The sequence below is a fragment of the Nipponia nippon genome, unplaced genomic scaffold (assembly GCF_047370975.1).
Source record: "Nipponia nippon isolate SJK-2023a ecotype South Korea unplaced genomic scaffold, ASM4737097v1 scaffold_110, whole genome shotgun sequence".
Classification (NCBI taxonomy): domain Eukaryota; kingdom Metazoa; phylum Chordata; class Aves; order Pelecaniformes; family Threskiornithidae; genus Nipponia; species Nipponia nippon.
Window position 1 is genome coordinate 1 of NW_028262303.1, and position 70,617 is coordinate 70,617.

General features: G+C 53.5%; 4 long non-coding RNA genes across 6 annotated transcripts; all 4 read right to left on the reverse strand.

Moving 5' to 3' along the window:
- Positions 1-6,100: 6,100 nt before the first annotated feature.
- Positions 6,101-10,238, reverse strand: LOC148056790 (uncharacterized). The gene is made up of 3 exons (XR_015702422.1): positions 10,030-10,238; positions 7,282-7,381; positions 6,101-6,749 (listed from the first exon to the last, which is right to left on the reverse strand). It is a non-coding gene; the product is annotated as an uncharacterized LOC148056790 (long non-coding RNA).
- Positions 10,239-22,919: 12,681 nt separating this feature from the next.
- Positions 22,920-27,048, reverse strand: LOC148056791 (uncharacterized). 2 transcript variants are annotated; one of them, XR_015702420.1, is made up of 3 exons: positions 26,754-27,048; positions 24,097-24,196; positions 22,920-23,568 (listed from the first exon to the last, which is right to left on the reverse strand). It is a non-coding gene; the product is annotated as an uncharacterized LOC148056791 (long non-coding RNA). The 2 variants fall into 2 exon arrangements; XR_015702421.1 differs by having other exon boundaries at positions 24,068-24,196.
- Positions 27,049-39,024: 11,976 nt separating this feature from the next.
- Positions 39,025-43,667, reverse strand: LOC148056792 (uncharacterized). Of its 2 annotated transcripts, none has more exons than XR_015702423.1 (3): positions 43,455-43,667; positions 40,789-40,888; positions 39,025-40,256 (listed from the first exon to the last, which is right to left on the reverse strand). It is a non-coding gene; the product is annotated as an uncharacterized LOC148056792 (long non-coding RNA). The 2 variants fall into 2 exon arrangements; XR_015702424.1 differs by having other exon boundaries at positions 40,760-40,888.
- Positions 43,668-65,340: 21,673 nt separating this feature from the next.
- LOC148056793 (uncharacterized) lies at positions 65,341-66,913 on the reverse strand. The gene is made up of 3 exons (XR_015702419.1): positions 66,829-66,913; positions 66,310-66,368; positions 65,341-65,449 (listed from the first exon to the last, which is right to left on the reverse strand). It is a non-coding gene; the product is annotated as an uncharacterized LOC148056793 (long non-coding RNA).
- Positions 66,914-70,617: the final 3,704 nt, after the last annotated feature.

The following is a 70,617-nucleotide window of genomic DNA, read 5'->3' on the forward strand; positions in this document are numbered from 1 at the left end:
CTTCATCATCTCAAAAAAAACTAAAACAAAAAACAAAAAACCTCAAAACCTCCCAACCCAAAAACCCACAGCACACTAACAAACTAGCAACACAGTGCTGGCATTCAGCATCGGCCCATGAGCTGCCAACCGCTTCTGCGACACCCTCCTCCTCAAAAGCACCGCCTGCACCGCCCAGCTCCCCGGCTCCGCCGTCTGCCCCGCAAGAGAGGGGCGGCGAGGCATGTCGCTCGGTGCGCCTAGGATGCCAGGAGACAGGCCAAAGTTCCCGTGGCGCTCGGGGTGGAAATAGCCAGCCCCGGGGGGCCTCCCCCTCTACCACCCAGCTCACCTCAACTTTCTCGGCCGATTCTCAAGGCAGCCAGCACAGCTCCCACAAAACCAAACGGGAAATGATTAACCAACATGCCATTTCATACTTTACTATTAAATGACGACCCGGCTGACAACCACCTCGCCTCCGTCGTCCAGTGTGACCGTTTTCTCCTCTCCGGGAAGGCCACGCCCTCCCGATGATCACTGGCCACCAGGCACTGAGGACCCTAAGGAAAGAGAAACAACTCCTTGAAAACTAAAGACAGGGAACATTAATAATGTCTGAGGAAAAAAAAGCCAATGTATTAAATGACCAAACTAGGGCAACCAAGAGAAAAAAATGAACAACCAGGGGACAGTGAACTAAAAGAGAGACGGTGAAGAAGAGAATGTGAAAAAGCAAAGGTACTAAATAGAGACAAGAAGAGAAGAATTAAAAAAGGGAAACGGCAAACGGAATACAAGTAGACAGAAGCTTTTGTCGTGGTTTAACCCCCAGCCAGCAGCTAAGCACCACACAACCGCTACGGGGGGAGAAAATTGGAAGGTGGAAGTCAGAACACTCGTGGGTTAAAGGAAGAACAGTTTAACAATTGAAGGAAAAGACAACAGAATAGTAGTAATAGTACTAGTAGTAATAATAATAAACCAATAACAGTATACAAAGCAAGCGATTCACTCTACAGGTGCTCACCACTCGCCGACCGATGCCAAGCACGTCCCCGAGCAGCGATCGCTGACTTCCTGGCCAACGACCCCCGTTTCCCTACCGAGCGTGACGTCACACGGGAGGGAACAGCGCTTCTGGCCGGCGCGGGTCAGCTGAGCTGGCTGTGGCGCCTCCCAGCTTCTGGCGCACCGGGCAGAGCACGGGAAGCTGAAAGGTCCTTGAGCGGTGTAAGCGCTACTTAGCGACAAACAAAACGTCAGTGCGTTACCAACATTGTTCTCATCCTCAATCCAAACCGCAGCACTCTGCCAGCTACTTGGCCCAGCCCCGTCTTCGCTTCATGGGTCCCACCTGGGCTGCCCTAGCTGGAACCCATCAGGAACTGAGGCCATCACCCCAGCCCCACAGCACATCACTGCGTCCCCTGGACCCAACCGCAGCCGCTCACCCAGAGGCCAGGGGCTGGAAACACATCTGGGGTCACAAAGGAGGCAGCAAATGTTTGTTCCTTCACGCCCATCAGAAATCCCAGCAACGAGCTGGTTACGAGGCTTGGTGCCCAAAGGCAGCGGGACAGAGGGAAAAAGAGGGACGAGGAAAGCAGAAGGAAGGATGGAGGGAGGTAGAGAAGAGGGGTAGGACAGGGAGCCAGAAAACGGGATACTGGGAACAAGAGAGGGACGGGGAACCGCACAAGGGTGTTGAGAGAGAGAGAAATGGAGTGCAGCGAGGAGGAGGATGGGGAGATCCCACAGGAACAGGGAGCAACAGGGGGCAGGGGAGAGAGACAGAAGGGACCGAGCGGGACAACAGGAACAGCAGAGAGGGACAGAGAGAATAAGAGACACGCAGGCAGCGGCGGGGCGGGGCGGATAGAGGGAAGTACAAAAGGGGGAAAAAGCAAAAAGAATTAAAAAAAAGTGACAGGAAGTTGGATAGAGGCAGTCATAGAAATAGAAATTAAAAAGCAACAAACATAGGCAAGAATTAAAAATTAGAGAATGTAAGACAGAGCGAGAAATAGAAAGGGAACAGGACAGAGAGGCAGGACATGTAAAAAATTGTTAAAGGGAGCTATGTAGAGGGAGATTTGAAAGGGAAAATAAAAAACAATGGACTACAGGAAACACAGGAAAGAAAAATGGGACAGGGAACTAGATAAATGGAGACATAGAAATAAGACGTTAAAAGCAACATGGTACGTGACAGGAAAGTATTAAGAATAAGGGAAAGGGAACTAGATAAATGGAGACATAAAAAGAAAATTTTAAAAGCGACAGGGTAAGGAAAACCAGAAAAAATTAAAAACAGGGAGAGCAAACTGCGTAAAAGATGAGAGAGAGAAAAATTCAAAAAGGATGGGACAGGAAAGAATTAAAAAACAGGGATAGGGACCTTGATAAAAGTAGACCTAGAAGGAAACTTGAAAATGCAAAGAGGTACAGCACAGTCAGCAAAGAACTAAAAACAGGGACAGCAAACCAGATTACATATGGAAACAAAATTTTAAAAGCCGAGGGATAAAGAGAGGGGGAAATGAAAAAAATAGAGATGGCAATCTAAATAGAGACATACGAAGAAAAGAAATGAAGTGAAGCACAGGCTGGAGGACAGACAGGAAAGCATTAACAAATAAGCGCATTGGATGGGATAAAATTAGACATCGGAAAAATAAAAGCCACGTCTCTTAGGAAAGACAAGAAAAAACTACCAAATAAAGAAAGGGGGACAAAGAGAGAGACGCATACAAAGTAAATTTTAAAAGCAACGGGGTACACAACAGACCGCAAACTATTAAAAAGTAAGGATAGGGAGCTTGATCAAAGTAGATGTAGAAAGAAAATTTCAAAAGCAACTGGGTAGAGGACAAACAGAAAGAAAATTAAACACAGAGGCAGCAAACTAGATAAAAGTAGACATAGAAACAAAAATTTTAAAGCCGAGGTACTAAGACAGGAAAGAATTAAAGAAATAGCAACAGCGAACCAAACAAATGCAGAGAGACAGAAATTGTAAAAAGCGACCGCACTAAGGAAAGATGAGAAATAATTAAAAAATAGTGACAGTGAACGGAATAAAGGTAGAAAATTTTTGAAGCAACAGAGTTTAGGGAAATAGAGGAAAAAATTTAAAAGTAGGGGCACTGAACTGAAACGGGGACATAGGAAGAAAATTGAAAATCAAAGGCACTAAGGAAATAATTAAAAATAAAGACATCGAAGGGAAAAATGTAGACAGGGAAAGAACGTTTTAAAAGTGATGGGTATGAGGGAAATAAAGGGAAAAAATTAAAAGATAGGGACAGCGAACTAAAACAGATGTGGAAAGAAAATTTAAAAAGCAACGGCACGAATGAAAGAAAAAGAAATAATTTTTTAAACAACAGCAAAGGGAATAAAAGTGGGCATAGAAAGAACATTTAATAAGCAGAGGGGAACTAGGGGAATAAAGGGGAAAAATTGAAAAATAGGGACAGCAAACTCAGAGATGGAGAAAGAACATTGAAAAAGCGAGGGCACTAAGGACAGACAAGAAATTATGAAAAGAAAAGACAGCAAAATAAAGACTGCAAAGGGAATAAACGTAGACAATTTTAAAAGCGACAGGGATTAGGGAAATCAAGGGAAAATTATGAGATAAAGGAGAGCAAACTAAAACAGAGATGTAAAAATAAAATTTTTAAAGTGACGGCACTAAGACAAGAAATTATTAAAAAAATTCAAAGGTAATAAAAGTAGGCATAGAAAGAAGATTTAATAAGCAGAGGGGAATTAGGGAAACAAAGGGAAAAAATAGGAAATAGGGACAGTGAACTAAAATAAATGCAGAAAGAAACTCTAAAAAGCAAGGGCACTAACCAAAGACAAGAAATTATTAAAAGACAAGACAGCAACATAAAGACAGTGAACGAGGTAAAAGTAGAAAAATCTGAAAAGCAAGGGGGATTAGGGAAATAAAATGGAAAAATTTAAAAATAGGGACTGAACTAAAACCGAGATGTAGAAAGAAAAGAAATAATTAAAAAATAAAGGCATCAAAAGTAAGAAAAGTAAGCATAGAAAGAACATTTTAAAAGGGGGCGATAAGGGAAAAATTAAAACATAGAGACAGCAGGCTAGAACAGATTAAAATAGACCATCTAAAAAGCAAAGGAATTAAAGAAAGGCAAGAAGTAATTAAAAGAACAGCATAATAAAGACTGGGAACGGCATAAAAGAAAATTTTAAAAAGTAACAGGGATTAGAGAAATAAATGGAAAAATTAAAAAATAGTGGCAGTGAACTTAAAGAGATGGAGAAGGAAAATTTAAAAAGTGAGGGCACTATGGAAAGACAAGAAATAATTAAAACATAAATACAGGGAAATAATGACAGCTACTGGAACAAAAGGAGACAGAAAACTTTAAAAGAAACTGTGATTAAGGAAATAAGGATAACATTCAAAAATAGCATCACTGAACTACAATGGAGATGATGAAAGAAAATCTAAAAAGCGATAGCACTAAGGAAAGACAAGAAAGGACAATCAAAAACTAACAGCAGCAAACGGGATAAAAGTAGAACATTTTAAAAGCCAAAGGACGGAGAAAGGAAAGAACTAAAAAATAGCAGCAGTGAACTACAATGCAGAAATAAAAAAAAAAATGCACTAAGGAAATACAAGAAATCATTCAAAACTACAGATGGTGAACAGGAGAAAAGTGGGCAGAGAAAGAAAATTTGCAAAGCCATGAGCATTAGGGAAAAGAAGGGGAGGGAACTAAAAACTAGGGACAGCAAACGAAAGGCAGAGCAAGAAAATTTAAAACGGGAGGGCCCCAAGGAAAGACAAGAAATAATTAACTAGAGCACAATAAAGACAGCAAAGGGGATAAAAGGAGACAGAAAATTTAAAAGCAATGGAGATTAAAGCCATATTGAGCAAATGAAAAAACGGCGATGGCAAACTATAAGGAAAATAAGGAAAAAATTAATCGAAACTGTGAACTAAAAGAGAGATGTAGAATTAAAAAATTGTAAAAGCAATGGCAGTAATGAAAAACAAGAAAAAATAATTAACATCTCATGACAGCAAAGGAGATAAAAGTAGAAAATTTTAAAAACCAATGCTCAAGATTAAGAAAGGAAAAAAGGAAAACCCAAATATTAAGATTAAGAAAGGAAAGCACTAAAAAATAGTGACAGCTAACTACAACACAGACATAAATAGACATTTTAAAAAGCAAAGGCACTAAGGAAAGACAAGAAATCATTAAAAAATAAAGACAGTGAACAGGATAAAAGTAGGCATAGAAAGAAAACTAAAAGAAAAAGAAAACAAACTAAGAGAGAGCTGTGGAAAGAAAATTTTAAAAGGTAGGGCACTAAGGAAAGACAAAAAAATAATTAAAGATAAATACATCAAAATAAAGACAGGAAATGGTATAAAAACAGACAAACTTTTAAAAGCAATGGTGATTAAGGAAATAAGGAAAAAATTTTAAAATCCCATTGGTGAACTAAAATGGAGATGGAAAAGAAGATTTAAAAAGTGATGGCACTAAGGAAAAACAAGAAAGAATAATTAAAAGTTAATGACAGCAAACAAGATGCAAGTAGAAATTTTAAAAGCCAAAGGATTAAGAGAGGAAAGCAGTACAAAGTAGCAACATTGAACTACAATGCAGACATAGACAGAAATTTTTAAAAGCGACAGTGCTAAGGAAAGACAAGAAATCATTCAAAATAAAGACAGTGAACGGAATAAAAGGAGGCATAGAAAGAAAACTTAAAAAGCAATCAGCATTAGGGACAGTGCACTAAAACAGAGATGCAGAAACAAAATTTTAAAAAGCAAGGGCACTAAGGAAAGACAAGAAATAATTGGGAAAATTAAAAAACAGGACATCAGGAAGTGATTTAAAAACCCGCATCGGTGAACTAAAACGGAGACGGAAAAAATGGAAAAAGACAGAAAATTATTTTTGAATCATTTATATAATACAGCAGATATAGGTTTGTATTTGGAAATCCTTCTTTTTTTATATATATATATATATATATATATATATGAATACTGTATATATACATATGAATATTATTTTTTATATATATATATATATATATAAAGGCGAGAGATTTTTCTCTACTGCAATGCCTCACACCCGTATTTACAGTTTTGAACGTTTTTGATCACACACACGAATTTTCGAGGCCGATTCCTCCTCTTTTGTCCACGTCTCTCCTTGGACCTGGATCGCTTTTAGTACGGACGCTAGTATCTCAGTAAGCTTTTCAAGTACTACTCTAAGATATTTTCAAAACTTATTGACTGAAAAAGCACACAGCTTCTATGACGAAAACAAAGCCTGTTTCTTCTGAACGCCTGAACTCTTACAAACGGCGTCTTTCCTCTTTTAGGACGCAACTATTTTCCCGATATCATTTCCTAGTAAGCGCACAGAAACAGAAGATTGCGCTTTCAGGAAGGCAAAATAAACGGAGGGAAGTCGGCTTTGCACAGGCAGAACACGCTCCAGCGCAGACCTTCTTTTCCTTTTAGGATCTGCGTTAAAATAGTTCCTAGAAAAACTACAGAAGGAAGGAGAGCTGGCGCATTCTTGACGTTAACTTTGAAGTCCATGCTCCAAGCGCCTTAGGAAAAACGCGGACACGCATCGCGGACGTACCTTGTACTCGCAGACCGCTACGCAGCCTTTCCGTCCGTCTTGCGCTTTCACGGCAGAAGAAAGGGCGACCACGGTGAAACGGCGGCAGCTGACACTCTGCTGAGAGAGGAAAAAAAACCTGTAGCATAAAGCTGGGGAGGAGTCCCAAGCTGCCCGGTTTTGTGAAGTCTTGCGAAGGCTACAGCCGAGCGAAGGAAAAAATAGCCCTTTGGAACATATTGCCAAACAACATTCGGCAATAAAACTCGGAGGCGTTTGACACGCGCCCATTTTTTGGTAACTTGCTATTTGCTTCCTGTTATCGTTGTTCTTCCTTCAGAACCTCTACTTGGAGCCAACTTCTTTGCTACCGGTTCAAGCGTTTCCCTTCCTGGTATTACTAGCACACGGGCCCAGGCAAGTCCCTGAACTGCTCTTCCGAACTTCTCCAAACGACAATTACAGCCACGAAAGAGGACTTCAAGAGAGGAAAAGGAGAGGCCGGGCAGCAAAAAAGCTCTGCAGGCTGCCACCAGTCAACATTCCACTCTTTTTTTTTTTTTTTTCTTTTAAATACACCCCCCCCCCGCCCCCAAATACAAACAAAAAAACCCCATGACCTTGTATTTTTTTTCCTTTGGGAGCTCACCCCTGTCTCAGCACAGTGTCCTCCACAGAGCAGGAAGCGCAGACGATCTGTATCCCGATCTGCACGCGACGAATCCGTGTTCAGAAGAAATAGGCCAGATCTGTAAGACCGGTGTTATTTTGGGGGTTTTAACAATCACAACGCAATTGCATCGACCGACGCGTTTGTGAGAAAACTCCTTAACTTCTAAACGTAGCACCTCCTTGGGTAAAAAAACGTGTGCGAGACTGAAAAAAAGGGATGATTCAGAGCTCCCGCTCACGATGGAGCCGTGGCGAAAGGAATGAAAGTGAAGACAAACAGCAGCAACAGGAAGTGAAATTCGGCTTTAATTCTAGGCACGTGCTTAAGAGACTCTCCAAGCCCACACCTCAATCCTAGGAGCGACTAGCCCTTTTCTGGAAGGACAAACTTTGTTACTTCAAAGTCCTAGACCGAAGGCTCCACGGAACAGAACGTGCACCGAGCCACAGGCCACCGTGCCACCGACGCTCTGATGGCAAAGAAAAACCAAGGAAAACTAAAGTTTAAAGATCGGTTTCCATCGCGTTTCATTCCTGACGTTTCCACTGGCACCTAGGTGCTCCAAAATGAACTCTACTGACACCGCATGTTACTAACAATTTAGTTCTGCGTATCAAAACAACAGGCTATTTCCAGCTCGCCCATCAAAGTAGCACGACCGACCAGAAGAGAAACACCGGACCCTAAAGAAGGGAACAGGCAGCTCTTCATTTCTCCTAGAGGAAAGTCTGTTCTTTTGCCCGGAAGGCAAACAGCCGAAACTGCCAAGGGAGCACTGCAGGAACGCGGCGCGCTCTCTCAGCTGCAATTTGTCATCGGCTTTTCTGCACGGGCAGCGGCTTTGCCTTTCCTCTGGCTTTGATGTGGCGCCCCTGGAGCGTCCTTGACCCGGCAAGGGTTTCTCCCCGCTCCCGCAGCCCCAGACACGCGATTACCTGAGCGCCGAGCGGAATCACCCACGCGGGATTTTCTTCCCGGGACGCAGAAGGTGACGCTGGGAAAGGAGGAGGCAAAAAAGGAAGCGGTTTGTCCGGCAGCCACGGCCCTAGAAACTACACCTCCCGGCATGCCCCGGGGAACCAACGTGGCCGACCAAAAGCCCCGGATGCCAGGGGACGCAGCCCTCCGTGCTTTGGGATCCTGCGGGGACACCGTTCACCGCGCCACCGCCGCACGTGGAAGCCCCGCCGAGCCCCCAGCGCGGCTCCCCCCGCCGCCCGGCCCCGGAGCGGAGCGGAGCGGCGCGGCTCGGCGCGGCGCCCCCCCGCACCGGCGCGGCGCCCGCCCAACTCCGGGCTCACCTCGCCACCGGCCCCGACCCGACGCGCCCCCCCCTCGCCCGGCTCCGGGAAGCCCCGCCCGCCCGGCTCCCACACGGCACCGAACCCTCCCCGCTCCGTGCCTCCCGCCGGCCCGCCGCTCCCCCGCAGGCAAGGGAAAGGAGGAGGCAAAAAAGGAAGCGGTTTGCCCGGCAGCCACGGCCCTAGAAACTACACCTCCCGGCATGCCCCGGGGAACCAACGTGACCGACCAAAAGCCCCGGATGCCGCGAGACGCAACCCTCCGTGCTTTGGGACCCTGCGGGGACACCGTTCCCCCCGCCGCCGCCGCACGTGGAAGCCCCGCCGAGCCCCCAGCGCGGCTCCGGGCAGCCCCCGCCAACACCTCCGGCTGCCCGCCCCCGCCCGGCGCCGACGCGGCGCGGCGCCCCCCCGCCGCCCGGCCCCGGACCGGCGCGGCGCGGCGCCCGCCCGGCCCCGGAGCGGCGCGGCTCGGCGCGGCACCCCCCCGCCCCGGAGCGGCGCGGCTCGGCGCGGCGCTCCCCCGCTGCCCAACCCCGGCTCGGCGCGGCGCTCCCCCCGCCGCCCGGCCCCGGAGCGGCGCGGCTCGGCGCGGCGCCCCCCCCCCGCCCGGCCCCGGAGCGGCGCGGCTCGGCGCGGCGCCCCCCCCGCCGCCCGGCCCCGGAGCGGCGCGGCTCGGCGCGGCGCCCCCCGCCGCCGCCCGGCCCCGGAGCGGCGCGGCTCGGCGCGGCGCCCCCCCCGCCGCCCGGCCCCGGCGCGGCTCGGCGCTCCCCCGCCGCCCGGCCCCGGACCGGCGCGGCGCTCCCCCGCCGCCCGGCCCCGGACCGGCGCGGCTCCCCCCCCGCCCGGCCCCGGCGCGGCGCGGCTCGGCGCTCCCCCGCCGCCCGGCCCCGGCGGGGCTCGGTGCGGCGCCTCTCCGCCGCCCGGCCCCGGACCGGCGCGGCGCCTGCCCAGCATCGAATCAGTGCGGCTCAGATCGGCGCGGCGGCCCCCGGCGCCCGGCCCCAGAGCGGCGCGGCTCGGCGCGGCGCCCGCCCGGCCCCGGACCGGCGCGGCTCGGCTCGGCGCGACGCTCTCCCGCCGCCCGGCCCCGGCGCGGCTCGGCGCTGCCCCGCCGCCCGGCCCCGGCGCGGCTCGGCGCTGCCCCGCCGCCCGGCCCCGCGCGGCTCGGCGCTGCCCCGCCGCCCGGCCCGCACCGGCGCGGCGCCCGCCCAGCATCGAACCAGCGCGGCTCAGCTCGGCGCGGCGCCCCCCGCCGCCCGGCCCCGGAGCGGCGCGGCGCCCCCCCGCCGCCCGGCCCCGGGAAGCCCCACCCGCCCGGCTCCCACACGGCACCGCACCCTCCCCGCTCCGTGCCTCCCGCCGGCCCGGCCGCTCCCCCCCCCCAGGCACCGCCGCCCTTCTCGGGACTTTCCCCGCTCACCTCCTCCCTGCCTGCAGCCGCAGCCGGGCTCCCGCTGGCCCCTCCGCGGGGGGAAGCTCCACCCACGGCGCGATGCCCGCCCCCGATGCACCTCGCAGGCGCTGGCGAAGCTCCGCCCTCCCAGCGGAAAACCCCGCCCTCTGCAGCCAAGCTCTGCCCTGCACACAGCACGCATGCGCCGGTGAAGCTCCGCCCCCTCGGCAAAGCTCCACCCTCCCATGGCAAAGCTCCGCCCCCCGCAGCAAAGCTCCGCCCCTGAGACAGCGCGCATGCGCAGACAAAGCTCCGCCCTTCACAGCAAACCTCCGCCCTCCCACGGCAAAGCTCCGCCCCCCCGCAGCAAAGCTCCGCCCCTGAGACAGCGCGCATGCGCAGACAAAGCTCCGCCCTTCACAGCAAACCTCCGCCCTCCCACGGCAAAGCTCCGCCCCCCCGCGGCAAGGCTCCGCCCCCGACGCATCGCGCATGCGCTGGTCAAGCTCCGCCCTCACCCGGCAAAGCTCCGCCCTCACCTGGCAAGGCTCCGCCCCCCCGCGGCAAAGCTCCGCCCCCGAGGCAGCGCGCATGCGCGGCAAAGCTCCGCCTTTCACATCAAAGCTCCGCCCCCACGGCAAAACTCCGCCCCGAGACAGCGCGCATGCGCCGGTTAAGCTCCGCCCTCACACGGCAAGCTCCGCCCACCCGCGGCAAAGCCCCGCCCTTCAGAGCAAAGCACCGCCCCCCACGGCAAGGCTCCGCCCCCGAGACAGCACGCATGCGCCAGTGAAGCTCCGCCCTCGCACGGCAAAGCTCCGCCTTACCACCGCTAGGCTCCGCCCCCCCGCGGCTAAGCTCCACCCCAACACAGTGCGCAGGCGTGGTCTCCAGGGGCGGGGCCTGTCGCTAGGGGTGGTGCCCTTCCCCTGCCCGGGGGCATCCAGGGGCGGGGCCCGGCGCTAGGGGCGGGGCCGCTCCACACCAGGACCGGGGCATTCGGCGGGGCGGGGCTGCAGCGGAGGCGGACGCCGCGGGGCGGGGCTGCAGCGGAGGCGGACGCGGCAGTGCTAGCAGCGGCAAGCGCCTCCCGTGCGGCGAGAGCGGCGCTTCCTTACCGGGAGGCAGCAACGGCTGCGGCGGCAGCACCCCGCGGCCACCGCGCTGTCGCATGCCCGTTACCGGCCACCGGCACCGGCGACCACGGGGACGCCACCGCCCCTGCGCGGCTCCCGCCCTGCAGTACCCGCTTTTGGCCGCCAGGCGGCAGCACCACACCAAGCCCGGCGCTCCGACCGCGCCCCGCGGGGAGAAAGGACTCGACCCCGGCCCGCCTGGGGCCGCCCGCAGCCGCCGCCGCCGCCGCCGCCGCCTTACGGGGGGGCGGGGGGTGTCACAAGCCTCGCCCTTCTCTGCCCCTGCTCCCGCTCACAGCCCACGCAGCCACAGCCATCGCCTCGCCACCAAAAAGCACCCAAGCGGCTCGAGCATTTCAGTCCTCTGCACTTGACAGCTTGCAGCGGCTGCTGGCCCTTTCTCTCCGCGCCCCCCACCCCAGCACCCAGCCGGGGGACGCAGCACAGGGAACCTGGTCAATACCTTTGCCTTGCCTCGGCTTTTTTGCCCCCAGAAAAAGCCCCCGGGAGTGCTGGATTCATCTGCATGTGGCATCAGGGGTGGGAGAGTGACACCAGCGAGTCAACAGACCCTGGAGAGATTTTAGTAAAAAAAAAAAAAAAAAAAGAAAAAAAAAAGAAAATAAAAGCGACACCGATGGCATCCTCAAGGCACTGAAAGCTGCTTTGCGTCAGAGGGGCAGCTACCTACGATTATCAGGAAGCGCTGCATGCGAGCAGACCACGGGCAAGCGCGCGATCTGCGAGCGAGCGATACGCTGGCGCCCCTCGGGCTCTGCTGCGGTGCCCTCTGCTCATCCTGCACACGCACCGGGCTTCCCGCGCAGGGCTTGCCGCTTAAACAAGACGCTGCGCCATGTTACTTACCGCCCTGCCCTGCGGCGTGCAAAGGAATGAGACGTGAAACAGGGAAAGCAAAGGGGCACGGCGGCCCCTCAGCTGGCCGCACCAGACGGCCGTAGAGCCCTGCCAGTTCCCTCGCTGCTCTGGACGGCAGCGCAGCTCCGCGCTCCCTGCCGCTCCCGCCAGCACGCGCGGCGCCCGCGCTTGGCCGCCTGCAGCGCGCGAGACTCGGGAGGCTGGAGGGGCCGCTCGCCTCCTTCGGCTGCTTCATTTGCCGCCTTAAAACAATCGCTTCCACGCTCCCTTTCTTCATTTCAGACCCCTCTCCACATCTCCTGGCCTGCAAGCCATTTGCAGCAAGCAACACGGCTGAAATCCTGTGCTGCTAGACACCTAGCTGTCATCTTGCTCCCACGCCCAAAGGCTTTGGGAACCTGAACCCCCTGCTTGGTTGGGCATCGAGACTGCGAGGCGAGAAACACGCCTGGACTCCACCAAGCCAGGCGCCTGCCACATCGCTCAGCACGGTGCTACGCGGCTGCCTGACCGACACCTTCTGCCGCTAAAACCAGAGCGCGGTTCCCTTCTGAAGAGTCACCGGCAGCGCGGAGAGTCCCTCGCCTTTCCCTGCGCCAGGTCCCCCGGGAACAGCGTCTCAGTCGGACTGGAGCGTGCAGCAGCCTCCGGTCGTCCCAGCCCCTCGCCCGTCCAGAAAGCGCCTGCCTGTAGCAGCGGCAGAACCGCTGCTGCCCAGAGGGGAAAGGAATGGCTCGGGGCAAAGCTCCCCAGGCTGCCCGTGTCCCGTGCGGAGCTGGGGGTCCAGAAGCAAAGGAGCTATGGGAGGGGGAGCAGGGGAGCGGGGGCACGAGACTGGAGGGCAGGGGACGCGGGGGGCACGTCACGGGGAAAAAAAACCCGCACGGGGGGAAAAACCTTGTGTGGGGGGACGTTTGGGTGGAGAGCACTTGGGAGGGCGCAGAGACAGGCAGAGGAGGACGGGGGGCGGAGACGGACACGGACGGACAGCGGCTGTGTGTGGGTAGAAAGGTGCACGGGGGGACACGGGTGGGGATGACCTGCACCAGGGGGTCCGCCCGGCATAATCCACAGCAGATAACTCACCTGGGATAAGCCGCAACGGATAGTCCGCTCCGGAGAAGGAATCCACGCCAGATAATCCCCAGCAATGCCCCTCAAACTGCCAGCGGTTCACCCCAAATTTGGCCCAAATTGGTGCGGGTTTTGCGTTTGGGTTTTTTGGTTTGTTGGCTTGTTTTTTTGTTGTTGTTCTTTTTTGTTTTTTCTTTTACATCATACAAAACTTGGGGGTTTCTGCTTTTCAAAACTATTCAGTTCTGGGGTTTTCCGGCGCTTTTCCACATCATAACAATGGGTCATTTTTGGTTTTCTGCGTTAAAATGTGGGGGGGGGGGGGTGTGGGTGTGTGCGCGCGCGCTTGCTTTCCAGCTGCACAAATCCAGGCGGATTCGGCTTTCCTGGGAGCCCCAAACCGTGTTGCTCTTGGATATTTTGCTCTTGGACTTGGATATTTTGACACTTTGGTATCTTAGACTTCGGTATCTACTTACAATTCTGTCTATTTAGACTTAGTTATCTGTTTACACTTCCATAGAACCTTTACTTCCATTACACAGACGACCTACTTTGGCTTACTCGGTGACACACGGTAAGCGTAGATACCTCTACCTATCCAGACTTTCTTCTGTTTTCAATTCCTTCATCTACATCATCTCTTTTTGCGTTTTAAACTCCTTTATTTCTTCACATATAGACAAGTTCTTTTTTATTTTAAAACCCTATCTATCTCCATTTAGATTTTTTAATAATTTCTAGAACGTAGCAGGTACAGGTTTGTATTTTGAAATCCTTTTCTCTCTCTCTCTCTCTCTAGAAATGAATATTATTTTTCAATATATATATATATAAAGGCGAGAGATTTTCCTCTACTGCAATGCCTCGCACCCGTATTTCCAGTTTTTAACATTTTTAATCACACACACACACACACACACACACACACGAGTTTTCAGGCATTTTGGGGCTGTGACCCCCCCTCCTCTGGGGGGGAACCTCCCCGTGACACCTTCATCCCCCACTCACCTGCTCCTCTGTTTCATCATCACACCCCCCGCCCCCAGGGACGTTGGGGTGCCCCAAATGACATCATCACCCCCCAGGCCCCTCCAACACTTTTTCATCACCCCCCCAAAAAAGGCACAAAACAAGGAACACAGCCCCGACCGGCAGCTCGCTACTTTAATAATGCCGTTTACATATGTAGGCGCCCCCCGAAAAGGGGAGCTCCGCCAGAGAAATAAAATGCGGGCAGCCCCCCCAGCCCCTGTCCCGCAAGCCGGCGGCTGCCCCACGCCGCGGGGGAGCCTGCCAGGGGACGGTGACGCACCTCTCGCTCAGGCTCTGCTCTGCCGTGCTCCCCCTCCGTTCCCGCGCTGGGACGGGCTCCCCGGGGCAGCGAACCTCCCCGCTCCCTCTTGGCCCGGCACTCTCCCCACCAGACAGCCCTCGCTGACGCACCCGCGGGGCACCCGCCGGAGACAGAGCCAGGAGCCTCCAGGCACGGGGCCGGCCCCTTACCCTCGGGACGCTTCACGACCGGCAGGCCAACCTGGGCCGGGGGGGACCTAGCGAGCATCACGAGACGCCTGCAACGAGACACCTGAAAAACAAAAATCCCAAGCGATATTTCCGCATGTGAAAAAAATAGCACAGCAGCGAGTAGAGGAATTCAGTCAGAGCAAGGGAGGGGAGAGCAGTTGAGCTCAAGGAGGATTCGAGGTAAGCAGGTCAGCTCAAAACACAAGACGTCCTTTAAAAGCTAGAGCGACCTGAACGCTTCCAATCAGCATGAAGACTAACCGGTACGATTCCAAACACGTTCTGCGCGTAAAAGTACGCGCTCTTGCCGGCGTTGGAAAACGTCTCACCCCTTCCTTACGGCACGGCTGCAGGGAGACAACCCTGCGAGGCTGCAGGACAAGGGCGTACCGCAATCAGAATCTACGCTTACAGATCCGCCGCAACAGCTACGGCCCTCGCGCTCCTGCGCAGCTTGCTGGCTCGGTCGATAAAGCTGGAAGCGAAGCGTAACGCTTTCGAGGGTAAAAGGAAAACCAGAGGACAAATCGCAGCAATTCGCTTCCTACTAAAAAAGCTGTGCGTGTGCTTACAGACATCCAATAAAAATACTTCTACTGGAGAAGGGCTGGATTTTCCTTTTGCGTTAATTTAACTTGCACAGCTGTGAATCGATACCAGCAGATTATCTGTCTCCAAGATACGCAGTTATCATTTGACCAGGGGTTTTTTGCGCCTTACGTCATTAGGAGCGACATCTGGCCAGCCGCGCTGCCCGAGAGAGATGCTACTGAACTGCCAGGGAAACGCACCCTTGAAAGCCAGACAGAAAGAAAAGTACTTCAGAGCACTCCGTCAAACGAGCGGGGGGGGGGGAAACCCGTAACGTTCAGTTGCCTCTCCTGGTCAACGTTTAGAACAAATACCTAACGGCTCAAATACACCTGAGCAATTGTACGCCACAGCTAGTTGGCAGTTAAAGTTGAAACAACGCCACAGCTAGTTGGCAGTTGCAGTTGAAACAATGCAAGGCAGTTTGTATAGACAATTTTAACTTTTTTTTTTTCCTAAAGTTACATCTAGGGTAGAAAAATCAGTGAGAGAAGAGATCCCCCATACGGTTTTACTTTGCGGGCGGAATCCAATCCCCGGGGCTGCAATGCCTAAGGCTACCAGAAAGGACCGGCAGATTTGCTAACGCTTTTGGCTGCACCGAAGCACGCAGAGGAACGCGTGTTGATGACATCTCGGCTGTTGCACCTGAGAACCAGCGATGCCATCAACTTCCGGAAGACGTGCTGTGCTCGGGTCTTTGGAAGCAAACGGACTTTTCTTTCTTTTTTTTTTTTTTTTTTCTTTTTTTTTTTTTAAGAGAGCGGAAAGTCTCGCTGCTGCTGACTTCTACTGCCAAGCGCATCATCTCTGAAGATCCCCACTCTGATGGGGAGTTCATAAAACACAACTTCTTTGAATGAGAAAGACTTCCATTCTGGAAAATCTCTTTCCAACTGAAGTAAGAAACCACACGCTGTAGGTTAAGGAAAAAGGACGCTGCCGAAGCAGTAACTCACCGAAACCACGTCAGGACTCGCTGTCGCTACTTACAAGGCTGGCAATGCTTCTCGGGAAAGCGACGCCGATTCCTCCTCTTTTGTCCACGTCTCTCCTTGGACCTGGATCGCTTTTAGTATGGGTGCCAGTATCTCAGTAAGCTTTTCAAGTACTACTGTAAGATATTTTCAAAACTTACTGACTGAAAAAGCACACAACAGACGATCCCTCAGAAACATCTGTAACGCGACGCTTCCCGGACACGTCCGCGCTTTAAGCGCAAGATAAGCAGGGCTCAAGAAACGCCATGCCGATGAGGCGACGCGTTCGAGACCCTCGGGAGGCTTACCGAGGGGCCCCATGATCACCAAGAGCTACGGAAACATCAAGACCCGAGAAAGCCAGGGTACGAGACACAGAAGACAGACTACGCAAAAGCAGAACGCACAGACACAGGATGGAACCGCCCTGCCCAGCCAACGTCAGCAGCGTGCTAAGAACAGTAACCCGGTCCTTTTCCCTTCCCAAAGGAGACTGCTCCTGGACAGGCCTCTCCCCGACACCAACTTTATAACCCCTCCCTGCAATTCCTATCCTTGATACCTCCTCAGCCCTCACCCCGCAACTGAGCTTTCAGAGGGCCAGGGATCTGAATCCACCCTCAAAAAAGAAAAAAAGAAAACCACCACACACCGAACTAGAACATTCCTGCACTCACTCAGTTCTTCTTCATCATCTCAAAAAAACCCAAAAACCAAAAAACAAAAAACCCCAAAACCTCCCAACCCAAAAACCCACAGCACACTAACAAACTAAAACACAGTGCTGGTATTCAGCATCGGTCTGGTTACTGCCAACCGCTTCTGCGACACCCTCCTCCTCAAAAGCACCGCACCGCTCTGCTCCCCTGCTCCACGCCTGTTCTCAAGAAAGATGCTGCGGCTGTCGCTCGGTGCGCCTAGGATGCCAGGAGACACAAAGTTCCCGTGGCGCTCGGGTGAAATAGCCAGCCCCGTGTGCCTCCCCTCTACCACCCAGCTCACCTCAACTTCTCGGCCGATTCTCAAGGCAGCCAGCACAGCTCCCACAAAACCAAACGGGAAATGATTAACCAACATGCCATTTCATACTTTACTATTAAATGACGACCCGGCTGACAACCACCTCGCCTCCTCCAGCCGCTCCTCAGCGGGAAGCTACGCCCCCTCCGAGGCTGTTAAAAGGGAGGACCCTAAGGAAAGAGAACAACTCCTTGAAAACTAAAGACAGGGAACGGGATAAAAGCAAAAAAAAGTCAATAATGACGGGAATTAGGGCAACAAAGAGAAAAAAATGAAAACCGGGGACAGTGAACTAAAAGAGAGACGTAGGAAGACAATTGAAAAAGCAAAGGTACTAATAGAGACAAGGAAGAATTAAAAAAGGGAAACGGCAAACGGAATACAAGTAGACAGAAGCTTTTGTCGTGGTTTAACCCCAGCCAGCAGCTAAGCACCACACAGCCGCTACGGGGGAGAAAATTGGAAGGGTGGAAGTCAGAACACTCGTGGGTTAAAGGAAGAACAGTTTAACAATTGAAGGAAAAGACAACAGAATAGTAGTAATAGTACTAGTAGTAATAATAATAAACCAATAACAGTATACAAAGCAAGCGATTCACTCTACAGGTGCTCACCACTCGCCGACCGATGCCAAGCACGTCCCCGAGCAGCGATCGCTGACTCCTGGCCAACGACCCCCCGTTTCCCTACCGAGCGTGACGTCACACGGGAGGGAACAGCGCTTCGGCCGGCGCGGGTCAGCTGAGCTGGCTGTGGCGCCTCCCAGCTTCTGGCGCACCGGGCAGAGCACGGGAAGCTGAAAGGTCCTTGAGCGGTGTAAGCGCTACTTAGCGACAAACAAAACGTCAGTGCGTTACCAACATTGTTCTCATCCTCAATCCAAACCGCAGCACTGTGCCAGCTACTTGGCCCAGCCCCGTCTTCGCTTCATGGGTCCCACCTGGGCTGCCCTAGCTGGAACCCATCAGGAACTGAGGCCATCACCCCAGCCCCACAGCACATCACTGCGTCCCCTGGACCCAACCGCAGCCGCTCACCCAGAGGCCAGGGGCTGGAAACACATCTGGGGTCACAAAGGAGGCAGCAAATGTTTGTTCCTTCACGCCCATCAGAAATCCCAGCAACGAGCTGGTTACGAGGCTTGGTGCCCAAAGGCAGCGGGACAGAGGGAAAAGAGGGACGAGGAAAGCAGAAGGAAGGATGGAGGGAGGTAGAGAAGAGGGGTAGGACAGGGAGCCAGAAAACGGGATACTGGGAACAAGAGAGGGACGGGGAACCGCACAAGGGTGTTGAGAGAGAGAGAAATGGAGTGCAGCGAGGAGGAGGATGGGGAGATCCCACAGGAACAGGGAGCAACAGGGGGCAGGGGAGAGAGACAGAAGGGACCGAGCGGGACAACAGGAACAGCAGAGAGGGACAGAGAGAATAAGAGACACGCAGGCAGCGGCGGGGCGGGGCGGATAGAGGGAAGTACAAAAGGGGGAAAAAGCAAAAAGAATTAAAAAAAAGTGACAGGAAGTTGGATAGAGGCAGTCATAGAAATAGAAATTAAAAAGCAACAAACATAGGCAAGAATTAAAAATTAGAGAATGTAAGACAGAGCGAGAAATAGAAAGGGAACAGGACAGAGAGGCAGGACATGTAAAAAATTGTTAAAGGGAGCTATGTAGAGGGAGATTTGAAAGGGAAAATAAAAAACAATGGACTACAGGAAACACAGGAAAGAAAAATGGGACAGGGAACTAGATAAATGGAGAGATAGAAATAAGACGTTAAAAGCAACATGGTACGTGACAGGAAAGTATTAAGAATAAGGGAAAGGGAACTAGATAAATGGAGACATAAAAAGAAAATTTTAAAAGCGACAGGGTAAGGAAAACCAGAAAAAATTAAAAACAGGGAGAGCAAACTGCGTAAAAGATGAGAGAGAGAAAAATTCAAAAAGGATGGGACAGGAAAGAATTAAAAAACAGGGATAGGGACCTTGATAAAAGTAGACCTAGAAGGAAACTTGAAAATGCCAAGAGGTACAGCACAGTCAGCAAAGAACTAAAAACAGGGACAGCAAACCAGATTACATATGGAAACAAAATTTTAAAAGCCGAGGGATAAAGAGAGGGGAAAATGAAAAAAATAGAGATGGCAATCTAAATAGAGACATACGAAGAAAAGAGATGAAGTGAAGCACAGGCTGGAGGACAGACAGGAAAGCATTAACAAATAAGCGCATTGGATGGGATAAAATTAGACATCGGAAAAATAAAAGCCACGTCTCTTAGGAAAGACAAGAAAAAACTACCAAATAAAGAAAGGGGGACAAAGAGAGAGACGCATACAAAGTAAATTTTAAAAGCAACGGGGTACACAACAGACCGAAAACTATTAAAAAGTAAGGATAGGGAGCTTGATCAAAGTAGATGTAGAAAGAAAATTTCAAAAGCAACTGGGTAGAGGACAAACAGAAAGAAAATTAAACACAGAGGCAGCAAACTAGATAAAAGTAGACATAGAAACAAAAATTTTAAAGCCGAGGTACTAAGACAGGAAAGAATTAAAGAAATAGCAACAGCGAACCAAACAAATGCAGAGAGACAGAAATTGTAAAAAGCGACCGCGCTAAGGAAAGATGAGAAATAATTAAAAAATAATGACAGTGAACGGAATAAAGGTAGAAAATTTTTGAAGCAACAGAGTTTAGGGAAATAGAGGAAAAAATTTAAAAGTAGGGGCACTGAACTGAAACGGGGACATAGGAAGAAAATTGAAAATCAAAGGCACTAAGGAAATAATTAAAAATAAAGACATCGAAGGGAAAAACGTAGACAGGGAAAGAACGTTTTAAAAGTGATGGGTATGAGGGAAATAAAGGGAAAAAATTAAAAGATAGGGACAGCGAACTAAAACAGATGTGGAAAGAAAATTTAAAAAGCAACGGCACGAATGAAAGAAAAAGAAATAATTTTTTAAACAACAGCAAAGGGAATAAAAGTGGGCATAGAAAGAACATTTAATAAGCAGAGGGGAACTAGGGGAATAAAGGGGAAAAATTGAAAAATAGGGACAGCAAACTCAGAGATGGAGAAAGAACATTGAAAAAGCGAGGGCACTAAGGACAGACAAGAAATTATGAAAAGAAAAGACAGCAAAATAAAGACTGCAAAGGGAATAAACGTAGACAATTTTAAAAGCGACAGGGATTAGGGAAATCAAGGGAAAATTATGAGATAAGGAGAGCAAACTAAAACAGAGATGTAAAAATAAAATTTTTAAAGTGACGGCACTAAGACAAGAAATTATTAAAAAAATTCAAAGGTAATAAAAGTAGGCATAGAAAGAAGATTTAATAAGCAGAGGGGAATTAGGGAAACAAAGGAAAAAATTAGGAAATAGGGACAGTGAACTAAAATAAATGCAGAAAGAAACTCTAAAAAGCAAGGGCACTAACCAAAGACAAGAAATTATTAAAAGACAAGACAGCAACATAAAGACAGTGAACGAGGTAAAAGTAGAAAAATCTGAAAAGCAAGGGGGATTAGGGAAATAAAATGGAAAAATTTAAAAATAGGGACTGAACTAAAACCGAGATGTAGAAAGAAAAGAAATAATTAAAAAATAAAGGCATCAAAAGTAAGAAAAGTAAGCATAGAAAGAACATTTTAAAAGGGGGCGATAAGGGAAAAATTAAAACATAGAGACAGCAGGCTAGAACAGATTAAAATAGAACATCTAAAAAGCAAAGGAATTAAAGAAAGGCAAGAAGTAATTAAAAGAACAGCATAATAAAGACTGGGAACGGCATAAAAGAAAATTTTAAAAAGTAACAGGGATTAGAGAAATAAATGGAAAAATTAAAAAATAGTGGCAGTGAACTTAAAGAGATGGAGAAGGAAAATTTAAAAAGTGAGGGCACTATGGAAAGACAAGAAATAATTAAAACATAAATACAGGGAAATAATGACAGCTACTGGAACAAAAGGAGACAGAAAACTTTAAAAGAAACTGTGATTAAGGAAATAAGGATAACATTCAAAAATAGCATCACTGAACTACAATGGAGATGATGAAAGAAAATCTAAAAAGCGATAGCACTAAGGAAAGACAAGAAAGGACAATCAAAAACTAACAGCAGCAAACGGGATAAAAGTAGAACATTTTAAAAGCCAAAGGACGGAGAAAGGAAAGAACTAAAAAATAGCAGCAGTGAACTACAATGCAGAAATAAAAAAAAAAAAAATGCACTAAGGAAATACAAGAAATCATTCAAAACTACAGATGGTGAACAGGAGAAAAGTGGGCAGAGAAAGAAAATTTGCAAAGCCATGAGCATTAGGGAAAAGAAGGGGAGGGAACTAAAAACTAGGGACAGCAAACGAAAGGCAGAGCAAGAAAATTTAAAACGGGAGGGCCCCAAGGAAAGACAAGAAATAATTAACTAGAGCACAATAAAGACAGCAAAGGGGATAAAAGGAGACAGAAAATTTAAAAGCAATGGAGATTAAAGCCATATTGAGCAAATGAAAAAACGGCGATGGCAAACTATAAGGAAAATAAGGAAAAAATTAATCGAAACTGTGAACTAAAAGAGAGATGTAGAATTAAAAAATTGTAAAAGCAATGGCAGTAATGAAAAACAAGAAAAAATAATTAACATCTCATGACAGCAAAGGAGATAAAAGTAGAAAATTTTAAAAACCAATGCTCAAGATTAAGAAAGGAAAAAAGGAAAACCCAAATATTAAGATTAAGAAAGGAAAGCACTAAAAAATAGTGACAGCTAACTACAACACAGACATAAATAGACATTTTAAAAAGCAAAGGCACTAAGGAAAGACAAGAAATCATTAAAAAATAAAGACAGTGAACAGGATAAAAGTAGGCATAGAAAGAAAACTAAAAGAAAAAGAAAACAAACTAAGAGAGAGCTGTGGAAAGAAAATTTTAAAAGGTAGGGCACTAAGGAAAGACAAAAAAATAATTAAAGATAAATACATCAAAATAAAGACAGGAAATGGTATAAAAACAGACAAACTTTTAAAAGCAATGGTGATTAAGGAAATAAGGAAAAAATTTTAAAATCCCATTGGTGAACTAAAATGGAGATGGAAAAGAAGATTTAAAAAGTGATGGCACTAAGGAAAAACAAGAAAGAATAATTAAAAGTTAATGACAGCAAACAAGATGCAAGTAGAAATTTTAAAAGCCAAAGGATTAAGAGAGGAAAGCAGTACAAAGTAGCAACATTGAACTACAATGCAGACATAGACAGAAATTTTTAAAAGCGACAGTGCTAAGGAAAGACAAGAAATCATTCAAAATAAAGACAGTGAACGGAATAAAAGGAGGCATAGAAAGAAAACTTAAAAAGCAATCAGCATTAGGGACAGTGCACTAAAACAGAGATGCAGAAACAAAATTTTAAAAAGCAAGGGCACTAAGGAAAGACAAGAAATAATTGGGAAAATTAAAAAACAGGACATCAGGAAGTGATTTAAAAACCCGCATCGGTGAACTAAAACGGAGACGGAAAAAATGGAAAAAGACAGAAAATTATTTTTGAATCATTTATATAATACAGCAGATATAGGTTTGTATTTGGAAATCCTTCTTTTTTATATATATATATATATATATATATATATGAATACTGTATATATACATATGAATATTATTTTATATATATATATATATATATATATATATAAAGGCGAGAGATTTTTCTCTACTGCAATGCCTCACACCCGTATTTACAGTTTTGAACGTTTTTGATCACACACACGAATTTTCGAGGCCGATTCCTCCTCTTTTGTCCACGTCTCTCCTTGGACCTGGATCGCTTTTAGTACGGACGCTAGTATCTCAGTAAGCTTTTCAAGTACTACTCTAAGATATTTTCAAAACTTATTGACTGAAAAAGCACACAGCTTCTATGACGAAAACAAAGCCTGTTTCTTCTGAACGCCTGAACTCTTACAAACGGCGTCTTTCCTCTTTTAGGACGCAACTATTTTCCCGATATCATTTCCTAGTAAGCGCACAGAAACAGAAGATTGCGCTTTCAGGAAGGCAAAATAAACGGAGGGAAGTCGGCTTTGCACAGGCAGAACACGCTCCAGCGCAGACCTTCTTTTCCTTTTAGGATCTGCGTTAAAATAGTTCCTAGAAAAACTACAGAAGGAAGGAGAGCTGGCGCATTCTTGACGTTAACTTTGAAGTCCATGCTCCAAGCGCCTTAGGAAAAACGCGGACACGCATCGCGGACGTACCTTGTACTCGCAGACCGCTACGCAGCCTTTCCGTCCGTCTTGCGCTTTCACGGCAGAAGAAAGGGCGACCACGGTGAAACGGCGGCAGCTGACACTCTGCTGAGAGAGGAAAAAAAACCTGTAGCATAAAGCTGGGGAGGAGTCCCAAGCTGCCCGGTTTTGTGAAGTCTTGCGAAGGCTACAGCCGAGCGAAGGAAAAAATAGCCCTTTGGAACATATTGCCAAACAACATTCGGCAATAAAACTCGGAGGCGTTTGACACGCGCCCATTTTTTGGTAACTTGCTATTTGCTTCCTGTTATCGTTGTTCTTCCTTCAGAACCTCTACTTGGAGCCAACTTCTTTGCTACCGGTTCAAGCGTTTCCCTTCCTGGTATTACTAGCACACGGGCCCAGGCAAGTCCCTGAACTGCTCTTCCGAACTTCTCCAAACGACAATTACAGCCACGAAAGAGGACTTCAAGAGAGGAAAAGGAGAGGCCGGGCAGCAAAAAAGCTCTGCAGGCTGCCACCAGTCAACATTCCACTCTTTTTTTTTTTTTTCTTTTAAATACACCCCCCCCGCCCCCAAATACAAACAAAAAAACCCCATGACCTTGTATTTTTTTTCCTTTGGGAGCTCACCCCTGTCTCAGCACAGTGTCCTCCACAGAGCAGGAAGCGCAGACGATCTGTATCCCGATCTGCACGCGACGAATCCGTGTTCAGAAGAAATAGGCCAGATCTGTAAGACCGGTGTTATTTTGGGGGTTTTAACAATCACAACGCAATTGCATCGACCGACGCGTTTGTGAGAAAACTCCTTAACTTCTAAACGTAGCACCTCCTTGGGTAAAAAAACGTGTGCGAGACTGAAAAAAAGGGATGATTCAGAGCTCCCGCTCACGATGGAGCCGTGGCGAAAGGAATGAAAGTGAAGACAAACAGCAGCAACACGAAGTGAAATTCGGCTTTAATTCTAGGCACGTGCTTAAGAGACTCTCCAAGCCCACACCTCAATCCTAGGAGCGACTAGCCCTTTTCTGGAAGGACAAACTTTGTTACTTCAAAGTCCTAGACCGAAGGCTCCACGGAACAGAACGTGCACCGAGCCACAGGCCACCGTGCCACCGACGCTCTGATGGCAAAGAAAAACCAAGGAAAACTAAAGTTTAAAGATCGGTTTCCATCGCGTTTCATTCCTTACGTTTCCACTGGCACCTAGGTGCTCCAAAATGAACTCTACTGACACCGCATGTTACTAACAATTTAGTTCTGCGTATCAAAACAACAGGCTATTTCCAGCTCGCCCATCAAAGTAGCACGACCGACCAGAAGAGAAACACCGGACCCTAAAGAAGGGAACAGGCAGCTCTTCATTTCTCCTAGAGGAAAGTCTGTTCTTTTGCCCGGAAGGCAAACAGCCGAAACTGCCAAGGGAGCACTGCAGGAACGCGGCGCGCTCTCTCAGCTGCAATTTGTCATCGGCTTTTCTGCACGGGCAGCGGCTTTGCCTTTCCTCTGGCTTTGATGTGGCGCCCCTGGAGCGTCCTTGACCCGGCAAGGGTTTCTCCCCGCTCCCGCAGCCCCAGACACGCGATTACCTGAGCGCCGAGCGGAATCACCCACGCGGGATTTTCTTCCCGGGACGCAGAAGGTGACGCTGGGAAAGGAGGAGGCAAAAAAGGAAGCGGTTTGTCCGGCAGCCACGGCCCTAGAAACTACACCTCCCGGCATGCCCCGGGGAACCAACGTGGCCGACCAAAAGCCCCGGATGCCAGGGGACGCAGCCCTCCGTGCTTTGGGATCCTGCGGGGACACCGTTCACCGCGCCACCGCCGCACGTGGAAGCCCCGCCGAGCCCCCAGCGCGGCTCCCCCCGCCGCCCGGCCCCGGAGCGGAGGAGCGGAGCGGCGCGGCTCGGCGCGGGGCCCCCCCGCCCCGCACCGGCGCGGCGCCCGCCCAACTCCGGGCTCACCTCGCCACCGGCCCCGACCCGACGCGCCCCCCCCTCGCCCGGCTCCGGGAAGCCCCGCCCGCCCGGCTCCCACACGGCACCGAACCCTCCCCGCTCCGTGCCTCCCGCCGGCCCGCCGCTCCCCCGCAGGCAAGGGAAAGGAGGAGGCAAAAAGGCAAGCGGTTTGCCCGGCAGCCACGGCCCTAGAAACTACACCTCCCGGCATGCCCCGGGGAACCAACGTGACCGACCAAAAGCCCCGGATGCCGCGAGACGCAACCCTCCGTGCTTTGGGACCCTGCGGGGACACCGTTCCCCCCGCCGCCGCCGCACGTGGAAGCCCCGCCGAGCCCCCAGCGCGGCTCCGGGCAGCCCCCGCCAACACCTCCGGCTGCCCGCCCCCGCCCGGCGCCGACGCGGCGCGGCGCCCCCCGCCGCCCGGCCCCGGACCGGCGCGGCGCGGCGCCCGCCCGGCCCCGGAGCGGCGCGGCTCGGCGCGGCACCCCCCGCCCCGGAGCGGCGCGGCTCGGCGCGGCGGCGCCCCCCCCCCGCCCGGCCCCGGAGCGGCGCGGCTCGGCGCGGCGCCCCCCCGCCGCCCGGCCCCGGAGCGGCGCGGCTCGGCGCGGCGCCCCCCCGCCGCCCGGCCCCGGGGCGGCGCCGCTCGGCGCGGCGGCCCCCCCCCGCCCCGCCCCGGAGCGCGGCGCGGCTCCCCCGCCGCCCGGCCCCGGAGCGGCGCGGCTCGCGCGCCCGCCCCCCGCCCCCCCCGCCCGGCCCCGGACCGGCGCGGCTCCCCCCCCCGCCCGGCCCCGGACCGACGCGGCTCGGCGCGGCGCTCCCCCGCCGCCCGGCCCCGGCGGGGCTCGGTGCGGCGCCTCTCCGCCGCCCGGCCCCGGACCGGCGCGGCGCCTGCCCAGCATCGAATCAGTGCGGCTCAGATCGGCGCGGCGGCCCCCGGCGCCCGGCCCCAGAGCGGCGCGGCTCGGCGCGGCGCCCGCCCGGCCCCGGACCGGCGCGGCTCGGCTCGGCGCGACGCTCTCCCGCCGCCCGGCCCCGGCGCGGCTCGGCGCTGCCCCGCCGCCCGGCCCCGGCGCGGCTCGGCGCTGCCCCGCCGCCCGGCCCGCACCGGCGCGGCGCCCGCCCAGCATCGAACCAGCGCGGCTCAGCTCGGCGCGGCGCCCCCCGCCGCCCGGCCCCGGAGCGGCGCGGCGCCCCCCGCCGCCCGGCCCCGGGAAGCCCCACCCGCCCGGCTCCCACACGGCACCGCACCCTCCCCGCTCCGTGCCTCCCGCCGGCCCGGCCGCTCCCCCCAGGCACCGCCGCCCTTCTCGGGACTTTCCCCGCTCACCTCCTCCCTGCCTGCAGCCGCAGCCGGGCTCCCGCTGGCCCCTCCGCGGGGGGAAGCTCCACCCACGGCGCGATGCCCGCCCCCGATGCACCTCGCAGGCGCTGGCGAAGCTCCGCCCTCCCAGCGGAAAACCCCGCCCTCTGCAGCCAAGCTCTGCCCTGCACACAGCACGCATGCGCCGGTGAAGCTCCGCCCCCTCGGCAAAGCTCCACCCTCCCATGGCAAAGCTCCGCCCCCCCGCAGCAAAGCTCCGCCCCTGAGACAGCGCGCATGCGCAGACAAAGCTCCGCCCTTCACAGCAAACCTCCGCCCTCCCACGGCAAAGCTCCGCCCCTGAGACAGCGCGCATGCGCATACAAAGCTCCGCCCTCACCCGGCAAAGCTCCGCCCTCACCCGGCAAAGCTCCGCCCCCCCGCGGCAAGGCTCCGCCCCCGACGCATCGCGCATGCGCTGGTCAAGCTCCGCCCTCACCCGGCAAAGCTCCGCCCTCACCTGGCAAGGCTCCGCCCCCCCGCGGCAAAGCTCCGCCCCCGAGGCAGCGCGCATGCGCGGCAAAGCTCCGCCTTTCACATCAAAGCTCCGCCCCCACGGCAAAACTCCGCCCCGAGACAGCGCGCATGCGCCGGTTAAGCTCCGCCCTCACACGGCAAGCTCCGCCCACCCGCGGCAAAGCCCCGCCCTTCAGAGCAAAGCACCGCCCCCCCTCGGCAAGGCTCCGCCCCCGAGACAGCACGCATGCGCCAGTGAAGCTCCGCCCTCGCACGGCAAAGCTCCGCCTTACCACCGCTAGGCTCCGCCCCCCCGCGGCTAAGCTCCACCCCAACACAGTGCGCAGGCGTGGTCTCCAGGGGCGGGGCCTGTCGCTAGGGGTGGTGCCCTTCCCCTGCCCGGGGGCATCCAGGGGCGGGGCCCGGCGCTAGGGGCGGGGCCGCTCCACACCAGGACCGGGGCATTCGGCGGGGCGGGGCTGCAGCGGAGGCGGACGCCGCGGGGCGGGGCTGCAGCGGAGGCGGACGCGGCAGTGCTAGCAGCGGCAAGCGCCTCCCGTGCGGCGAGAGCGGCGCTTCCTTACCGGGAGGCAGCAACGGCTGCGGCGGCAGCACCCCGCGGCCACCGCGCTGTCGCATGCCCGTTACCGGCCACCGGCACCGGCGACCACGGGGACGCCACCGCCCCTGCGCGGCTCCCGCCCTGCAGTACCCGCTTTTGGCCGCCAGGCGGCAGCACCACACCAAGCCCGGCGCTCCGACCGCGCCCCGCGGGGAGAAAGGACTCGCCCCCCGGCCCGCCTGGGGCCGCCCGCAGCCGCCGCCGCCGCCGCCGCCGCCGCCTTACGGGGGGGCGGGGGGTGTCACAAGCCTCGCCCTTCTCTGCCCCTGCTCCCGCTCACAGCCCACGCAGCCACAGCCATCGCCTCGCCACCAAAAAGCACCCAAGCGGCTCGAGCATTTCAGTCCTCTGCACTTGACAGCTTGCAGCGGCTGCTGGCCCTTTCTCTCCGCGCCCCCCACCCCAGCACCCAGCCGGGGGACGCAGCACAGGGAACCTGGTCAATACCTTTGCCTTGCCTCGGCTTTTTTGCCCCCAGAAAAAGCCCCCGGGAGTGCTGGATTCATCTGCATGTGGCATCAGGGGTGGGAGAGTGACACCAGCGAGTCAACAGACCCTGGAGAGATTTTAGTAAAAAAAAAAAAAAAAGAAAAAAAAAGAAAATAAAAGCGACACCGATGGCATCCTCAAGGCACTGAAAGCTGCTTTGCGTCAGAGGGGCAGCTACCTACGATTATCAGGAAGCGGTGCATGCGAGCAGACCACGGGCAAGCGCGCGATCTGCGAGCGAGCGATACGCTGGCGCCCCTCGGGCTCTGCTGCGGTGCCCTCTGCTCATCCTGCACACGCACCGGGCTTCCCGCGCAGGGCTTGCCGCTTAAACAAGACGCTGCGCCATGTTACTTACCGCCCTGCCCTGCGGCGTGCAAAGGAATGAGACGTGAAACAGGGAAAGCAAAGGGGCACGGCGGCCCCTCAGCTGGCCGCACCAGACGGCCGTAGAGCCCTGCCAGTTCCCTCGCTGCTCTGGACGGCAGCGCAGCTCCGCGCTCCCTGCCGCTCCCGCCAGCACGCGCGGCGCCCGCGCTTGGCCGCCTGCAGCGCGCGAGACTCGGGAGGCTGGAGGGGCCGCTCGCCTCCTTCGGCTGCTTCATTTGCCGCCTTAAAACAATCGCTTCCACGCTCCCTTTCTTCATTTCAGACCCCTCTCCACATCTCCTGGCCTGCAAGCCATTTGCAGCAAGCAACACGGCTGAAATCCTGTGCTGCTAGACACCTAGCTGTCATCTTGCTCCCACGCCCAAAGGCTTTGGGAACCTGAACCCCCTGCTTGGTTGGGCATCGAGACTGCGAGGCGAGAAACACGCCTGGACTCCACCAAGCCAGGCGCCTGCCACATCGCTCAGCACGGTGCTACGCGGCTGCCTGACCGACACCTTCTGCCGCTAAAACCAGAGCGCGGTTCCCTTCTGAAGAGTCACCGGCAGCGCGGAGAGTCCCTCGCCTTTCCCTGCGCCAGGTCCCCCGGGAACAGCGTCTCAGTCGGACTGGAGCGTGCAGCAGCCTCCGGTCGTCCCAGCCCCTCGCCCGTCCAGAAAGCGCCTGCCTGTAGCAGCGGCAGAACCGCTGCTGCCCAGAGGGGAAAGGAATGGCTCGGGGCAAAGCTCCCCAGGCTGCCCGTGTCCCGTGCGGAGCTGGGGGTCCAGAAGCAAAGGAGCTATGGGAGGGGGGAGCAGGGGAGCGGGGGCACGAGACTGGAGGGCAGGGGACGCGGGGGGCACGTCACGGAGAAAAAAAAACCCGCACGGGGGGAAAAACCTTGTGTGGGGGGACGTTTGGGTGGAGAGCACTTGGGAGGGCGCAGAGACAGGCAGAGGAGGACGGGGGGCGGAGACGGACACGGACGGACAGCGGCTGTGTGTGGGTAGAAAGGTGCACGGGGGGACACGGGTGGGGATGACCTGCACCAGGGGGTCCGCCCGGCATAATCCACAGCAGATAACTCACCTGGGATAAGCCGCAACGGATAGTCCGCTCCGGAGAAGGAATCCACGCCAGATAATCCCCAGCAATGCCCCTCAAACTGCCAGCGGTTCACCCCAAATTTGGCCCAAATTGGTGCGGGTTTTGCGTTTGGGTTTTTTGGTTTGTTGGCTTGTTTTTTTGTTGTTGTTCTTTTTTGTTTTTTCTTTTACATCATACAAAACTTGGGGGTTTCTGCTTTTCAAAACTATTCAGTTCTGGGGTTTTCCGGCGCTTTTCCACATCATAACAATGGGTCATTTTTGGTTTTCTGCGTTAAAATGTGGGGGGGGGGGGGGGTGTGGGTGTGTGCGCGCGCGCTTGCTTTCCAGCTGCACAAATCCAGGCGGATTCGGCTTTCCTGGGAGCCCCAAACCGTGTTGCTCTTGGATATTTTGCTCTTGGACTTGGATATTTTGACACTTTGGTATCTTAGACTTCGGTATCTACTTACAATTCTGTCTATTTAGACTTAGTTATCTGTTTACACTTCCATAGAACCTTTACTTCCATTACACAGACGACCTACTTTGGCTTACTCGGTGACACACGGTAAGCGTAGATACCTCTACCTATCCAGACTTTCTTCTGTTTTCAATTCCTTCATCTACATCATCTCTTTTTGCGTTTTAAACTCCTTTATTTCTTCACATATAGACAAGTTCTTTTTTATTTTAAAACCCTATCTATCTCCATTTAGATTTTTTAATAATTTCTAGAACGTAGCAGGTACAGGTTTGTATTTTGAAATCCTTTTCTCTCTCTCTCTCTCTCTCTAGAAATGAATATTATTTTTCAATATATATATATATAAAGGCGAGAGATTTTCCTCTACTGCAATGCCTCGCACCCGTATTTCCAGTTTTTAACATTTTTAATCACACACACACACACGAGTTTTCAGGCATTTTGGGGCTGTGACCCCCCCTCCTCTGGGGGGAACCTCCCCGTGACACCTTCATCCCCCACTCACCTGCTCCTCTGTTTCATCATCACACCCCCCGCCCCCAGGGACGTTGGGGTGCCCCAAATGACATCATCACCCCCCAGGCCCCTCCAACACTTTTTCATCACCCCCCCAAAAAAGGCACAAAACAAGGAACACAGCCCCGACCGGCAGCTCGCTACTTTAATAATGCCGTTTACATATGTAGGCGCCCCCGAAAAGGGGAGCTCCGCCAGAGAAATAAAATGGGGGCAGCCCCCCCAGCCCCTGTCCCGCAAGCCGGCGGCTGCCCCACGCCGCGGGGGGAGCCTGCCAGGGGACGGTGACGCACCTCTCGCTCAGGCTCTGCTCTGCCGTGCTCCCCCTCCGTTCCCGCGCTGGGACGGGCTCCCCGGGGCAGCGAACCTCCCCGCTCCCTCTTGGCCCGGCACTCTCCCCACCAGACAGCCCTCGCTGACGCACCCGCGGGGCACCCGCCGGAGACAGAGCCAGGAGCCTCCAGGCACGGGGCCGGCCCCTTACCCTCGGGACGCTTCACGACCGGCAGGCCAACCTGGGCCGGGGGGGACCTAGCGAGCATCACGAGACGCCTGCAACGAGACACCTGAAAAACAAAAATCCCAAGCGATATTTCCGCATGTGAAAAAAATAGCACAGCAGCGAGTAGAGGAATTCAGTCAGAGCAAGGGAGGGGAGAGCAGTTGAGCTCAAGGAGGATTCGAGGTAAGCAGGTCAGCTCAAAACACAAGACGTCCTTTAAAAGCTAGAGCGACCTGAACGCTTCCAATCAGCATGAAGACTAACCGGTACGATTCCAAACACGTTCTGCGCGTAAAAGTACGCGCTCTTGCCGGCGTTGGAAAACGTCTCACCCCTTCCTTACGGCACGGCTGCAGGGAGACAACCCTGCGAGGCTGCAGGACAAGGGCGTACCGCAATCAGAATCTACGCTTACAGATCCGCCGCAACAGCTACGGCCCTCGCGCTCCTGCGCATCTTGCTGGCTCGGTCGATAAAGCTGGAAGCGAAGCGTAACGCTTTCGAGGGTAAAAGGAAAACCAGAGGACAAATCGCAGCAATTCGCTTCCTACTAAAAAAGCTGTGCGTGTGCTTACAGACATCCAATAAAAATACTTCTACTGGAGAAGGGCTGGATTTTCCTTTTGCGTTAATTTAACTTGCACAGCTGTGAATCGATACCAGCAGATTATCTGTCTCCAAGATACGCAGTTATCATTTGACCAGGGGTTTTTTGCGCCTTACGTCATTAGGAGCGACATCTGGCCAGCCGCGCTGCCCGAGAGAGATGCTACTGAACTGCCAGGGAAACGCACCCTTGAAAGCCAGACAGAAAGAAAAGTACTTCAGAGCACTCCGTCAAACGAGCGGGGGGGGGGGAAAACCCGTAACGTTCAGTTGCCTCTCCTGGTCAACGTTTAGAACAAATACCTAACGGCTCAAATACACCTAAGCAATTGTACGCCACAGCTAGTTGGCAGTTAAAGTTGAAACAACGCCACAGCTAGTTGGCAGTTGCAGTTGAAACAATGCAAGGCAGTTTGTATAGACAATTTTAACTTTTTTCTTTTCCTAAAGTTACATCTAGGGTAGAAAAATCAGTGAGAGAAGAGATCCCCCATACGGTTTTACTTTGCGGGCGGAATCCAATCCCCGGGGCTGCAATGCCTAAGGCTACCAGAAAGGACCGGCAGATTTGCTAACGCTTTTGGCTGCACCGAAGCACGCAGAGGAACGCGTGTTGATGACATCTCGGCTGTTGCACCTGAGAACCAGCGATGCCATCAACTTCCGGAAGACGTGCTGTGCTCGGGTCTTTGGAAGCAAACGGACTTTTCTTTCTTTCTTTTTTTTTTTTTTTTCTTTTTTTTTTTTTAAGAGAGCGGAAAGTCTCGCTGCTGCTGACTTCTACTGCCAAGCGCATCATCTCTGAAGATCCCCACTCTGATGGGGAGTTCATAAAACACAACTTCTTTGAATGAGAAAGACTTCCATTCTGGAAAATCTCTTTCCAACTGAAGTAAGAAACCACACGCTGTAGGTTAAGGAAAAAGGACGCTGCCGAAGCAGTAACTCACCGAAACCACGTCAGGACTCGCTGTCGCTACTTACAAGGCTGGCAATGCTTCTCGGGAAAGCGACGCCGATTCCTCCTCTTTTGTCCACGTCTCTCCTTGGACCTGGATCGCTTTTAGTATGGGTGCCAGTATCTCAGTAAGCTTTTCAAGTACTACTGTAAGATATTTTCAAAACTTACTGACTGAAAAAGCACACAACAGACGATCCCTCAGAAACATCTGTAACGCGACGCTTCCCGGACACGTCCGCGCTTTAAGCGCAAGATAAGCAGGGCTCAAGAAACGCCATGCCGATGAGGCGACGCGTTCGAGACCCTCGGGAGGCTTACCGAGGGGCCCCATGATCACCAAGAGCTACGGAAACATCAAGACCCGAGAAAGCCAGGGTACGAGACACAGAAGACAGACTACGCAAAAGCAGAACGCACAGACACAGGATGGAACCGCCCTGCCCAGCCAACGTCAGCAGCGTGCTAAGAACAGTAACCCGGTCCTTTTCCCTTCCCAAAGGAGACTGCTCCTGGACAGGCCTCTCCCCGACACCAACTTTATAACCCCTCCCTGCAATTCCTATCCTTGATACCTCCTCAGCCCTCACCCCGCAACTGAGCTTTCAGAGGGCCAGGGATCTGAATCCACCCTCAAAAAAGAAAAAAAGAAAACCACCACACACCGAACTAGAACATTCCTGCACTCACTCAGTTCTTCTTCATCATCTCAAAAAAACCCAAAAACCAAAAAACAAAAAACCCCAAAACCTCCCAACCCAAAAACCCACAGCACACTAACAAACTAAAACACAGTGCTGGTATTCAGCATCGGTCTGGTTACTGCCAACCGCTTCTGCGACACCCTCCTCCTCAAAAGCACCGCACCGCTCTGCTCCCCTGCTCCACGCCTGTTCTCAAGAAAGATGCTGCGGCTGTCGCTCGGTGCGCCTAGGATGCCAGGAGACACAAAGTTCCCGTGGCGCTCGGGTGAAATAGCCAGCCCCGTGTGCCTCCCCTCTACCACCCAGCTCACCTCAACTTCTCGGCCGATTCTCAAGGCAGCCAGCACAGCTCCCACAAAACCAAACGGGAAATGATTAACCAACATGCCATTTCATACTTTACTATTAAATGACGACCCGGCTGACAACCACCTCGCCTCCTCCAGCCGCTCCTCAGCGGGAAGCTACGCCCCCTCCGAGGCTGTTAAAAGGGAGGACCCTAAGGAAAGAGAACAACTCCTTGAAAACTAAAGACAGGGAACGGGATAAAAGCAAAAAACTTCAATAATGACGGGAATTAGGGCAACAAAGAGAAAAAAATGAAAACCGGGGACAGTGAACTAAAAGAGAGACGTAGGAAGACAATTGAAAAAGCAAAGGTACTAATAGAGACAAGGAAGAATTAAAAAAGGGAAACGGCAAACGGAATACAAGTAGACAGAAGCTTTTGTCGTGGTTTAACCCCAGCCAGCAGCTAAGCACCACACAGCCGCTACGGGGGAGAAAATTGGAAGGGTGGAAGTCAGAACACTCGTGGGTTAAAGGAAGAACAGTTTAACAATTGAAGGAAAAGACAACAGAATAGTAGTAATAGTACTAGTAGTAATAATAATAAACCAATAACAGTATACAAAGCAAGCGATTCACTCTACAGGTGCTCACCACTCGCCGACCGATGCCAAGCACGTCCCCGAGCAGCGATCGCTGACTCCTGGCCAACGACCCCCCGTTTCCCTACCGAGCGTGACGTCACACGGGAGGGAACAGCGCTTCGGCCGGCGCGGGTCAGCTGAGCTGGCTGTGGCGCCTCCCAGCTTCTGGCGCACCGGGCAGAGCACGGGAAGCTGAAAGGTCCTTGAGCGGTGTAAGCGCTACTTAGCGACAAACAAAACGTCAGTGCGTTACCAACATTGTTCTCATCCTCAATCCAAACCGCAGCACTGTGCCAGCTACTTGGCCCAGCCCCGTCTTCGCTTCATGGGTCCCACCTGGGCTGCCCTAGCTGGAACCCATCAGGAACTGAGGCCATCACCCCAGCCCCACAGCACATCACTGCGTCCCCTGGACCCAACCGCAGCCGCTCACCCAGAGGCCAGGGGCTGGAAACACATCTGGGGTCACAAAGGAGGCAGCAAATGTTTGTTCCTTCACGCCCATCAGAAATCCCAGCAACGAGCTGGTTACGAGGCTCGGTGCCCAAAGGCAGCGGGACAGAGGGAAAAGAGGGACGAGGAAAGCAGAAGGAAGGATGGAGGGAGGTAGAGAAGAGGGGTAGGACAGGGAGCCAGAAAACGGGATACTGGGAACAAGAGAGGGACGGGGAACCGCACAAGGGTGTTGAGAGAGAGAGAAATGGAGTGCAGCGAGGAGGAGGATGGGGAGATCCCACAGGAACAGGGAGCAACAGGGGGCAGGGGAGAGAGACAGAAGGGACCGAGCGGGACAACAGGAACAGCAGAGAGGGACAGAGAGAATAAGAGACACGCAGGCAGCGGCGGGGCGGGGCGGATAGAGGGAAGTACAAAAGGGGGAAAAAGCAAAAAGAATTAAAAAAAGTGACAGGAAGTTGGATAGAGGCAGTCATAGAAATAGAAATTAAAAAGCAACAAACATAGGCAAGAATTAAAAATTAGAGAATGTAAGACAGAGCGAGAAATAGAAAGGGAACAGGACAGAGAGGCAGGACATGTAAAAAATTGTTAAAGGGAGCTATGTAGAGGGAGATTTGAAAGGGAAAATAAAAAACAATGGACTACAGGAAACACAGGAAAGAAAAATGGGACAGGGAACTAGATAAATGGAGACATAGAAATAAGACGTTAAAAGCAACATGGTACGTGACAGGAAAGTATTAAGAATAAGGGAAAGGGAACTAGATAAATGGAGACATAAAAAGAAAATTTTAAAAGCGACAGGGTAAGGAAAACCAGAAAAAATTAAAAACAGGGAGAGCAAACTGCGTAAAAGATGAGAGAGAGAAAAATTCAAAAAGGATGGGACAGGAAAGAATTAAAAAACAGGGATAGGGACCTTGATAAAAGTAGACCTAGAAGGAAACTTGAAAATGCCAAGAGGTACAGCACAGTCAGCAAAGAACTAAAAACAGGGACAGCAAACCAGATTACATATGGAAACAAAATTTTAAAAGCCGAGGGATAAAGAGAGGGGAAAATGAAAAAAATAGAGATGGCAATCTAAATAGAGACATACGAAGAAAAGAGATGAAGTGAAGCACAGGCTGGAGGACAGACAGGAAAGCATTAACAAATAAGCGCATTGGATGGGATAAAATTAGACATCGGAAAAATAAAAGCCACGTCTCTTAGGAAAGACAAGAAAAAACTACCAAATAAAGAAAGGGGGACAAAGAGAGAGACGCATACAAAGTAAATTTTAAAAGCAACGGGGTACACAACAGACCGAAAACTATTAAAAAGTAAGGATAGGGAGCTTGATCAAAGTAGATGTAGAAAGAAAATTTCAAAAGCAACTGGGTAGAGGACAAACAGAAAGAAAATTAAACACAGAGGCAGCAAACTAGATAAAAGTAGACATAGAAACAAAAATTTTAAAGCCGAGGTACTAAGACAGGAAAGAATTAAAGAAATAGCAACAGCGAACCAAACAAATGCAGAGAGACAGAAATTGTAAAAAGCGACCGCGCTAAGGAAAGATGAGAAATAATTAAAAAATAATGACAGTGAACGGAATAAAGGTAGAAAATTTTTGAAGCAACAGAGTTTAGGGAAATAGAGGAAAAAATTTAAAAGTAGGGGCACTGAACTGAAACGGGGACATAGGAAGAAAATTGAAAATCAAAGGCACTAAGGAAATAATTAAAAATAAAGACATCGAAGGGAAAAACGTAGACAGGGAAAGAACGTTTTAAAAGTGATGGGTATGAGGGAAATAAAGGGAAAAATTAAAAGATAGGGACAGCGAACTAAAACAGATGTGGAAAGAAAATTTAAAAAGCAACGGCACGAATGAAAGAAAAAGAAATAATTTTTTAAACAACAGCAAAGGGAATAAAAGTGGGCATAGAAAGAACATTTAATAAGCAGAGGGGAACTAGGGGAATAAAGGGGAAAAATTGAAAAATAGGGACAGCAAACTCAGAGATGGAGAAAGAACATTGAAAAAGCGAGGGCACTAAGGACAGACAAGAAATTATGAAAAGAAAAGACAGCAAAATAAAGACTGCAAAGGGAATAAACGTAGACAATTTTAAAAGCGACAGGGATTAGGGAAATCAAGGGAAAATTATGAGATAAGGAGAGCAAACTAAAACAGAGATGTAAAAATAAAATTTTTAAAGTGACGGCACTAAGACAAGAAATTATTAAAAAAATTCAAAGGTAATAAAAGTAGGCATAGAAAGAAGATTTAATAAGCAGAGGGGAATTAGGGAAACAAAGGGAAAAATTAGGAAATAGGGACAGTGAACTAAAATAAATGCAGAAAGAAACTCTAAAAAGCAAGGGCACTAACCAAAGACAAGAAATTATTGAAAGACAAGACAGCAACATAAAGACAGTGAACGAGGTAAAAGTAGAAAAATCTGAAAAGCAAGGGGGATTAGGGAAATAAAATGGAAAAATTTAAAAATAGGGACTGAACTAAAACCGAGATGTAGAAAGAAAAGAAATAATTAAAAAATAAAGGCATCAAAAGTAAGAAAAGTAAGCATAGAAAGAACATTTTAAAAGGGGGCGATAAGGGAAAAATTAAAACATAGAGACAGCAGGCTAGAACAGATTAAAATAGAACATCTAAAAAGCAAAGGAATTAAAGAAAGGCAAGAAGTAATTAAAAGAACAGCATAATAAAGACTGGGAACGGCATAAAAGAAAATTTTAAAAAGTAACAGGGATTAGAGAAATAAATGGAAAAATTAAAAAATAGTGGCAGTGAACTTAAAGAGATGGAGAAGGAAAATTTAAAAAGTGAGGGCACTATGGAAAGACAAGAAATAATTAAAACATAAATACAGGGAAATAATGACAGCTACTGGAACAAAAGGAGACAGAAAACTTTAAAAGAAACTGTGATTAAGGAAATAAGGATAACATTCAAAAATAGCATCACTGAACTACAATGGAGATGATGAAAGAAAATCTAAAAAGCGATAGCACTAAGGAAAGACAAGAAAGGACAATCAAAAACTAACAGCAGCAAACGGGATAAAAGTAGAACATTTTAAAAGCCAAAGGACGGAGAAAGGAAAGAACTAAAAAATAGCAGCAGTGAACTACAATGCAGAAATAAAAAAAAAAATGCACTAAGGAAATACAAGAAATCATTCAAAACTACAGATGGTGAACAGGAGAAAAGTGGGCAGAGAAAGAAAATTTGCAAAGCCATGAGCATTAGGGAAAAGAAGGGGAGGGAACTAAAAACTAGGGACAGCAAACGAAAGGCAGAGCAAGAAAATTTAAAACGGGAGGGCCCCAAGGAAAGACAAGAAATAATTAACTAGAGCACAATAAAGACAGCAAAGGGGATAAAAGGAGACAGAAAATTTAAAAGCAATGGAGATTAAAGCCATATTGAGCAAATGAAAAAACGGCGATGGCAAACTATAAGGAAAATAAGGAAAAAATTAATCGAAACTGTGAACTAAAAGAGAGATGTAGAATTAAAAAATTGTAAAAGCAATGGCAGTAATGAAAAACAAGAAAAAATAATTAACATCTCATGACAGCAAAGGAGATAAAAGTAGAAAATTTTAAAAACCAATGCTCAAGATTAAGAAAGGAAAAAAGGAAAACCCAAATATTAAGATTAAGAAAGGAAAGCACTAAAAAATAGTGACAGCTAACTACAACACAGACATAAATAGACATTTTAAAAAGCAAAGGCACTAAGGAAAGACAAGAAATCATTAAAAAATAAAGACAGTGAACAGGATAAAAGTAGGCATAGAAAGAAAACTAAAAGAAAAAGAAAACAAACTAAGAGAGAGCTGTGGAAAGAAAATTTTAAAAGGTAGGGCACTAAGGAAAGACAAAAAAATAATTAAAGATAAATACATCAAAATAAAGACAGGAAATGGTATAAAAACAGACAAACTTTTAAAAGCAATGGTGATTAAGGAAATAAGGAAAAAATTTTAAAATCCCATTGGTGAACTAAAATGGAGATGGAAAAGAAGATTTAAAAAGTGATGGCACTAAGGAAAAACAAGAAAGAATAATTAAAAGTTAATGACAGCAAACAAGATGCAAGTAGAAATTTTAAAAGCCAAAGGATTAAGAGAGGAAAGCAGTACAAAGTAGCAACATTGAACTACAATGCAGACATAGACAGAAATTTTTAAAAGCGACAGTGCTAAGGAAAGACAAGAAATCATTCAAAATAAAGACAGTGAACGGAATAAAAGGAGGCATAGAAAGAAAACTTAAAAAGCAATCAGCATTAGGGACAGTGCACTAAAACAGAGATGCAGAAACAAAATTTTAAAAAGCAAGGGCACTAAGGAAAGACAAGAAATAATTGGGAAAATTAAAAAACAGGACATCAGGAAGTGATTTAAAAACCCGCATCGGTGAACTAAAACGGAGACGGAAAAAATGGAAAAAGACAGAAAATTATTTTTGAATCATTTATATAATACAGCAGATATAGGTTTGTATTTGGAAATCCTTCTTTTTATATATATATATATATATATGAATACTGTATATATACATATGAATATTATTTTTATATATATATATATATATATATATATATATAAAGGCGAGAGATTTTTCTCTACTGCAATGCCTCACACCCGTATTTACAGTTTTGAACGTTTTTGATCACACACACGAATTTTCGAGGCCGATTCCTCCTCTTTTGTCCACGTCTCTCCTTGGACCTGGATCGCTTTTAGTACGGACGCTAGTATCTCAGTAAGCTTTTCAAGGACTACTCTAAGATATTTTCAAAACTTATTGACTGAAAAAGCACACAGCTTCTATGACGAAAACAAAGCCTGTTTCTTCTGAACGCCTGAACTCTTACAAACGGCGTCTTTCCTCTTTTAGGACGCAACTATTTTCCCGATATCATTTCCTAGTAAGCGCACAGAAACAGAAGATTGCGCTTTCAGGAAGGCAAAATAAACGGAGGGAAGTCGGCTTTGCACAGGCAGAACACGCTCCAGCGCAGACCTTCTTTTCCTTTTAGGATCTGCGTTAAAATAGTTCCTAGAAAAACTACAGAAGGAAGGAGAGCTGGCGCATTCTTGACGTTAACTTTGAAGTCCATGCTCCAAGCGCCTTAGGAAAAACGCGGACACGCATCGCGGACGTACCTTGTACTCGCAGACCGCTACGCAGCCTTTCCGTCCGTCTTGCGCTTTCACGGCAGAAGAAAGGGCGACCACGGTGAAACGGCGGCAGCTGACACTCTGCTGAGAGAGGAAAAAAAACCTGTAGCATAAAGCTGGGGAGGAGTCCCAAGCTGCCCGGTTTTGTGAAGTCTTGCGAAGGCTACAGCCGAGCGAAGGAAAAAATAGCCCTTTGGAACATATTGCCAAACAACATTCGGCAATAAAACTCGGAGGCGTTTGACACGCGCCCATTTTTTGGTAACTTGCTATTTGCTTCCTGTTATCGTTGTTCTTCCTTCAGAACCTCTACTTGGAGCCAACTTCTTTGCTACCGGTTCAAGCGTTTCCCTTCCTGGTATTACTAGCACACGGGCCCAGGCAAGTCCCTGAACTGCTCTTCCGAACTTCTCCAAACGACAATTACAGCCACGAAAGAGGACTTCAAGAGAGGAAAAGGAGAGGCCGGGCAGCAAAAAAGCTCTGCAGGCTGCCACCAGTCAACATTCCACTCTTTTTTTTTTTTTTTCTTTTAAATACACCCCCCCCCCCGCCCCCAAATACAAACAAAAAAACCCCATGACCTTGTATTTTTTTTCCTTTGGGAGCTCACCCCTGTCTCAGCACAGTGTCCTCCACAGAGCAGGAAGCGCAGACGATCTGTATCCCGATCTGCACGCGACGAATCCGTGTTCAGAAGAAATAGGCCAGATCTGTAAGACCGGTGTTATTTTGGGGGTTTTAACAATCACAACGCAATTGCATCGACCGACGCGTTTGTGAGAAAACTCCTTAACTTCTAAACGTAGCACCTCCTTGGGTAAAAAAACGTGTGCGAGACTGAAAAAAAGGGATGATTCAGAGCTCCCGCTCACGATGGAGCCGTGGCGAAAGGAATGAAAGTGAAGACAAACAGCAGCAACAGGAAGTGAAATTCGGCTTTAATTCTAGGCACGTGCTTAAGAGACTCTCCAAGCCCACACCTCAATCCTAGGAGCGACTAGCCCTTTTCTGGAAGGACAAACTTTGTTACTTCAAAGTCCTAGACCGAAGGCTCCACGGAACAGAACGTGCACCGAGCCACAGGCCACCGTGCCATCGACGCTCTGATGGCAAAGAAAAACCAAGGAAAACTAAAGTTTAAAGATCGGTTTCCATCGCGTTTCATTCCTTACGTTTCCACTGGCACCTAGGTGCTCCAAAATGAACTCTACTGACACCGCATGTTACTAACAATTTAGTTCTGCGTATCAAAACAACAGGCTATTTCCAGCTCGCCCATCAAAGTAGCACGACCGACCAGAAGAGAAACACCGGACCCTAAAGAAGGGAACAGGCAGCTCTTCATTTCTCCTAGAGGAAAGTCTGTTCTTTTGCCCGGAAGGCAAACAGCCGAAACTGCCAAGGGAGCACTGCAGGAACGCGGCGCGCTCTCTCAGCTGCAATTTGTCATCGGCTTTTCTGCACGGGCAGCGGCTTTGCCTTTCCTCTGGCTTTGATGTGGCGCCCCTGGAGCGTCCTTGACCCGGCAAGGGTTTCTCCCCGCTCCCGCAGCCCCAGACACGCGATTACCTGAGCGCCGAGCGGAATCACCCACGCGGGATTTTCTTCCCGGGACGCAGAAGGTGACGCTGGGAAAGGAGGAGGCAAAAAAGGAAGCGGTTTGTCCGGCAGCCACGGCCCTAGAAACTACACCTCCCGGCATGCCCCGGGGAACCAACGTGGCCGACCAAAAGCCCCGGATGCCAGGGGACGCAGCCCTCCGTGCTTTGGGATCCTGCGGGGACACCGTTCACCGCGCCACCGCCGCACGTGGAAGCCCCGCCGAGCCCCCAGCGCGGCTCCCCCCCGCCGCCCGGCCCCGGAGCGGAGCGGAGCGGCGCGGCTCGGCGCGGGGCCCCCCCGCCCCGCACCGGCGCGGCGCCCGCCCAACTCCGGGCTCACCTCGCCACCGGCCCCGACCCGACGCGCCCCCCCCTCGCCCGGCTCCGGGAAGCCCCGCCCGCCCGGCTCCCACACGGCACCGAACCCTCCCCGCTCCGTGCCTCCCGCCGGCCCGCCGCTCCCCCGCAGGCAAGGGAAAGGAGGAGGCAAAAAAGGAAGCGGTTTGCCCGGCAGCCACGGCCCTAGAAACTACACCTCCCGGCATGCCCCGGGGAACCAACGTGACCGACCAAAAGCCCCGGATGCCGCGAGACGCAACCCTCCGTGCTTTGGGACCCTGCGGGGACACCGTTCCCCCCGCCGCCGCCGCACGTGGAAGCCCCGCCGAGCCCCCAGCGCGGCTCCGGGCAGCCCCCGCCAACACCTCCGGCTGCCCGCCCCCGCCCGGCGCCGACGCGGCGCGGCGCCCCCGCCGCCCGGCCCCGGACCGGCGCGGCGCGGCGCCCGCCCGGCCCCGGAGCGGCGCGGCTCGGCGCGGCACCCCCCCGCCCCGGAGCGGCGCGGCTCGGCGCGGCGCTCCCCCGCCGCCCGGCCCCGGAGCGGCGCGGCTCGGCGCGGCGCCCCCCGCCGCCCGGCCCCGGAGCGGCGCGGCTCGGCGCGGCGCCCCCCGCCGCCCGGCCCCGGAGCGGCGCGGCTCGGCGCGGCGCTCCCCCGCCGCCCGGCCCCGGCGCGGCTCGGCGCTCCCCCGCCGCCCGGCCCCGGGCCCCGGCGCGGCTCGGCCCCCGCCGCCCGGCCCCGGCGCCCCCCCCCGCCCGGCCCCGGACCGACGCGGCTCCCCCCCGCCCGGCCCCGGACCGACGCGGCTCGGCGCGGCGCTCCCCGCCGCCCGGCCCCGGCGGGGCTCGGTGCGGCGCCTCTCCGCCGCCCGGCCCCGGACCGGCGCGGCGCCTGCCCCGCATCGAATCAGTGCGGCTCAGATCGGCGCGGCGGCCCCCGGCGCCCGGCCCCAGAGCGGCGCGGCTCGGCGCGGCGCCCGCCCGGCCCCGGACCGGCGCGGCTCGGCTCGGCGCGACGCTCTCCCGCCGCCCGGCCCCGGCGCGGCTCGGCGCTGCCCCGCCGCCCGGCCCCCCGGCGCGGCTCGGCGCTGCCCCGCCGCCCGGCCCGCACCGGCGCGGCGCCCGCCCAGCATCGAACCGGCGCGGCTCGGCTCGGCGCGACGCTCTCCCGCCGCCCGGCCCCGGCGCGGCTCGGCGCTGCCCCGCCGCCCGGCCCCGGGAAGCCCCACCCGCCCGGCTCCCACACGGCACCGCACCCTCCCCGCTCCGTGCCTCCCGCCGGCCCGGCCGCTCCCCCCCCCCAGGCACCGCCGCCCTTCTCGGGACTTTCCCCGCTCACCTCCTCCCTGCCTGCAGCCGCAGCCGGGCTCCCGCTGGCCCCTCCGCGGGGGGAAGCTCCACCCACGGCGCGATGCCCGCCCCCGATGCACCTCGCAGGCGCTGGCGAAGCTCCGCCCTCCCAGCGGAAAACCCCGCCCTCTGCAGCCAAGCTCTGCCCTGCACACAGCACGCATGCGCCGGTGAAGCTCCGCCCCCTCGGCAAAGCTCCACCCTCCCATGGCAAAGCTCCGCCCCCCGCAGCAAAGCTCCGCCCCTGAGACAGCGCGCATGCGCAGACAAAGCTCCGCCCTTCACAGCAAACCTCCGCCCTCCCACGGCAAAGCTCCGCCCCCCCGCAGCAAAGCTCCGCCCCTGAGACAGCGCGCATGCGCAGACAAAGCTCCGCCCTTCACAGCAAACCTCCGCCCTCCCACGGCAAAGCTCCGCCCCCCCCCGCGGCAAGGCTCCGCCCCCGACGCATCGCGCATGCCCTGGTCAAGCTCCGCCCTCACCCGGCAAAGCTCCGCCCTCACCCGGCAAAGCTCCGCCCCCCCCCGCGGCAAGGCTCCGCCCCCGACGCATCGCGCATGCGCTGGTCAAGCTCCGCCCTCACCCGGCAAAGCTCCGCCCTCACCTGGCAAGGCTCCGCCTCCCCCGCGGCAAAGCTCCGCCCCCGAGGCAGCGCGCATGCGCGGCAAAGCTCCGCCTTTCACATCAAAGCTCCGCCCCCACGGCAAAACTCCGCCCCAAGACAGCGCGCATGCGCCGGTTAAGCTCCGCCCTCACACGGCAAGCTCCGCCCACCCGCGGCAAAGCCCCGCCCTTCAGAGCAAAGCGCCGCCCCCCCTCGGCAAGGCTCCGCCCCCGAGACAGCACGCATGCGCCAGTGAAGCTCCGCCCTCGCACGGCAAAGCTCCGCCTTACCACCGCTAGGCTCCGCCCCCCGCGGCTAAGCTCCACCCCAACACAGTGCGCAGGCGTGGTCTCCAGGGGCGGGGCCTGTCGCTAGGGGTGGTGCCCTTCCCCTGCCCGGGGGCATCCAGGGGCGGGGCCCGGCGCTAGGGGCGGGGCCGCTCCACACCAGGACCGGGGCATTCGGCGGGGCGGGGCTGCAGCGGAGGCGGACGCCGCGGGGCGGGGCTGCAGCGGAGGCGGACGCGGCAGTGCTAGCAGCGGCAAGCGCCTCCCGTGCGGCGAGAGCGGCGCTTCCTTACCGGGAGGCAGCAACGGCTGCGGCGGCAGCACCCCGCGGCCACCGCGCTGTCGCATGCCCGTTACCGGCCACCGGCACCGGCGACCACGGGGACGCCACCGCCCCTGCGCGGCTCCCGCCCTGCAGTACCCGCTTTTGGCCGCCAGGCGGCAGCACCACACCAAGCCCGGCGCTCCGACCGCGCCCCGCGGGGAGAAAGGACTCGCCCCCCGGCCCGCCTGGGGCCGCCCGCAGCCGCCGCCGCCGCCGCCGCCGCCGCCTTACGGGGGGGCGGGGGGTGTCACAAGCCTCGCCCTTCTCTGCCCCTGCTCCCGCTCACAGCCCACGCAGCCACAGCCATCGCCTCGCCACCAAAAAGCACCCAAGCGGCTCGAGCATTTCAGTCCTCTGCACTTGACAGCTTGCAGCGGCTGCTGGCCCTTTCTCTCCGCGCCCCCCACCCCAGCACCCAGCCGGGGGACGCAGCACAGGGAACCTGGTCAATACCTTTGCCTTGCCTCGGCTTTTTTGCCCCCAGAAAAAGCCCCCGGGAGTGCTGGATTCATCTGCATGTGGCATCAGGGGTGGGAGAGTGACACCAGCGAGTCAACAGACCCTGGAGAGATTTTAGTAAAAAAAAAAAAAAAGAAAAAAAAAAAGAAAATAAAAGCGACACCGATGGCATCCTCAAGGCACTGAAAGCTGCTTTGCGTCAGAGGGGCAGCTACCTACGATTATCAGGAAGCGGTGCATGCGAGCAGACCACGGGCAAGCGCGCGATCTGCGAGCGAGCGATACGCTGGCGCCCCTCGGGCTCTGCTGCGGTGCCCGCCCTCTGCTCATCCTGCACACGCACCGGGCTTCCCGCGCAGGGCTTGCCGCTTAAACAAGACGCTGCGCCATGTTACTTACCGCCCTGCCCTGCGGCGTGCAAAGGAATGAGACGTGAAACAGGGAAAGCAAAGGGGCACGGCGGCCCCTCAGCTGGCCGCACCAGACGGCCGTAGAGCCCTGCCAGTTCCCTCGCTGCTCTGGACGGCAGCGCAGCTCCGCGCTCCCTGCCGCTCCCGCCAGCACGCGCGGCGCCCGCGCTTGGCCGCCTGCAGCGCGCGAGACTCGGGAGGCTGGAGGGGCCGCTCGCCTCCTTCGGCTGCTTCATTTGCCGCCTTAAAACAATCGCTTCCACGCTCCCTTTCTTCATTTCAGACCCCTCTCCACATCTCCTGGCCTGCAAGCCATTTGCAGCAAGCAACACGGCTGAAATCCTGTGCTGCTAGACACCTAGCTGTCATCTTGCTCCCACGCCCAAAGGCTTTGGGAACCTGAACCCCCTGCTTGGTTGGGCATCGAGACTGCGAGGCGAGAAACACGCCTGGACTCCACCAAGCCAGGCGCCTGCCACATCGCTCAGCACGGTGCTACGCGGCTGCCTGACCGACACCTTCTGCCGCTAAAACCAGAGCGCGGTTCCCTTCTGAAGAGTCACCGGCAGCGCGGAGAGTCCCTCGCCTTTCCCTGCGCCAGGTCCCCCGGGAACAGCGTCTCAGTCGGACTGGAGCGTGCAGCAGCCTCCGGTCGTCCCAGCCCCTCGCCCGTCCAGAAAGCGCCTGCCTGTAGCAGCGGCAGAACCGCTGCTGCCCAGAGGGGAAAGGAATGGCTCGGGGCAAAGCTCCCCAGGCTGCCCGTGTCCCGTGCGGAGCTGGGGGTCCAGAAGCAAAGGAGCTATGGGAGGGGGGAGCAGGGGAGCGGGGGCACGAGACTGGAGGGCAGGGGACGCGGGGGGCACGTCACGGGGAAAAAAAACCCGCACGGGGGGAAAAACCTTGTGTGGGGGGACGTTTGGGTGGAGAGCACTTGGGAGGGCGCAGAGACAGGCAGAGGAGGACGGGGGGCGGAGACGGACACGGACGGACAGCGGCTGTGTGTGGGTAGAAAGGTGCACGGGGGGACACGGGTGGGGATGACCTACACCAGGGGGTCCGCCCGGCATAATCCACAGCAGATAACTCACCTGGGATAAGCCGCAACGGATAGTCCGCTCCGGAGAAGGAATCCACGCCAGATAATCCCCAGCAATGCCCCTCAAACTGCCAGCGGTTCACCCCAAATTTGGCCCAAATTGGTGCGGGTTTTGCGTTTGGGTTTTTTGGTTTGTTGGCTTGTTTTTTTGTTGTTGTTCTTTTTTGTTTTTTCTTTTACATCATACAAAACTTGGGGGTTTCTGCTTTTCAAAACTATTCAGTTCTGGGGTTTTCCGGCGCTTTTCCACATCATAACAATGGGTCATTTTTGGTTTTCTGCGTTAAAATGTGGGGGGGGGGGGGTGTGGGTGTGTGCGCGCGCGCTTGCTTTCCAGCTGCACAAATCCAGGCGGATTCGGCTTTCCTGGGAGCCCCAAACCGTGTTGCTCTTGGATATTTTGCTCTTGGACTTGGATATTTTGACACTTTGGTATCTTAGACTTCGGTATCTACTTACAATTCTGTCTATTTAGACTTAGTTATCTGTTTACACTTCCATAGAACCTTTACTTCCATTACACAGACGACCTACTTTGGCTTACTCGGTGACACACGGTAAGCGTAGATACCTCTACCTATCCAGACTTTCTTCTGTTTTCAATTCCTTCATCTACATCATCTCTTTTTGCGTTTTAAACTCCTTTATTTCTTCACATATAGACAAGTTCTTTTTTATTTTAAAACCCTATCTATCTCCATTTAGATTTTTTAATAATTTCTAGAACGTAGCAGGTACAGGTTTGTATTTTGAAATCCTTTTCTCTCTCTCTCTCTATAGAAATGAATATTATTTTTCAATATATATATATATAAAGGCGAGAGATTTTCCTCTACTGCAATGCCTCGCACCCGTATTTCCAGTTTTTAACATTTTTAATCACACACACACACACACACACACACACACACGAGTTTTCAGGCATTTTGGGGCTGTGACCCCCCCTCCTCTGGGGGGGGACCTCCCCGTGACACCTTCATCCCCCACTCACCTGCTCCTCTGTTTCATCATCACACCCCCCGCCCCCAGGGACGTTGGGGTGCCCCAAATGACATCATCACCCCCCAGGCCCCTCCAACACTTTTTCATCACCCCCCCCAAAAAAGGCACAAAACAAGGAAAACAGCCCCGACCGGCAGCTCGCTACTTTAATAATGCCGTTTACATATGTAGGCGCCCCCCCGAAAAGGGGAGCTCCGCCAGAGAAATAAAATGGGGGCAGCCCCCCCAAACGGTTGCAGCCCCCCCAGCCCCTGTCCCCCAAGCCGGCGGCTGCCCCACGCCCCGGGGGAGCCTGCCAGGGGACGGTGACGCACCTCTCGCTCAGGCTCTGCTCTGCCGTGCTCCCCCTCCGTTCCCGCGCTGGGACGGGCTCCCCGGGGCAGCGAACCTCCCCGCTCCCTCTTGGCCCGGCACTCTCCCCACCAGACAGCCCTCGCTGACGCACCCGCGGGGCACCCGCCGGAGACAGAGCCAGGAGCCTCCAGGCACGGGGCCGGCCCCTTACCCTCGGGACGCTTCACGACCGGCAGGCCAACCTGGGCCGGGGGGGACCTAGCGAGCATCACGAGACGCCTGCAACGAGACACCTGAAAAACAAAAATCCCAAGCGATATTTCCGCATGTGAAAAAAATAGCACAGCAGCGAGTAGAGGAATTCAGTCAGAGCAAGGGAGGGGAGAGCAGTTGAGCTCAAGGAGGATTCGAGGTAAGCAGGTCAGCTCAAAACACAAGACGTCCTTTAAAAGCTAGAGCGACCTGAACGCTTCCAATCAGCATGAAGACTAACCGGTACGATTCCAAACACGTTCTTCGCGTAAAAGTACGCGCTCTTGCCGGCGTTGGAAAACGTCTCACCCCTTCCTTACGGCACGGCTGCAGGGAGACAACCCTGCGAGGCTGCAGGACAAGGGCGTACCGCAATCAGAATCTACGCTTACAGATCCGCCGCAACAGCTACGGTCCTCGCGCTCCTGCGCATCTTGCTGGCTCGGTCGATAAAGCTGGAAGCGAAGCGTAACGCTTTCGAGGGTAAAAGGAAAACCAGAGGACAAATCGCAGCAATTCGCTTCCTACTAAAAAAGCTGTGCGTGTGCTTACAGACATCCAATAAAAATACTTCTACTGGAGAAGGGCTGGATTTTCCTTTTGCGTTAATTTAACTTGCACAGCTGTGAATCGATACCAGCAGATTATCTGTCTCCAAGATACGCAGTTATCATTTGACCAGGGGTTTTTTGCGCCTTACGTCATTAGGAGCGACATCTGGCCAGCCGCGCTGCCCGAGAGAGATGCTACTGAACTGCCAGGGAAACGCACCCTTGAAAGCCAGACAGAAAGAAAAGTACTTCAGAGCACTCCGTCAAACGAGCGGGGGGGGGGGGGGGAAAACCCGTAACGTTCAGTTGCCTCTCCTGGTCAACGTTTAGAACAAATACCTAACGGCTCAAATACACCTAAGCAATTGTACGCCACAGCTAGTTGGCAGTTAAAGTTGAAACAACGCCACAGCTAGTTGGCAGTTGCAGTTGAAACAATGCAAGGCAGTTTGTATAGACAATTTTAACTTTTTTTTTTTTCCTAAAGTTACATCTAGGGTAGAAAAATCAGTGAGAGAAGAGATCCCCCATACGGTTTTACTTTGCGGGCGGAATCCAATCCCCGGGGCTGCAATGCCTAAGGCTACCAGAAAGGACCGGCAGATTTGCTAACGCTTTTGGCTGCACCGAAGCACGCAGAGGAACGCGTGTTGATGACATCTCGGCTGTTGCAACTGAGAACCAGCGATGCCATCAACTTCCGGAAGACGTGCTGTGCTCGGCTCTTTGGAAGCAAACGGACTTTTCTTTCTCTCTCTCTCTCTTTTTTTTTTTTTTTCTTTTTCTTTTTTTAAGAGAGCGGAAAGTCTCGCTGCTGCTGACTTCTACTGCCAAGCGCATCATCTCTGAAGATCCCCACTCTGATGGGGAGTTCATAAAACACAACTTCTTTGAATGAGAAAGACTTCCATTCTGGAAAATCTCTTTCCAACTGAAGTAAGAAACCACACGCTGTAGGTTAAGGAAAAAGGACGCTGCCGAAGCAGTAACTCACCGAAACCACGTCAGGACTCGCTGTCGCTACTTACAAGGCTGGCAATGCTTCTCGGGAAAGCGACGCCGATTCCTCCTCTTTTGTCCACGTCTCTCCTTGGACCTGGATCGCTTTTAGTATGGGTGCCAGTATCTCAGTAAGCTTTTCAAGTACTACTCTAAGATATTTTCAAAACTTACTGACTGAAAAAGCACACAACAGACGATCCCTCAGAAACATCTGTAACGCGACGCTTCCCGGACACGTCCGCGCTTTAAGCTACGACGGCAAGATAAGCAGGGCTCAAGAAACGCCATGCCGATGAGGCGACGCGTTCGAGACCCTCGGGAGGCTTACCGAGGGGCCCCATGATCACCAAGAGCTACGGAAACATCAAGACCCGAGAAAGCCAGGGTACGAGACACAGAAGACAGACTACGCAAAAGCAGAACACACAGACACAGGATGGAACCGCCCTGCCCAGCCAACGTCAGCAGCGTGCTAAGAACAGTAACCCGGTCCTTTTCCCTTCCCAAAGGAGACTGCTCCTGGACAGGCCTCTCCCCGACACCAACTTTATAACCCCTCCCTGCAATTCCTATCCTTGATACCTCCTCAGCCCTCACCCCGCAACTGAGCTTTCAGAGGGCCAGGGATCTGAATCCACCCTCAAAAAAGAAAAAAAGAAAACCACCACACACCTAACTAGAACATTCCTGCACTCGCTCAGTTCCTCTTCATCAACTCAAAAAAAAACAAAAAACAAAAAACAAAAAAACCCAAAACCTCCCAACCCAAAAACCCACAGCACACTAACAAACTAAAACACAGTGCTGGTATTCAGCATCGGTCTGGTTACTGCCAACCGCTTCTGCGACACCCTCCTCCTCAAAAGCACCGCACCGCTCTGCTCCCCTGCTCCACGCCTGTTCTCAAGAAAGATGCTGCGGCTGTCGCTCGGTGCACCTAGGATGCCAGGAGACACAAAGTTCCCGTGGCGCTCGGGTGAAATAGCCAGCCCCGTGTGCCTCCCCTCTACCACCCAGCTCACCTCAACTTCTCGGCCGATTCTCAAGGCAGCCAGCACAGCTCCCACAAAACCAAACGGGAAATGATTAACCAACATGCCATTTCATACTTTACTATTAAATGACGACCCGGCTGACAACCACCTCGCCTCCTCCAGCCGCTCCTCAGCGGGAAGCTACGCCCTCCGAGGCTGTTAAAAGGGAGGACCCTAAGGAAAGAGAACAACTCCTTGAAAACTAAAGACAGGGAACGGGATAAAAGCAAAAAAAGTCAATAATGACGGGAATTAGGGCAACAAAGAGAAAAAAATGAAAACCGGGGACAGTGAACTAAAAGAGAGACGTAGGAAGACAATTGAAAAAGCAAAGGTACTAATAGAGACAAGGAAGAATTAAAAAAGGGAAACGGCAAACGGAATACAAGTAGACAGAAGCTTTTGTCGTGGTTTAACCCCAGCCAGCAGCTAAGCACCACACAGCCGCTACGGGGGAGAAAATTGGAAGGGTGGAAGTCAGAACACTCGTGGGTTAAAGGAAGAACAGTTTAACAATTGAAGGAAAAGACAACAGAATAGTAGTAATAGTACTAGTAGTAATAATAATAAACCAATAACAGTATACAAAGCAAGCGATTCACTCTACAGGTGCTCACCACTCGCCGACCGATGCCAAGCACGTCCCCGAGCAGCGATCGCTGACTCCTGGCCAACGACCTCCCGTTTCCCTACCGAGCGTGACGTCACACGGGAGGGAACAGCGCTTCGGCCGGCGCGGGTCAGCTGAGCTGGCTGTGGCGCCTCCCAGCTTCTGGCGCACCGGGCAGAGCACGGGAAGCTGAAAGGTCCTTGAGCGGTCTAAGCGCTACTTAGCGACAAACAAAACGTCGGCGCGTTACCAACATTGTTCTCGTCCTAAATCCAAACCGCAGCACTGTGCCAGCTACTAGGAAGAACCTTAACTCTCTGCCAGCCGAAAGCAGGAGGCTTTGAACAGCAAGGGCGATGGAAGAAATAAGGAAAAACTTAATCAATAGCGACAGGGAGCTCCCTCGGAGAAGGAAAATTTAGAAAGCGAGGGCACTAAGGGAAGAGAAGAAACAATTAAACCCAACTAAACCCCAAGGGGAAAAGTCAACATAGAACACTGAAAAAGCAACAGGGATTAGGGAAATAAATGGGAAAATTAAAAAACAGGACAGCGAACTAAAGGGACGGAGAAGGAAAATTCAAAAAACGAGGGCCCTAAGGAAAGACAAGAAAGAATTAAAACATAAATACAGGGGAATAAAGGCAGCAAAGAGGACAACAGGAGACAGGAGAGTGCTTAAAGGAAGCGGCGATTAAGAACATCAGGAAGTGATTTAAAAACCCGCATCGGTGAACTAAAACGGAGACGGAAAAAACGGAAAAAGACAGAAAATTATTTTTGAATCATTTATATAATACAGCAGATATAGGTTTGTATTTGGAAATCCTTCTTTTTATATATATATATATATGAATTCTGTATATATACATATGAATATTATTTTTCTATATATATATATATAGAAAGGCGAGAGATTTTTCTCTACTGCAATGCCTCACACCCGTATTTACAGTTTTGAACGTTTTTAATCACACACACGAATTTTCGAGGCCGATTCCTCCTCTTTTGTCCACGTCTCTCCTTGGACCTGGATCGCTTTTAGTACGGACGCTAGTATCTCAGTAAGCTTTTCAAGTACTACTCTAAGATATTTTCAAAACTTATTGACTGAAAAAGCACACAGCTTCTATGACGAAAACAAAGCCTGTTTCTTCTGAACGCCTGAACTCTTACAAACGGCGTCTTTCCTCTTTTAGGACGCAACTATTTTCCCGATATCATTTCCTAGTAAGCGCACAGAAACAGAAGATTGCGCTTTCAGGAAGGCAAAATAAACGGAGGGAAGTCGGCTTTGCACAGGCAGAACACGCTCCAGCGCAGACCTTCTTTTCCTTTTAGGATCTGCGTTAAAATAGTTCCTAGAAAAACTACAGAAGGAAGGAGAGCTGGCGCATTCTTGACGTTAACTTTGAAGTCCATGCTACAAGCGCCTTAGGAAAAACGCGGACACGCATCGCGGACGTACCTTGTGCTCGCAGACCGCTACGCAGCCTTTCCGTCCGTCTTGCGCTTTCACGGCAGAAGAAAGGGCGACCACGGTGAAACGGCGGCAGCTGACACTCTGCTGAGAGAGGAAAAAAAACCTGTAGCATAAAGCTGGGGAGGAGTCCCAAGCTGCCCGGTTTTGTGAAGTCTTGCGAAGGCTACAGCCGAGCGAAGGAAAAAATAGCCCTTTGGAACATATTGCCAAACAACATTCGGCAATAAAACTCGGAGGCGTTTGACACGCGCCCATTTTTTGGTAACTTGCTATTTGCTTCCTGTTATCGTTGTTCTTCCTTCAGAACCTCTACTTGGAGCCAACTTCTTTGCTACCGGTTCAAGCGTTTCCCTTCCTGGTATTACTAGCACACGGGCCCAGGCAAGTCCCTGAACTGCTCTTCCGAACTTCTCCAAACGACAATTGCAGCCACAAAAGAGGACTTCAAGAGAGGAAAAGGAGAGGCCGGGCAGCAAAAGAGCTCTGCAGGCTGCCACCAGTCAACATTCCACTCTTTTTTTTTTTTTCTTTTAAATACACCCCCGCCCCCAAATACAAACAAAAAAAACCCCATGACCTTGTATTTTTTTCCTTTGGGAGCTCACCCCTGTCTCAGCACAGTGTCCTCCACAGAGCAGGAAGCGCAGACGATCTGTATCCCGATTTGCACGTGACGAATCCGTGTTCAGAAGAAATAGGCCAGATCTGTAAGACCGGTGTTATTTTGGGGGTTTTAACAATCACAACGCAATTGCATCGACCGACGCGTTTGTGAGAAAACTCCTTAACTTCTAAACGTAGCACCTCCTTGGGTAAAAAAACGTGTGCGAGACTGAAAAAAAGGGATGATTCAGAGCTCCCGCTCACGATGGAGCCGTGGCGAAAGGAATGAAAGTGAAGACAAACAGCAGCAACACGAAGTGAAATTCGGCTTTAATTCTAGGCACGTGCTTAAGAGACTCTCCAAGCCCACACCTCAATCCTAGGAGCGACTAGCCCTTTTCTGGAAGGACAAACTTTGTTACTTCAAAGTCCTAGACCGAAGGCTCCACGGAACAGAACGTGCACCGAGCCACAGGCCACCGTGCCATCGACGCTCTGATGGCAAAGAAAAACCAAGGAAAACTAAAGTTTAAAGATCGGTTTCCATCGCGTTTCATTCCTTACGTTTCCACTGGCACCTAGGTGCTCCAAAATGAACTCTACTGACCCCGCATGTTACTAACAATTTAGTTCTGCGTATCAAAACAACAGGCTATTTCCAGCTCGCCCATCAAAGTAGCACGACCGACCAGAAGAGAAACACCGGACCCTAAAGAAGGGAACAGGCAGCTCTTCATTTCTCCTAGAGGAAAGTCTGTTCTTTTGCCCGGAAGGCAAACAGCCGAAACTGCCAAGGGAGCACTGCAGGAACGCGGCGCGCTCTCTCAGCTGCAATTTGTCATCGGCTTTTCTGCACGGGCAGCGGCTTTGCCTTTCCTCTGGCTTTGATGTGGCGCCCCTGGAGCGTCCTTGACCCGGCAAGGGTTTCTCCCCGCTCCCGCAGCCCCAGACACGCGATTACCTGAGCGCCGAGCGGAATCACCCACGCGGGATTTTCTTCCCGGGACGCAGAAGGTGACGCTGGGAAAGGAGGAGGCAAAAAAGGAAGCGGTTTGTCCGGCAGCCACGGCCCTAGAAACTACACCTCCCGGCATGCCCCGGGGAACCAACGTGGCCGACCAAAAGCCCCGGATGCCAGGGGACACAGCCCTCCGTGCTTTGGGATCCTGCGGGGACACCGTTCACCGCGCCACCGCCGCACGTGGAAGCACCGCCGAGCCCCCAGCGCGGCTCCCCCCCGCCGCCCGGCCCCGGAGCGGAGCGGAGCGGCGCCCCCCCGCCCCGCACCGGCGCGGCGCCCGCCCAACTCCGGGCTCACCTCGCCACCGGCCCCGACCCGACGCGCCCGCCCCCCTCGCCCGGCTCCGGGAAGCCCCGCCCGCCCGGCTCCCACACGGCACCGCACCCTCCCCGCTCCGTGCCTCCCGCCGGCCCGGCCGCTCCCCCCCAGGCACCGCCGCCCTCCTCGGGGCTTCCCCGCTCACCTCCTCCCTGCCTGCAGCCGCAGCCCAACGACCGCTCCGCTCCGCCCCGGGCTCCCGCTGGCCCCTCCGCGGGGGGAAGCTGCGCCCACCGCGCGATGCCCGCCCGCGACGCACCGCGCATGGTCTGGGAGGAATTCCAGTTTAATCTCTGTGGGCTGGACGACCTTCTGTATCATCCAGGGGACTTCTCGTTTCACCTCTATGCTCTGGAGGGCCTTCTCGATGGTCTGGGTGGACTTTCGGTGTCATCTCCATGGTCTGCGGAGCCGCCCTATACTCCTGGAGGACTTCCGTTTGCATCTCTATCGTCTGAAGGACAGTCTTTCAAATCTGGGATGACTTTCTGTCTCCTCTCTATGGTCTGGAGGACCTTCTCGATGGTCTTGGTGGACTTTTGGTGTCATCTCCATGGTCTGCGGAGCCGCCCTATATTCCGGGAGGACTTCCGCTTGCATCTCGATGGTCTGAAGGACAGTCTTTAGAATCTGGGACGACTTTCTGTCTCATTTCTATGGTCTGGACGACCTTCTCTGTGATCCGGGAGGACTGTGTCGGCCATTTTGGTGGTTCGGACGAGTTATTTTTTTGCCGGGGGGGGTTTGGTTTTTTAAGCTTTTGTGTGCTCTGTGCAGCCGCAGCCCAACGACCGCTCTGCTCCGCCCCGGGCTCCCGCTGGCCCCTCCGCGGGGGGAAGCTCCACCCACGGCGCGATGCCCGCCCCCGATGCACGTCGCATGCGCTGGCGAAGCTCCGCCCTCCCAGCGGCAAACCCCGCCCTCTGCAGCAAAGCTCTGCCCTGCACACGGCACGCATGCGCCGGTGAAGCTCCGCCCCCTCGGCAAAGCTCCACCCTCCCATGGCAAAGCTCCGCCCCCCGCAGCAAAGCTCCGTCCCCAACTCATCGCGCATGTGCCGATGATGCTCCGCCCTCACCCGGCAAAGCTCCGCCCCCCCCCCCGCGGCTAAGTTCCGCCCCCGAGTCAGCCTGCATGTGCGGCAAAGCTCCGCCTTTCACATCAAAGCTCCGCCCCCACGGCAAAGCTCCGCCCCAAGACAGCACGCATGTGCCGGTTAAGCTCCGCCCTCACACGGCAAGCTCCGCCTACCCGCGGCAAAGCTTTGCCCTTCAGAGCAAAGCACCACCCCCCCGGCAAGGCCCCGCCCCTGAGACAGCACGCATGCGCCGGTGAAGCTCCGCCCTCACACGGCAAAACTCCGCCTTACAACCGCTAGGCTCCGCCCCCCCGCGGCTAAGCTCCACCCCAACACAGTGCGCAGGCGTGGTCTCCAGGGGCGGGGCCTGTCGCTAGGGGTGGTGCCCTTCCCCTGCCCGGGGGCATCCAGGGGCGGGGCCCGGCGCTAGGGGCGGGGCCGCTCCACACCAGGACCGGGGCATTCGGCGGGGCGGGGCTGCAGCGGAGGCGGACGCCGCGGGGCGGGGCTGCAGCGGAGGCGGACGCGGCAGTGCTAGCAGCGGCAAGCGCCTCCCGTGCGGCGAGAGCGGCGCTTCCTTACCGGGAGGCAGCAACGGCTGCGGCGGCAGCACCCCGCGGCCACCGCGCTGTCGCATGCCCGTTACCGGCCACCGGCACCGGCGACCACGGGGACGCCACCGCCCCTGCGCGGCTCCCGCCCTGCAGTACCCGCTTTTGGCCGCCAGGCGGCAGCACCACACCAAGCCCGGCGCTCCGACCGCGCCCCGCGGGGAGAAAGGACTCGCCCCCCGGCCCGCCTGGGGCCGCCCGCAGCCGCCGCCGCCGCCGCCGCCGCCTTACGGGGGGGCGGGGGGTGTCACAAGCCTCGTCCTTCTCTGCCCCTGCTCCCGCTCACAGCCCACGCAGCCACAGCCACCGCCTCGCCACCAAAAAGCACCCAAGCGGCTCGAGCATTTCAGTCCTCTGCACTTGACAGCTTGCAGCGGCTGCTGGCCCTTTCTCTCCGCGCCCCCCACCCCAGCACCCAGCCGGGGGACGCAGCACAGGGAACCTGGGTCAATACCTTTGCCTCGCCTCGGCTTTTTTGCCCCCAGAGTAAGCCCCCGGGAGTGCTGGATTCATCTGCATGTGGCATCAGGGGTGGGAGAGTGACACCAGCGAGTCAACAGACCCTGGAGAGATTTTAGTAAAAAAAAAAAAAAAAGAAAAAAAAAAGAAAATAAAAGCGACACCGATGGCATCCTCAAGGCACTGAAAGCTGCTTTGCGTCAGAGGGGCAGCTACCTACGATTATCAGGAAGCGCTGCATGCGAGCAGACCACGGGCAAGCGCGCGATCTGCGAGCGAGCGATACGCTGGCGCCCCTCGGGCTCTGCTGCGGTGCCCGCCCTCTGCTCATCCTGCACACGCACCGGGCTTCCCGCGCAGGGCTTGCCGCTTAAACAAGACGCTGCGCCATGTTACTTACCGCCCTGCCCTGCGGCGTGCAAAGGAACGAGACGTGAAACAGGGAAAGCAAAGGGGCACGGCGGCCCCTCAGCTGGCCGCACCAGACGGCCGTAGAGCCCTGCCAGTTCCCTCGCTGCTCTGGACGGCAGCGCAGCTCCGCGCTCCCTGCCGCTCCCGCCAGCACGCGCGGCACCCGCGCTTGGCCGCCTGCAGCGCGCGAGACTCGGGAGGCTGGAGGGGCCGGTCCGCCGAGGGGGCAGCTGAGCCGCTCGCCTCCTTCGGCTGCTTCATTTGCCGCCTTAAAACAATCGCTTCCACGCTCCCTTTCTTCATTTCAGACCCCTCTCCACATCTCCTGGCCTGCAAGCCATTTGCAGCAAGCAACACGGCTGAAATCCTGTGCTGCTAGACACCTAGCTGTCATCTTGCTCCCACGCCCAAAGGCTTTGGGAACCTGAACCCCCTGCTTGGTTGGGCATCGAGACTGCGAGGCGAGAAACACGCCTGGACTCCACCAAGCCAGGCGCCTGCCACATCGCTCAGCACGGTGCTACGCGGCTGCCTGACCGACACCTTCTGCCGCTAAAACCAGAGCGCGGTTCCCTTCTGAAGAGTCGCCGGCAGCGCGGAGAGTCCCTCGCCTTTCCCTGCGCCAGGTCCCCCGGGAACAGCGTCTCAGTCGGACTGGAGCGTGCAGCAGCCTCCGGTCGTCCCAGCCCCTCGCCCGTCCAGAAAGCGCCTGCCTGTAGCAGCGGCAGAACCGCTGCTGCCCAGAGGGGAAAGGAATGGCTCGGGGCAAAGCTCCCCAGGCTGCCCGTGTCCCGTGCGGAGCTGGGGGTCCAGAAGCAAAGGAGCTATGGGAGGGGGGAGCAGGGGAGCGGGGGCACGAGACCGGAGGGCAGGGGACGCGGGGGGCACGTCACGGGGAAAAAAAAAACCCGCACGGGGGGAAAAACCTTGTGTGGGGGGACGTTTGGGTGGAGAGCACTTGGGAGGGCGCAGAGACAGGCAGAGGAGGACGGGGGGCGGAGACGGACACGGACGGACAGCGGCTGTGTGTGGGTAGAAAGGTGCACGGGGGGACACGGGTGGGGATGACCTGCACCAGGGGGTCCGCCCGGCATAATCCACAGCAGATAACTCACCTGGGATAAGCCGCAACGGATAGTCCGCTCCGGAGAAGGAATCCACGCCAGATAATCCCCAGCAATGCCCCTCAAACTGCCAGCGGTTCACCCCAAATTTGGCCCAAATTGGTGCGGGTTTTGCGTTTGGGTTTTTTGGTTTGTTGGCTTGTTTTTTTGTTGTTGTTCTTTTTTGTTTTTTCTTTTACATCATACAAAACTTGGGGGTTTCTGCTTTTCAAAACTATTCAGTTCTGGGGTTTTCCGGCGCTTTTCCACATCATAACAATGGGTCATTTTTGGTTTTCTGCGTTAAAATGTAGGGGGGGGGGGGGGGGTGTGTGTGTGTGCGCGCGCGCTTGCTTTCCAGCTGCACAAATCCAGGCGGATTCGGCTTTCCTGGGAGCCCCAAACCGTGTTGCTCTTGGATATTTTGCTCTTGGACTTGGATATTTTGACACTTTGGTATCTTAGACTTCGGTATCTACTTACAATTCTGTCTATTTAGACTTAGTTATCTGTTTACACTTCCATAGAACCTTTACTTCCATTACACAGACGACCTACTTTGGCTTACTCGGTGACACACGGTAAGCGTAGATACCTCTACCTATCCAGACTTTCTTCTGTTTTCAATTCCTTCATCTACATCATCTCTTTTTGCGTTTTAAACTCCTTTATTTCTTCACATATAGACAAGTTCTTTTTTATTTTAAAACCCTATCTATCTCCATTTAGATTTTTTAATAATTTCTAGAACGTAGCAGGTACAGGTTTGTATTTTGAAATCCTTTTCTCTCTCTATATATATAGAAATGAATATTATTTTTCAATATATATATATATAAAGGCGAGAGATTTTCCTCTACTGCAATGCCTCGCACCCGTATTTCCAGTTTTTAACAATTTTAATTACACACACACACACACACACACACACACACACACGAGTTTTCAGGCATTTTGGGGCTGTGACCCCCCCTCCTCTGGGGGGGAACCTCCCCGTGACACCTTCATCCCCCACTCACCTGCTCCTCTGTTTCATCATCACACCCCCCGCCCCCAGGGACGTTGGGGTGCCCCAAATGACATCATCACCCCCCAGGCCCCTCCAACACTTTTTCATCACCCCCCCAAAAAAGGCACAAAACAAGGAAAACAGCCCCGACCGGCAGCTCGCTACTTTAATAATGCCGTTTACATATGTAGGCGCCCCCCGAAAAGGGGAGCTCCGCCAGAGAAATAAAATGGGGGCAGCCCCCCCAAACGGTTGCAGCCCCCCCAGCCCCTGTCCCGCAAGCCGGCGGCTGCCCCACGCCGCGGGGGGAGCCTGCCAGGGGACGGTGACGCACCTCTCGCTCAGGCTCTGCTCTGCCGTGCTCCCCCTCCGTTCCCGCGCTGGGACGGGCTCCCTGGGGCAGCGAACCTCCCCGCTCCCTCTTGGCCCGGCACTCTCCCCACCAGACAGCCCTCGCTGACGCACCCGCGGGGCACCCGCCGGAGACAGAGCCAGGAGCCTCCAGGCACGGGGCCGGCCCCTTACCCTCGGGACGCTTCACGACCGGCAGGCCAACCTGGGCCGGGGGGGACCTAGCGAGCATCACGAGATGCCTGCAACGAGACACCTGAAAAACAAAAATCCCAAGCAATATTTCCGCATGTGAAAAAAATAGCACAGCAGCGAGTAGAGGAATTCAGTCAGAGCAAGGGAGAGGAGAGCAGTTGAGCTCAAGGAGGATTCGAGGTAAGCAGGTCAGCTCAAAACACAAGACGTCCTTTAAAAGCTAGAGCGACCTGAACGCTTCCAATCAGCATTAAGACTAACCGGTACGATTCCGAACACGTTCTTCGCGTAAAAGTACGCGCTCTTGCCGGCGTTGGAAAACGTCTCACCCCTTCCTTACGGCACGGCTGCAGGGAGACAACCCTGCGAGGCTGCAGGACAAGGGCGTACCGCAATCAGAATCTACGCTTACAGATCCGCCGCAACAGCTACGGTCCTCGCGCTCCTGCGCATCTTGCTGGCTCGGTCGATAAAGCTGGAAGCGAAGCGTAACGCTTTCGAGGGTAAAAGGAAAACCAGAGGACAAATCGCAGCAATTCGCTTCCTACTAAAAAAGCTGTGCGTGTGCTTATAGACATCCAATAAAAATACTTCTACTGGAGAAGGGCTGGATTGTCCTTTTGCGTTAATTTAACTTGCACAGCTGTGAATCGATACCAGCAGATTATCTGTCTCCAAGATACGCAGTTATCATTTGACCAGGGGTTTTTTGCGCCTTACGTCATTAGGAGCGACATCTGGCCAGCCGCGCTGCCCGAGAGAGATGCTACTGAACTGCCAGGGAAACGCACCCTTGAAAGCCAGACAGAAAGAAAAGTACTTCAGAGCACCCCGTCAAACGAGCGGGGGGGGGGGGGGGGGGAAAACCCGTAACGTTCAGTTGCCTCTCCTGGTCAACGTTTAGAACGAATACCTAATGGCTCAAATACACCTAAGCAATTGCACGCCACAGCTAGTTGGCAGTTAAAGTTGAAACAACGCCACAGCTAGTTGGCAGTTGCAGTTGAAACAATGCAAGGCAGTTTGTATAGACAATTTTAACTTTTTTTTTTTCCTAAAGTTACATCTAGGGTAGAAAAATCAGTGAGAGAAGAGATCCCTCATACGGTTTTACTTTGCGGGCGGAATCCAATCCCCGGGGCTGCAATGCCTAAGGCTACCAGAAAGGACCGGCAGATTTGCTAACGCTTTTGGCTGCACCGAAGCACGCAGAGGAACGCGTGTTGATGACATCTCGGCTGTTGCAACTGAGAACCAGCGATGCCATCAACTTCCGGAAGACGTGCTGTGCTCGGCTCTTTGGAAGCAAACGGACTTTTCTTTCTCTCTCTCTCTCTTTTTTTTTTTTTTTTTTTCTTTTTCTTTTTTTAAGAGAGCGGAAAGTCTCGCTGCTGCTGACTTCTACTGCCAAGCGCATCATCTCTGAAGATCCCCACTCTGATGGGGAGTTCATAAAACACAACTTCTTTGAATGAGAAAGACTTCCATTCTGGAAAATCTCTTTCCAACTGAAGTAAGAAACCACACGCTGTAGGTTAAGGAAAAAGGACGCTGCCGAAGCAGTAACTCACCGAAACCACGTCAGGACTTGCTGTCGCTACTTACAAGGCTGGCAATGCTTCCCGGGAAAGCGACGCCGATTCCTCCTCTTTTGTCCACGTCTCTCCTTGGACCTGGATCGCTTTTAGTATGGGTGCCAGTATCTCAGCAAGCTTTTCAAGTACTACTGTAAGATATTTTCAAAACTTACTGACTGAAAAAGCACACAACAGACGATCCCTCAGAAACATCTGTAACGCGACGCTTCCCGGACACGTCCGCGCTTTAAGCTACGACGGCAAGATAAGCAGGGCTCAAGAAACGCCATGCCGATGAGGCGACGCGTTCGAGACCCTCGGGAGGCTTACCGAGGGGCCCCATGATCACCAAGAGCTACGGAAACATCAAGACCCGAGAAAACCAGGGTACGAGACACAGAAGACAGACTACGCAAAAGCAGAACACACAGACACAGGATGGAACCGCCCTGCCCAGCCAACGTCAGCAGCGTGCTAAGAACAGTAACCCGGTCCTTTTCCCTTCCCAAAGGAGACTGCTCCTGGACAGGCCTCTCCCTGACACCAACTTTATAACCCCTCCCTGCAATTCCTATCCTTGATACCTCCTCAGCCCTCACCCCGCAACTGAGCTTTCAGAGGGCCAGGGATCTGAATCCACCCTCAAAAAAGAAAAAAAGAAAACCACCACACACCTAACTAGAACATTCCTGCACTCGCTCAGTTCCTCTTCATTATCTAAAAAAAAAAAACCGAAAAACAAAAAACAAAAAAACCCAAAACCTCCCAACCCAAAAACCCACAGCACACTAACAAACTAAAACACAGTGCTGGTATTCAGCATCGGTCTGGTTACTGCCAACCGCTTCTGCGACACCCTCCTCCTCAAAAGCACCGCACCGCTCTGCTCCCCTGCTCCACGCCTGTTCTCAAGAAAGATGCTGCGGCTGTCGCTCGGTGCACCTAGGATGCCAGGAGACACAAAGTTCCCGTGGCGCTCGGGTGAAATAGCCAGCCCCGTGTGCCTCCCCTCTACCACCCAGCTCACCTCAACTTCTCGGCCGATTCTCAAGGCAGCCAGCACAGCTCCCACAGAACCAAACGGGAAATGATTAACCAACATGCCATTTCATACTTTACTATTAAATGACGACCCGGCTGACAACCACCTCGCCTCCTCCAGCCGCTCCTCAGCGGGAAGCTACGCCCCCTCCGAGGCTGTTAAAAGGGAGGACCCTAAGGAAAGAGAACAACTCCTTGAAAACTAAAGACAGGGAACGGGATAAAAGCAAAAAACTTCAATAATGACGGGAATTAGGGCAACAAAGAGAAAAAAATGAAAACCGGGGACAGTGAACTAAAAGAGAGACGTAGGAAGACAATTGAAAAAGCAAAGGTACTAATAGAGACAAGGAAGAATTAAAAAAGGGAAACGGCAAACGGAATACAAGTAGACAGAAGCTTTTGTCGTGGTTTAACCCCAGCCAGCAGCTAAGCACCACACAGCCGCTACGGGGGAGAAAATTGGAAGGGTGGAAGTCAGAACACTCGTGGGTTAAAGGAAGAACAGTTTAACAATTGAAGGAAAAGACAACAGAATAGTAGTAATAGTACTAGTAGTAATAATAATAAACCAATAACAGTATACAAAGCAAGCGATTCACTCTACAGGTGCTCACCACTTGCCGACCGATGCCAAGCACGTCCCTGAGCAGCGATCGCTGACTCCTGGCCAACGACCTCCCGTTTTCCTACCGAGCGTGACGTCACACGGGAGGGAACAGCGCTTCGGCCGGTGCGGGTCAGCTGAGCTGGCTGTGGCGCCTCCCAGCTTCTGGCGCACCGGGCAGAGCACGGGAAGCTGAAAGGTCCTTGAGCGGTCTAAGCGCTACTTAGCGACAAACAAAAACGTCAGTGCGTTACCAACATTGTTCTCATCCTAAATCCAAACCGCAGCACTGTGCCAGCTACTAGGAAGAACCTTAACTCTCTGCCAGCCGAAAGCAGGAGGCTTTGAACAGCAAGGGCGATGGAAGAAATAAGGAAAAACTTAATCAATAGCGACAGGGAGCTCCCTCGGAGAAGGAAAATTTAGAAAGCGAGGGCACTAAGGGAAGAGAAGAAACAATTAAACCCAACTAAACCCCAAGTCAACATAGAACACTGAAAAAGCAACAGGGATTAGGGAAATAAATGGGAAAATTAAAAAACAGGACAGCAAACTAAAGGGACGGAGAAGGAAAATTCAAAAAACGAGGGCCCTAAGGAAAGACAAGAAAGAATTAAAACATAAATACAGGGGAATAAAGGCAGCAAAGAGGACAAAAGGAGACAGGAGAGTGCTTAAAGGAAGCGGCGATTAAGAACATCAGGAAGTGATTTAAAAACCCGCATCGGTGAACTAAAACGGAGACGGAAAAAACGGAAAAAGACAGAAAATTATTTTTGAATCATTTATATAATACAGCAGATATAGGTTTGTATTTGGAAATCCTTCTTTTTATATATATATATGAATTCTGTATATATACATATGAATATTATTTTTATATATATATATATATATATATAAAGGCGAGAGATTTTTCTCTACTGCAATGCCTCACACCCGTATTTACAGTTTTGAACGTTTTTAATCACACACACGAATTTTCGAGGCCGATTCCTCCTCTTTTGTCCACGTCTCTCCTTGGACCTGGATCGCTTTTAGTGCGGACGCTAATATCTCAGTAAGCTTTTCAAGTACTACTCTAAGATATTTTCAAAACTTATTGACTGAAAAAGCACACAGCTTTTATGACGAAAACAAAGCCTGTTTCTTCTGAACGCCTGAACTCTTACAAACGGCGTCTTTCCTCTTTTAGGACGCAACTATTTTCCCGATATCATTTCCTAGTAAGCGCACAGAAACAGAAGATTGCGCTTTCAGGAAGGCAAAATAAATGGAGGGAAGTCAAGCTTTGCACAGGCAGAACACGCTCCAGCGCAGACCTTCTTTTCCTTTTAGGATCTGCGTTAAAATAGTTCCTAGAAAAACTACAGAAGGAAGGAGAGCTGGCGCATTCTTGATGTTAACTTTGAAGTCCATGCTACAAGCGCCTTAGGAAAAACGCGGACACGCATCGCGGACGTACCTTGTGCTCGCAGACCGCCACGCAGCCTTTCCGTCCGTCTTGCGCTTTCACGGCAGAAGAAAGGGCGACCACGGTGAAACGGCGGCAGCTGACACTCTGCTGAGAGAGGAAAAAAACCTGTAGCATAAAGCTGGGGAGGAGTCCCAAGCTGCCCGGTTTTGTGAAGTCTTGCGAAGGCTACAGCCGAGCGAAGGAAAAAATAGCCCTTTGGAACATATTGCCAAACAACATTCGGCAATAAAACTCGGAGGCGTTTGACACGCGCCCATTTTTTGGTAACTTGCTATTTGCTTCCTGTTATCGTTGTTCTTCCTTCAGAACCTCTACTTGGAGCCAACTTCTTTGCTACCGGTTCAAGCGTTTCCTTCCTGGTATTACTAGCACACGGGCCCAGGCAAGTCCCTGAACTGCTCTTCCGAACTTCTCCAAACGACAATTGCAGCCACGAAAGAGGACTTCAAGGGAGTGAAAAGGAGAGGCCGGGCAGCAAAAGAGCTCTGCAGGCTGCCACCAGGCAACATTCCACTCTTTTTTTTTTTTTTTTCTTTTAAATACATCCCCCCCGCCCCCAAATACAAACAAAAAAAACCCCCATGACCTTGTATTTTTTTCCTTTGGGAGCTCACCCCTGTCTCAGCACAGTGTCCTCCACAGAGCAGGAAGCGCAGACGATCTGTATCCCGATTTGCACGTGACGAATCCGTGTTCAGAAGAAATAGGCCAGATCTGTAAGACCGGTGTTATTTTGGGGGTTTTAACAATCACAACGCAATTGCATCGACCGACGCGTTTGTGAGAAAACTCCTTAACTTCTAAACGTAGCACCTCCTTGGGTAAAAAAACGTGTGCGAGACTGAAAAAAAAGGGATGATTCAGAGCTCCCGCTCACGATGGAGCCGTGGCGAAAGGAATGAAAGTGAAGACAAACAGCAGCAACACGAAGTGAAATTCGGCTTTAATTCTAGGCACGTGCTTAAGAGACTCTCCAAGCCCACACCTCAATCCTAGGAGCGACTAGCCCTTTTCTGGAAGGACAAACTTTGTTACTTCAAAGTCCTAGACCGAAGGCTCCACGGAACAGAACGTGCACCGAGCCACAGGCCACCGTGCCATCGACGCTCTGATGGCAAAGAAAAACCAAGGAAAACTAAAGTTTAAAGATCGGTTTCCATCGCGTTTCATTCCTTACGTTTCCACTGGCACCTAGGTGCTCCAAAATGAACTCTACTGACCCCGCATGTTACTAACAATTTAGTTCTGCGTATCAAAACAACAGGCTATTTCCAGCTCGCCCATCAAAGTAGCACGACCGACCAGAAGAGAAACACCGGACCCTAAAGAAGGGAACAGGCAGCTCTTCATTTCTCCTAGAGGAAAGTCTGTTCTTTTGCCCGGAAGGCAAACAGCCGAAACTGCCAAGGGAGCACTGCAGGAACGCGGCGCGCTCTCTCAGCTGCAATTTGTCATCGGCTTTTCTGCACGGGCAGCGGCTTTGCCTTTCCTCTGGCTTTGATGTGGCGCCCCTGGAGCGTCCTTGACCCGGCAAGGGTTTCTCCCCGCTCCCGCAGCCCCAGACACGCGATTACCTGAGCGCCGAGCGGAATCACCCACGCGGGATTTTCTTCCCGGGACGCAGAAGGTGACGCTGGGAAAGGAGGAGGCAAAAAAGGAAGCGGTTTGTCCGGCAGCCACGGCCCTAGAAACTACACCTCCCGGCATGCCCCGGGGAACCAACGTGGCCGACCAAAAGCCCCGGATGCCAGGGGACGCAGCCCTCCGTGCTTTGGGATCCTGCGGGGACACCGTTCACCGCGCCACCGCCGCACGTGGAAGCCCCGCCGAGCCCCCAGCGCGGCTCCCCCCCGCCGCCCGGCCCCGGAGCGGAGCGGCGCGGCGCCCCCCCGCCCCGCACCGGCGCGGCGCCCGCCCAACTCCGGGCTCACCTCGCCACCGGCCCCGACCCGACGCGCCCCGCCCGCCCGGCTCCGGGAAGCCCCGCCCGCCCGGCTCCCACACGGCACCGCACCCCTCCCCGCTCCGTGCCTCCCGCCGGCCCGGCCGCTCCCCCCAGGCACCGCCGCCCTCCTCGGGGCTTCCCCGCTCACCTCCTCCCTGCCTGCAGCCGCAGCCCAACGACCGCTCCGCTCCGCCCCGGGCTCCCGCTGGCCCCTCCGCGGGGGGAAGCTGCGCCCACCGCGCGATGCCCGCCCCGCGACGCACCGCGCATGGTCTGGGAGGAATTCCAGTTTAATCTCTGTGGGCTGGACGACCTTCTGTATCATCCAGGGGACTTCTCGTTTCACCTCTATGCTCTGGAGGGCCTTCTCGATGGTCTGGGTGGACTTTCGGTGTCATCTCCATGGTCTGCGGAGCCGCCCTATACTCCTGGAGGACTTCCGTTTGCATCTCTATCGTCTGAAGGACAGTCTTTCAAATCTGGGATGACTTTCTGTCTCCTCTCTATGGTCTGGAGGACCTTCTCGATGGTCTTGGTGGACTTTTGGTGTCATCTCCATGGTCTGCGGAGCCGCCCCATATTCCGGGAGGACTTCCGCTTGCATCTCGATGGTCTGAAGGACAGTCTTTAGAATCTGGGACGACTTTCTGTCTCATTTCTATGGTCTGGACGACCTTCTCTGTGATCCGGGGAGGACTGTGTCGGCCATTTTGGTGGTTCGGACGAGTTATTTTTTTGCCGGGGGGGGTTTGGTTTTTTAAGCTTTTGTGTGCTCTGTGCAGCCGCAGCCCAACGACCGCTCTGCTCCGCCCCGGGCTCCCGCTGGCCCCTCCGCGGGGGGAAGCTCCACCCACGGCGCGATGCCCGCCCCCGATGCACCTCGCAGGCGCTGGCGAAGCTCCGCCCTCCCAGCGGCAAACCCCGCCCTCTGCAGCAAAGCTCTGCCCTGCACACGGCACGCATGCGCCGGTGAAGCTCCGCCCCTCGGCAAAGCCCCGCCCACCCCTGGCAAAGCTCCGCCCCCCGCAGCAAAGCCCCGTCCCCAACTCATCGCGCATGTGCCGATGATGCTCCGCCCTCACCCGGCAAAGCCCGCCCCCCCCCGGCTAAGTTCCGCCCCTGAGTCAGCCTGCATGTGCGGCAAAGCTCCCCCTTTCACATCAAAGCTCCGCCCCCACGGCAAAGCTCCGCCCCAAGACAGCACGCATGTGCCGGTTAAGCTCCGCCCTCACACGGCAAGCTCCGCCTACCCGCGGCAAAGCTTTGCCCTTCAGAGCAAAGCACCACCCCCCCGGGCAAGGCTCCGCCCCCGAGACAGCACGCATGCGCCGGTGAAGCTCCGCCCTCACACGGCAAAACTCCGCCTTACAACCGCTAGGCTCCGCCCCCGCGGCTAAGCTCCACCCCAACACAGTGCGCAGGCGTGGTCTCCGGGGCGGGGCCTGTCGCTAGGGGTGGTGCCCTTCCCCTGCCCGGGGGCATCCAGGGGCGGGGCCCGGGCGCGCTAGGGGCGGGGCCGCTCCACACCAGGACCGGGGCATTCGGCGGGGCGGGGCTGCAGCGGAGGCGGACGCGGCAGTGCTAGCAGCGGCAAGCGCCTCCCGTGCGGCGAGAGCGGCGCTTCCTTACCGGGAGGCAGCAACGGCTGCGGCGGCAGCACCCCGCGGCCACCGCGCTGTCGCATGCCCGCTACCGGCCACCGGCACCGGCGACCACGGGGACGCCACCGCCCCTGCGCGGCTCCCGCCCTGCAGTACCCGCTTTTGGCCGCCAGGCGGCAGCACCACACCAAGCCCGGCGCTCCGACCGCGCCCCGCGGGGAGAAAGGACTCGCCCCCCCGGCCCGCCTGGGGCCGCCCGCAGCCGCCGCCGCCGCCGCCGCCGCCTTACGGGGGGGCGGGGGGTGTCACAAGCCTCGCCCTTCTCTGCCCCTGCTCCCGCTCACAGCCCACGCAGCCACAGCCATCGCCTCGCCACCAAAAAGCACCCAAGCGGCTCGAGCATTTCAGTCCTCTGCACTTGACAGCTTGCAGCGGCTGCTGGCCCTTTCTCTCCGCGCCCCCACCCCAGCACCCAGCCGGGGGACGCAGCACAGGGAACCTGGTCAATACCTTTGCCTCGCCTCGGCTTTTTTGCCCCCAGAAAAAGCCCCCGGGAGTGCTGGATTCATCTGCATGTGGCATCAGGGGTGGGAGAGTGACACCAGCGAGTCAACAGACCCTGGAGAGATTTTAGTAAAAAAAATAAAAAGATCAGAACCAGAAGGGTAAAAGTGAGAAAATTCATGGATTGAGATAAAAACAGTTGAACAACCACAACCACCATTACAGAAAAGAGGAAAACTAAAAATCTAAGAGAAAAACAAAAGCCAATGCAGACAAGCCATACAACTGAAAACAATTGCTCACCACCAAGCGACTGATGCTCCGCCAGTCCCTGGAGCCGCAGCCCCCCGCCAGCCTCCCCCTCATTTTATGGCTGGACGTGACGCACACGGTGCGGGATGTCCCCTTGGTCGGCCGGGGTCCGCTGTCCCAGCCCCTCCCCTCCCAGCTTTCTGTGCCCCCGCCTGCTCGCCGGGCGGGGCAGGGTGAGGAGCAGAAAGGGCCTTGACTCTGTGCAAGTGCTGCTCGGTGACTAAAACATCCCTGCGTGTGTTATCAACACTTTTTCCAGCACAAATCCAAAACACAGGGGCAGGGAGAGCGGGATGGGAGCAGGGTGCAGGTGGTGTCTTGCGGAAACAGTCATTTTCCAATTAGCAAAACTGCTAACTGCTTGTGCCTTGGGAACGGAATTTGGGAGGGAGCTCAAAGAGATGAAAGTGTTTGTGTAAGTAACAAACTGTGGGCAACTAACGGCTCCAGCCTTGAGGAAGAGCTCACAGACCGATAAAAGGGAGCATCTTGGCACCAAAGACTGGACGGTGGCCAGAGAAGCGTGAAGTTTGACTCAAACTGCAGAAAGTGGGTGAAAGGTAAACGTGGCGAGGGGAGATCGCGACCGCCGACTCAACTTCAGGACCGAAAAAAGACTTGCCCCCCACCTGAAAGGGGCACGTACGTTATGGCTAATTTACATAGCAAGCGTAGGCTAATTTAAGTACAGCAAACCAATATGTGTATGAAATGTTAATCGCCAACCGATAAGTGTGTAAATTTAGGCAGGTTTATACCGATCTTGTAACCTGATAAATACACTGCCGGTTTGTGTGAGGGGTGTGCCTGATTTGTGGGAAATCGCCAAGTACACCCAGCTTTGCGCAGACCTGGAAATAAGTGATCAATGTCTCTTCCTGAGTGGGTGGTTATTGGGCCGGTTGCACACCGGGCAAAGTGATCCGCTTTTTGGACAAACACAGGGAGCGGGTGGGGGGTGTCGGAGTTTGGGTGGGTGGCAATGGGCAAATGGGGGGGTGCAGGCAGCGCCCCCGGGGGGTCCAGAAGCAAAGGGGCTATGGGGAGGTGGGGAGCAGGGGGAGCGGGGGCACGAGACCGGAGGGCAGGGGACGCGGGGGGGGCACGTCATGGGGAAAAAAAACCGCACGGGGGGAAAAAAAAAAAAAAAAAAAAAAAAAAAAAAAAAAAAAAAAAAAAACCTGCTGGTGTGGGGGGACGTTTGGGTGGAGCAGCACTTGGGAGGGCGCAGAGACAGGGGGCAGAGGAGGACGGGGGGCGGAGACGGACACGGACGGACAGCGGCTGTGTGTGGGTAGAAAGGTGCACGGGGGGACACGGGTGGGGATGACCTACACCAGGGGGTCCGCCCGGCATAATCCACAGCAGATAACTCACCTGGGATAAGCCGCAACGGATATCTCCGCTCCGGAGAAGGAATCCACGCCAGAGAACAAATCCACTCCAGATAATTCCCAGCAATGCTCCTCGAACTGCCAGCAGCATTTCACCCCAATTTTTGCCAAAATTAGCAGTGTTTT